Source organism: Varanus komodoensis, unplaced genomic scaffold (assembly GCF_004798865.1).
Source record: "Varanus komodoensis strain SLA01 unplaced genomic scaffold, ASM479886v1 scaffold13_1, whole genome shotgun sequence".
NCBI lineage: Eukaryota > Metazoa > Chordata > Lepidosauria > Squamata > Varanidae > Varanus > Varanus komodoensis.
In genome coordinates this window covers 3311033-3379665 of record NW_025335408.1, presented here as the reverse complement: position 1 = coordinate 3379665, position 68633 = coordinate 3311033, and the positions used below count along the sequence as shown (strand labels likewise).

General features: G+C 41.0%; 1 protein-coding gene and 1 non-coding gene across 2 annotated transcripts; one reads left to right on the top strand and one right to left on the bottom strand.

Moving 5' to 3' along the window:
* Positions 1–28409: 28409 nt before the first annotated feature.
* Positions 28410–48163, bottom strand: AMIGO2 (adhesion molecule with Ig like domain 2). Its single transcript, XM_044423082.1, has 2 exons — positions 48027–48163; positions 28410–30036 (listed from the first exon to the last, which is right to left on the bottom strand). The coding sequence occupies exon 2, from the start codon at positions 29964–29966 to the stop codon at positions 28410–28412; it is 1557 nt and encodes a 518-aa protein (XP_044279017.1). The 5' UTR covers positions 29967–30036; positions 48027–48163.
* On the top strand, positions 34914–34985 carry TRNAG-UCC. Its single transcript has one exon. It is a non-coding gene; the product is annotated as a tRNA-Gly (tRNA).
* Positions 48164–68633: the final 20470 nt, after the last annotated feature.

The window sequence follows — 68633 nt, the reverse complement described above, 5'->3', positions numbered from 1 at the left end:
AAAAAAAAGCTTGACTAAGACATGTACCAGTAATTTGTTCCACTGATGCATTTAGAGAGTAATTCAATTCCATAATTAATGTTTGTGGCCCAGAGAAGAATGGAACACCATGGGGAAATGTGGTTCAGCTTCTGGTTTTCTTGCACTCCGAAATAGCAATTTTCTGCTAGCATTAGAGGGCCCAGATAATGTGCATTCTTACCTTGTTCACAGATTCAGTATAATCTTAAGGAGGCATCAGTGATATATGTGTGACCTGGAGCCAAAACAGTTCTATCTATTTTCACGGCAGAAGCATCTTTACTTGCCAGTTTTCAGTAGAGTTTAACAGTGTGGGATTGGGACTCGGTTGCTACGCAACCATGGGTTACTTTGGACCAATCATGGATTCTCAGCCTCAACTGCCTCATAGGGATGTTGTGATGATATAATGGAGAAGGGGAGAGCTTTGTGTGCTGCCATTGGTTCCTTGCAAGATGAAGAAACGTGGGGCATAAGTGTAATGATCATGATCACTTCCTCCTCCCATTTCACGTTGGTCCAACTGCCAAGTCTTCTTCCATTCTTGGTCCTTTACTCCAGTAAGCCAACTACGTAGACAAGGTGTAATCACTACCAATTTCCACCAAAAATTATTCCACTTACATATTATTCAAGCAATATTCTAGTTCAAATATCCCAAATGCAGATCTAAAGAAGAGAGTCTGGAAAAACTGTGACCATTTTGTTTTCATGCAGTACATCTATGACACTCACCATAATGACACCATAAATCACCTTTAACACTGTCATGAAACTATCTAGCCATCCACAGCACAGCTAGTCTCTGCTCACATCACAGTATAGCCACATCTAAGTAGGATGTTGACACAATGATGATAACATATGCTGAGTTAATCATTATAAGTGATGGATGCAAAACTTGATGCTGAAGCAGTTGATAAGAATATACATATGCACTAGTTTTGCACTACCACTTAGACCTCTTCCTCATTGTTAAGATCTGTGACTGTGAGCAGGTACTGCAGCACAACACCTGTAGATCACAGTGCAAACAAAACAATCCTGCTGGCATGCACATCATTTACTGTAAGTTTCTTTTACTATGATTTGGCCAGTGTCTTTCATAACTGTGATGTAAATAATGTTGCCATCTCCATTTCTCTGGAAATTCATTGTATTTTCCAAGCGTTTTCTGTACCAAAACTAGAAATGAACCCTGCATGGGTGGAACCTAGCAGCATCAGCAGCTGGAGGAGATACGCAATTCAAGTTCTCCATGTTTGTTAATGTTCTTAAGCATCTGTCCAGCCCACATTATGTTCTGATACCTTAATATAGAAACACTTTCTTGTCAACTTTTGTCTACTTCTCTTTAAGTTTAATAATTTGCTGAATGTATAGTCTGTCGCATTGGACATAATTATTGTGTCCAGCACTTAAAACTGGAAGTATTAGTTCACTGGGTTTTGATAAGGTTAATCAGGGTGCCTTTTGAAATGAACATATACATAGAAAAATATATATGCCCTTGTCAAAAAGCCCAGGGTAGCCCCATTAAAAATTCCATTTTAAGTAGAAGCCAGAGTTTTGATAGCTGTCAAAATTGTGCCTCCATAGATGGGCAGTTTATATTTTCCCACTTCCCAAAGCATCTAGAATCTTGGGAAAGTAGAGAAAAGGCATAGGATACTAAGAACAACCAGGTCCAACCCACAAGCTGGAGGGTCTTACCATAAAGAGGGTAAATTATTCTTTAACTTTTTTCATGAGAAAGATCCCTCAAGTCTTTATTTCGAACAGCTCACCTTTTCATAGCTGTCAAGAGAGCCCAAAGTTATCAAGAAAGAAAAAAGAAAGTATATTCAGCCTCTCTGAGTCAATTTGCATTATTCTGGCCTGCTGCACTTTGATGGCAGTCACCTGCCAGGACATTGCCTAGCCAAGGCTCCCCCCCATTTTGACTCCTCAGCTCTGCACTTATGCAAAAAACCAACTTAAAAATACATGTCTTGTACTTAAGACAGGGACATGGGAGGTGGCATACCACTGGCAGTCCCTTCAATGTGCGCTTTGGGCACTTTTGAGGGGACATGGCCGGCTAGCATGTCAAAGATTGTGAAAAGCTATTTCTGAAGAAAAAGGGTCCAGTGGGAAAACAGAGTGGCAAGTGAAAAAGGGCTTGCAATTGCAGCAGGGAAAGGAGCCACCAAGTCCCCCAGGTTACTAGGTGGAACAGCCAACAGGGAGGAGAATGAGGCACAACCTGCAGTGTATGCTAGCATTTGTCAGGCACATCATTAGTTGTCCTTCAAATAGCCAGCCCATTGTTGGTTTGCAGGGTGGCTTGCTGTGACATGCAAACACATCCATAGCAGTGACACAAATAAATCTGAAAATAGATAGCAACAGGAAAAAAACCCCTTTCTGTAGCAAGAAAGCTCTGTGTTTTAAGGATGTTTGCAATGAAATTTGTTTACAGTCAGCTTTTACATCTACTGAGTTGCTTCCATGTCTTTCCTGAACTCTGCCCCTCCTTTTGAAAAAACAGAAAAATGAGTAGTGGCATTTTCTTGTTTTTTCTTCTGCTTATGCTACAATGGATGACAGGGAAACAAGCAGAAGTCTATCATAAAGAAAATTGTTCCTGTGCATGAAACTGATTGTGGCTCTGCGAATCTGTGTCCTGCCTGATGTCAAACCCGGGGGAGATTAAGCACATCTATGAGTTGGCAAGATTAATCTAGATGACACATTTGCCTTGCAAGAAGGAAAATTCTGTCTGCAGCAGACTGTTGTCTTTAATGAGAGGAAAAGCATGTTCGGAGGCAGAGGGGTAGTGAAGAATTGATGGTCTGGACTGAGGGTAGCATCTTTTAATGGACCTTTTAAGGAGGACAGACTGTTAAGTCCTATGTCAGTAAGGCTCTTCATATATTGCAACCTTTATGTTAAGCCCTATGGGAGCTACCCATGGTGCTGAAAATCATCTTTAAAATAGATTCACCATCATGGAGCACCATGGATAGCTCCTATACAGCTCAAAAGAAAAGCTGCAATGGATAAGGGGCCCTAGTGACATAGGAGTAACCAGCCTCCCCTTCCAAAGTAACTGTCTGTGCTTCAAACCCTATGCTTCAAATACTTATCACATAGGTCTTTATATATTTTTGCTTCCAGATTATTTTGTGTAATCTGAAAAAAGGAAGGGAAAATCTATTCTTTTGGATGTACAGGAGTGAATCCCATTTCTTTGAACTGCCATTAATCCTATCTTAATATTTGTCCAAATCTCAGCTTCTGCAAATATTTCAGAAATCTCCCAGGATATTTAAATATGCATTGTATTTATATATTATTAGCATGTAATTTATTTGCATGTCTTATCTGTGCAAAATGTCTTATCTTGCCAAGAATTTCAGGGAGAAAATCGCTCAGATTTGCCATGAGCTTGACTCTGCTATTGAATCAGATTCTACTGGGGAGACGCCATCGACGCTGTCGAGTCCACAATTAATGGATGAATTTCAGTTGATGCGGCCTGATGATGTGGACAAGGTGCTTGGACAAGTACACCCTACCACTTGCTTACTAGACCCATGCCCATCTTGGCTACTTAAGAAAGCCAAGGACGGGATTGGGACCTGCATCCTGGAGGTGGTCAATGCCTCTTTAAGAGATGGCCAGGTACCTGTCCCTTTAAAGTAGGTGGTAGTCCGGCCAGTCCTAAAGAAGGCATCCCTGGATCCAGAGGTGGCCGCCAATTATATACCAGTGGCCAACATCCCATTCCTGGGCAAGATGCTAGAGCAGGTGGTGGCGGGACAACTCCAGGCACTCTTGGATGAAACTGATTATCTGGACCCATTTCAGTCCGGCTTCAGACCCGGGTATGGCACTGAATCTGCCTTGGTCGCCCTCTATGATGACCTGTGCAGGGAGAGAGACAGGGGGAGTGTGTCCCTGTTAGTTCTCCTGGACCTCTCAGTGGCTTTCGATACCATCGACCATGGTATCCTTCTGAATAGGCTAGTGGGATTGGGAGTTGGAGGCACCACGTGGCGGTGGTTCCGCTCCTATCTCAATGGCCAATTTCAGAAGGTGGTGCTGGGCGACTATGGCTCTGCGCCATGGCAGTTATGCCATGGAGTTCTGCAGGGGTCTATTTTGTCCCCTTTGCTATTTAACACCTACATGAAACCGCTGGGAGATGTCATCAGGAGGTGTGGGCTGCGGAATCATCAGTACGCTGATGATACCCAGCTCTACCTCTCGTTTTCCACCAATCCAGGTGAGGCAGTGGCTGTGCTGAACTGGTGCCTGGCCAAGGTAATGGACTGGATGAGGGCCAAAAAACTGAAGCTCAATCCAGACAAGACGGAGGTCCTGTTGGTGGGTGGCTCGGGCCTCGGGATGGGAAACTTGGACCTTGTCCTAAATGGGGTTGCACTCCCTCTGAGGGACAGGGTTTGCAGCTTGGGAGTACTCCTCGACCCTGAGCTGTCTCTGGAAGCTCAGGTGATGGCGGTGGCAAGGAGCACCTTCCTTCAGCTTGGGCTGATACAAGCTGTATCCCTTCCTGGAGAATGACTGCCTGGAGACAGTGACACACACGCTGGTAACTTCCCGATTAGATTTCTGTAATGTGCTCTATGTGGGACTACCCTTGAAGATGGTCCGGATACTTCAATTGGTGCAAAATAGAGCTGCCAGGTTGCTGACGGGAACTGGCCGTTGTTCTCATATAACCCCAGTTCTCCGTCAGCTCCACTGGCTCCTGATTGAAGTCCAGGCCCAATTCAAGGTGTTGGTTATGACCTATAAAGCCCTAAACAGCTTGGGACCTGGATATCTAACGGAACACTTGTGCCCATATATGCCCTCCCGCCCCTTGAGATCAGCAACGGATGCCCTTCTCTGGGAACCCTCTGTGAATTATATTAGGAGGGTGAGTACCTGGAGGAGGGCTTTCTCTGCGGTGGTGCCCCATCTATGGAATGTGCTCCCCAGAGAGGTCCACCTGGCGCTGTCGTTATTTGTTTTTCAGTGCCAGGCTAAGACCTTTTTATTTAAAACGTATTTTAAGTGTTAATTTATTGAATTAATTAGGATTTTAAAATTTTTAGCTGAGAATGCACCGGGGGTTTTTAAATGTTTTTTTAATTATTATATTATTATTTTTTATGTATGTTTTTATGTATTCTTTGTGAGCCGCCCCGAGGCTTTGTTGCGATGGGGGCGGCATAGAAATGTTTTAAATAAATAAATAAAATGGTGCTTGCAAGAGTGTTAAAGCAGTAAAACAATAAAAACAACATTAAAAATAGCAAAAAGCATCAAAACATTTAACTATGCTTTAAAAGACTAAACTGAGAAGATGTATCACTCCCTTTTTAAAAACTAGTCACAGTTCTTAAGGCAACCCTGTCCATAATTCATGAGCAATTAATGTTTTCCTGGAGATCTTAATACCCAGGCAGGTTCATAGCAAGACAGGCAGTCCCTCACATACTCTGGTCCTAAGCTGTTTAGGGCTTTAACGCTTAAGACTGACATTGAATTGAACCCAGAAAGCAACTGGCAACCAGTGCAGGCCTTTCGGGGCAAATGTAATATGGTGCCAATACTACCCACTGTTTAGCAGCTTAGCTGCAGCAATTTGCACCATTTGAACATTGTTATGGATACTGTTACCAAGCCAGACTTACCCTGGAAAGGCTGCAGCTTGGTGCACCAAGTGTAGATGTGCACATGGACTGCTTGTCACTGCCACCACCTGCAGAACTGAGAGAGCATCGGACCACGAAGCACTCCTAAGCCATGGACCTGATCCGTCAGGGCAGTTGCAACCTCCTCAGGAAGACATTGAATCCTGGTCCCCAAAGCAGGCTTTCTACTGACCATCAGTATCTTGTTTTGGATTTAGCTTATTGTCCAACATCCAGCCATGATCAAAGCCACAGAATGTGCAAGGGTTTCATCTGTGTTCTTGGAGCTTGGTAGCAAAGAGCAATAAATCTGGGTCATCAGCATATTGATGGCACACTACTCCAAGATTCCAAATAATCTCCCTTAGGATATCATCTGAAGCAAATATGTACATATTTGGAAGACAAGAAACACCTTGTGAGGCATCAGAGGCCAAAGGTTATAGGATCAAACACTGATACCCCAGAACAATCTCCTAGACATGGCTCAGTAGAAAGAACCAGAACCATTGCACCCCCCAAAGTCTACCTAAGCAGTCCAGAATGATACCATAGTTGATAGTATCAAAATCTAGCAAGAGTCCAGGTGATTTAACTGAGTTGTACTCCCTTCCGCTTCTTTCCAGAAGTCATTCATCAAGGTGAGACAACAGATTCAGTTCCAGTTACGTATCCTGGCCAAAAATGGATGCAGATGGCTAACTTAATTCAGATGTATCCAAAGCATCCAGATGTATATCCATTATCACACAATTAAAAACAAACAAACAAACCTCAAACTAAAACCTTGAGGAACACAATTATCTCAGCCTAATTGCTCAACACAAATAGGGAAATAACTTCAGTTAACATTCTATTCAATGCATTTCAATCAGGATACAATTTATTGTCCCCAGCTTTTGGGGCTTAGTGACTACATACATAATTTCAAGAGTAAGTTGTGGGCCTTCCTGCAAAATGGCTGCTATTTGCAGGCTTGCATTTTCCCAGAATTGTTGCTGTAGTGGAATATATTCAGTCACTGCATACTAGAAGGCAAATTGCTGAGAATAAAAGAAATCTAATTAATTTGACTAAGTCCTTAATTGCAAGGCCAAGGTGGAACCTGAACTATAAAATAAAAAACTGCTCCTTTGATCCCAAATGAAAATGGTGCTGGAGGTTTGTAGCATCCCAGTCAAAATTACTCAATGAATTAATTAAAAATCTTAATAAAATGAAAAACAGGAGGGGTAGGGAGCTAGTGGACACCAAGAGTTTGTTCTGTGGGCACACTGGAGCCCATGGGTACCACACTGGAAATCCTAGAGACAGAAAAACTGAACACTTCCATGTCTGGGCTGTGCTCCTTCTATTTCTTATTAGTCACTGTTTTATATCCTGAGGTATTATAGTGTATCCCTTGCTGAGTTAGATGCACTCGTGATACTGCTTTTCCCCCAGTATATTTCCCAATGTATACTCACATTATCTGCCAGGAAGCAAATTGCTTCCCTTGTATACTGAAACTTAATGATCCAATTTAAATGAAATACCACAATGCATACACTCAGATACCACAGTTCTGAGTTTCTGTAAAACAAATGAGATTTCGAAAACAAGCTCAGATTCCGGCCACATGTCCATTAAAGTGTGTGGATTGGAAGCAAAATACTACTTAGGTATCTTTCTTTTGCCACGATCTGTACAACAACACACACAGTTGCTTACTCCTTTGTTTTTTTTTAAATCAAAGTTACATAACTATCTGTTGCATCTTTATACATGTGAAATCCATAAACACTGAAAATTATTCATTGCTGATTTCACTGTAGTACCGATTGTCAGGTGTGGAACAGGCCTCTGGAGGATTTGTTCTAATATCCTAGCTAACCTACGATGTTTCACTGACTAGAATGTGTTGTATATCAAAAGCAAAACTGGAGGCCAAGTTTGCAGATATGGCTGCTGGTATCCACTTTCAAGTAGGGAAGTGAAAGTCTGCCCAAGATTTAATTAGCCCTTTAGCTGCAATGCATTTTGAATGAGGATAGCTTCCTAATGTCTCAGACAGGCCAAACAGTAAAGGAACACGTGGGCAACTGCTGGCACATGTTCCCACAGGTCGGGTTGTGATGATGGCTATTAGCATAGATGGTTTATAGAAAAGATGAATGGGGAAAAAAGGTTTGTCAATCGGTGTCAGCTAGGAATAGATCTTCTTTCATTTTTAGAAGCAGTAGACATATGGTGGGAATTAATAAAGAAAGGTCATCTCGGTGTTTTGTTGATTGGAACGGTTTCAGAGTTGTCTGCTTAGACTAGTGTTGGAGATAAATTGCTGGATGCACCAATATAAGGTGCCAACGACAGAGCCAGCCTCTTGAGGAAGAAGAATGAGGTGACTGCTCTAGGTGGCAAGTCTTTGGGACATCAGTATTCTTATTATTCTTATTATTATTATTAAAACATTTCTATGCCGCCCCTTGCAGTTTCTCAGTTGCAATCTTTCTTTTTTATGATTCCAATATCTTTGCCGAAGTTTGCAGAGTTGTAGCATCTCTACAGAATATGCCTATTAGCTGCATCAGCCTAAAATTAGAACATGTAATTGCTAACAGCTTAATTCTTTAGGGACTCACATAGTTTTACTATCTTTCATCCCAAAGCTGGGAGTAGCATCACAACCTGAAAATGCTTTTGTCTTTGTTACTCAGCGTGGAGTCCTTTCTATATGCTTTTGTGACAGAAGCATCTTATGTGCTTATGCACATAAACCCATGCCCACTGTACATGCACAATCATAGAAGAAAACATTTTCTGTCTCATCCACATGAATATGGAATGTGAAATTAATTTGACAGATACTGGTATTTAACTTTTTTGCAGGGGTGGGGTAATGAGCATGGTTTTAATTATTTCTTTTACAGATGTATGCCACATTGCATATTCTGTAACTCTGAATAATTGCATATTTCAGATTTGAATATGCAGGAACTGGAGGTGGACAAGCAGGTGGATGAGTTGTAGAATATACAAGGCACTTCCATTAGAGGAGGTCTTTTTCATACTCTGCTCTGAAATAGGCAGGACCAGGATTAATTTAGAAAGCATAAGTTCAGACTTAATTGGAATGGAATAATTAATCCAACTGAGACACTTTAGTTATGAATCTAATAAGAGTCTGTCAGCTCACATTAATTTTCATGCAAGTCCTAGCTAAACTTGAGATTCATATGCAAAACTCAGCATACAGATGGGCACAATAGTTTTGTAATTTCCATTAGGGAATAAACAAATTAACTGCTCCCATGTATAGCTTTACTTCTGCAACAAACTGATAAAATTATTTCCCCTACAACTTTCTTGGATGTAAGATATGGTGGGATGGAATGAATGGAATAAAAGCTGCATTAATGAAACATAAGATACAGGTAACTACATTTAATTACATTTGTAATTAAATTACATTTGTAATTACATTTGTTGTAAGCCGCCCCGAGGCTTTGGCAAATGGGGCGGCATAAAAATGTTTTAATAAATAAATAAATAATTGGATAAATGCAACATTTGCAATCCATAAGGGAAGTTTAAATCCCATGCATTTTGTAAGTAGACTTATGTTAGATTTTATTGTAAGAAAGATATAGCACACAAAAGTATGCAACAGTGCAATGACACTTACTGAAACCTTAACAGGAAAACCTTAAAGGCATTCAAGGTCAATGAGAAATCTTATTTTATTTATAACTAGCAAGTGGACCTGGCTTTACAAAAGTATTCACCCTGTCTTGGTTGGGGTTGCACTCACCCTGTGGGACAGGGTATGCTTGACTCTGAGTACTCCTTGACTCTGGTGTACCCCTGTTATTCCAGGTGGCATCTGTGGCAAGGACTGCTTTCCTTCAGCTGAGGCTGGTCTATCAGCTGTGTCCTTACCTGGGCAGACAAGCCATAGCAGCAGTAGCTCATGCACTCATAACCTCCCACTTGGACTATTGTAATGCACTCTATTTGGGGCTGCCCTCAAAGATGATCCAAAATTACAATTGGTTCAGAATATCGCTTCCAGACTGTTGACAGGGACCGGTGGATGATGACACATCCTACTGGTCCTATATATCTTACACTGGCTACCAATTGAAGTACAAGTCCGATTTAAGGTATGAACAACAATATAAAACACTCTAAATGATTTAGGACCTGGTTATCTAAGGGAATGTTTCCTTCCAGATGAGCCTCCTTGAACCCTAAGATCATCTGTGGAGGTCCTCCTACAAGATCCCTCCTTGAGCGAGGTAAGAAAGATAGTTCTGAGGAGAAGGGCATTGTCTGCAATAGCTCTCCAATAATGGAATTTGGTCCCCAAGGAGATGCACATGGCTCCAACACTTTATTTGTTCTGGCAGCAGGCCAAACCCTTTCTATTCTCCCAGTTTTTTAATCAATAAAGTATTTTAATTAGTTGCAGCAAGTATGGGCACTAAGGAGTTTTTAACTATTTTATGACTGTAATAAGGTTTTAATGTGCATTGATATTTTTATATTTTATGTAAACCATCTTGAGATTTTATAATAATCAGATGGTATATAAGAAATTTAAAATAAGTAAGTAAAAAAAATATGTTGGGAAAGCCTTCAGTTTGACAGTGCCATTGTGCTCCTCTACAGCATGAGGGACCTGCCCACTCTTACTTGCCCACTTAGCAAGCTGACTTCTAGGTTCACCTAGATTGCTACAGAGTTTCAAATAGAATCAGCTCTACCTGAACAATCTGCGGATTGAATTTGGAACCCTCTGTATGGAGTTATAATCCTTCCACAAAGCTCCTTGTAAAACTCTGACATTTCCCACTTTTAACCTAGTTTTATAATTGGATGCTGTGATCAAAACCCCTTACCCTTTAATGCCGCCTGTGTTCCTTCTCCATTAAAACTTTTTGGAGGTAGTTTTGAAAAATTAAAATAGCTCATCAGAAGACAGGTATAATCAAGGACTTAGATGGTACTCTGCAGTTTTTCCTTCCATGCCTGTATCTCCTTCTGGGCCTTGGATCTTTGAATGTCCCAATGTATTCCTTCTCTTCGGTAGTAAGTAATGGACATTTGAGATGATATGTCTTAAGAATTTGCTGTCAGCTGCCTGGGAAAACACTTCATGGTTCACTATTTTGGAAGGGAGTATCTGTGATGGATATCTAGATATGCCTGCTGGCTGCTTGCCACATAATTAAGCTAATCATTTGATCTTGAAGGAATATAAGCCTTATCAAGGCAGATGAACTATGAACCACACTGAACACTGAGGGGAAATGAAAGACTGAGAGGAACAAACATTTTCAGATTTGGCCCTCTAAAGGCACAGGAAGCCTGTACTCTGTATTATATGCATTCACCCTGAACATATCAAAAACTAGAAGGAGCAATGTGGTAACATTGGTGGGACTTGTGTTTGTATAAATGTTTCCTCATCGTGTATGTAAGGACAGATAGGGCTGACCATGACCCCACAGATTCTGGCTGGCTGCTTTTTCCCTCAACTAATCTTCCCTCAACTAATCAGTCTGTTATGATATTGCAGACATATTGTTTGCAAGTTCAAAACATACATGGATTTGAATGAAGATAGATATAGCAACTTGCTGAACTATTTTCCAAATAAGAGCTTTTCTTGCTTCAAGCTAGGGATTCCGTCCAAGAAAAAAGAGCTCGTCCAACCCTACCCTACGTATTTGCTTTTGCTACTATGTCTATTTATTTAATGTTGGTATTTAGTTTCTCAGAGCAGCTTGAAATGGGAAGGTTTGCCAAGTTGGTTCAAATATGAGCATTGAGCAGAAAATGGATAGATGGGAAAAAATGAAGCCCCCTTCAGCCTGGCTTATTCCTCCTTTTGATTGTAGCCCAGAAACTCTGCTCCTTCTGATTTGCAAAGGCAAGATAATTGTTTTGTTCACTCAAAGGTGCTTTCCTAGTGACTTGACCATAACTTTAAACATACACTAGAGTGAGATCATGTCCTTTAAGCAAAGTAGAAAACCCCTTACTGTATATGAAATTATGTTTATTTCCCAAGCTAGACCTTTTAAAATTGATCTGCAACACAGATAATCTTAATGACATTTGCTTGATATATCTCATTGGGTAGATTTCCCATGCTATAAAAAACCCCATGGGCGTGGAGTATGATTGGCCTGAGTGGTTTATGTTCTTGATTGGATAAACCTTCATGGTTGGGATACTAATCTACCTGTCATTCAAGGTCACACATGAAGCAAAGTCTAGCAGAGATGCCATTTTGTTTTGTTTTTTTATTTTCCAAGGATTATGTGAGCATGATGAAATTTGCCTGCTGAGCCAGATTTCTTTGAACTTGAGCTAAACAAAACCTCATGAAGTTTCTTTGCCTTGTTCCATGATGCTTGGTTTCCTGTTTTTCATGGGTTACAGTTTCATCCCTTTCTTTTGCCAAAGAGCTTAGAGTACCATTTCGAGTGCCAACAATCCCCGGGGGTATGTTAAATTGAAAGATGTTGACTTGTCCAAGCCTTTTTGGGCTTCACAATGGGCCAGATTTTGGCATGTGGCAAGGTTTCAGTCATTCAGTAAACCATGTGTCTCCTTTGGGATTCAGCAATATGCAGCTTTTCTAAGCTAAAAGATCAGAAGGCAGCAGAGTAGAATGGACGGTATTGCAAGGAACAAGCAAACATGCAAGAACCATAGAGTTCTGCTTCATGCACTTCCACTGGGATGTCTGATGCCTGTGCTGGTACCCCACAGAAATGTAAATGTGAAAGTGGTGGAAGCCCAAAGTGTTTTGGGTGCTGCTGGCAAAATCTCAAGTCATTGTTAGTAGACATCTATGGCTGAAATCCATAAACCAGAGTAGTGTGAAAGAAGCTAGCTTTGCTTTACTAAAACCAAGGCTGAATCCTTAGTAATGTCCGAATTCTTCTCAGCCGGATTCAAAAGGGGTTCAGGTTACACCATTTAGAGTGTAGGATTTTCTTTCTGTCTAAACACGTGTAGGATCACACTCTTAATTTGCTAAGCATTTGATTACTTCATATGACTGGGAAAATATAACCCATATCTTTAGGAAATAAAATCCTCACCAGCTGGTTACTCTGCTAGAATAAGTGCTTGATTCCGATTGGGCTGGAGGTGCTCAGCTCCCTCTTCCACATCACCCCACCATTTTTCATTATACACAACAATCCAAATCTTGAGATGCAAGATATGTTCTAAATATGGTGGTTTAATTTCATGTTGTGTTTAATGGGACAGTGAAACACTGTTGCAGGGTGATTTTTATTTTAATGTATGAGAAAAATTGGATGCCTTTAGGGATATTTAGGGAGCTTATAACAATGCGTGCATAATGTGGTGGAAAGCGTAGCTTCTGAGAAGATGATGTGTGTGACTTACACTTTTCTCACATAAGAAGATTTAAACCTCCAACAAAAAGCCCAACAGATTATGGCATAAGGCAAATACGATATGAATGGCCAAAATTCACTGCAGGAGAAGTACAGTGAGGGAATACATGTTTTAAAAGAAGTGCTACATTATTTACATATAGGAAAAGGATATTTATATCTGTATTTTACAAGGATCTTTTATCAGAGACATGTGAAAATGCTCCGGTTTGCCTTTGCTGATTCTAGAATAAGGACAAGTAGTGTGAGTATTAGTCTGAATTTAAAACCACTGGAAGGATGGAACTGGGATGAATAAGTGCATACTTGAGACCTAGAGCAGCTGTCCCTAATCTGGTGCCCTGCAGCTATGATAGACTACCACACTCATCATCCACAGGCAGAGGACAACATATCTAAAGCATACCAGGATGGGAAAGACTGATACAGAAGTAGCACTAAAGGAACAAGGACAAATATCTCTCCAAGACTGTTTGCCTTCACACCCATCTTCTCATTGCTTGAGACACTTGAAGGAAATACACTTTTCACATACAAATGATCGCCAAATCTTTCCCTGAAACTTCAGTTCACAGTTCTGAGCATGCTCATCCCAACAAGCATGACTTCCATCCATGTGAAAGAAAACACATTTAGGAATGTTACTGTGAAATACCCCAGAGGGGTAGCCTGGTTAGTTTCTTACAGGAAAAAACAACAGGGCAGCTCGTGGCACCTTAAAAACTAAACATTTATTCTGGCATAACCTTTCACGGACATTGTCCGCTCATGAGATGCATGAAGTGTTAACTTCAAGTTGGCAGAAGGCTGGGACTTATGAAAGATGTTGTCAGTGGAAAAAACCATGCCAACAATGAGGATTGACTTAGGCGTCATTGCAACGGTGACCCCATTAACATGTGGGGCACAGAAGGACTTTGAATAGACTTTACTGCTTATGTGCTCCCTCAGTATACTCTGGTGCATCTGCTGTCAGTATCTATTTAATTATTCCTTTTTTCCTTCCTGCCAGTATGTTGGCTTGTACTCTAAGATTAGAGAGAAATGTTATCCTGGGTATCTTACGGTCAGCAAATCTGTTGGACTGATCTGCATGATGACAATTAAGCAGCACGGACCAAGCTTCCTTTCCTGCTACTAGTAAACAATCTCTTTATTCCTGGGGGACTCAGCTGGCCCTGCCAGCATTATTTGCACAGGAAATCTTTTCCATTTTTTCTACCAAGTGAAAGCAAAGGCATCATTAAGGCTTAGCACACATTCTCGGAGATGTAAGCTCCTTCATGGGAAAGACACAAGCAGATTTGTTGCTGTTCATTTTTTCCGCCTTTCGAATTGTACTGTAGGTGCATGTCAGCACCATCCTGCTGGTCAGGTAGAGCCAGAAAAATTCTGCCTTCAAAGTCACTTTTGCAGAATAAATTGGGGATGGCTGTGTGTATGCCATAGCTGTGGACCTCACTAAGTTTGCAAAGGCAAGCAGCACACAGAGCAGTGCTTCTCCTCCAGCTGATAACATTCAGGAAAAGTAGCATGGCAGAGCATCCGGTCTGAGGGAATATAACAGAACTGCTATTTGACAACTGAACCCAGCTGAGCCATGGACATCCTCCCGTTCTGACTGATGTGTGTGCCAGATCTTCCACAGGCGGAAATGTTGCTAACTCAGTGCCCAAACAGAAGTCAATTACTTTCTATTCATGTCTAGCAGTGATGAATCCCCATTCATTTTTTCTTTAGAATAGGTGCAGGGCCCCAATCCAGATTGAGACCTAATGTGAAGGCAGGGGAAGGAATATGTTTAAGTCTGAACAGGCCTCTGTGACTACTCAAGAGTAAAGATGAGAACAAGATATAGGAGATTCAATGCCTTTTTGGCCCAAAGAGAAATGAAAAGTCCCACATGTCGAAGAACGGCTTCCCTGTAGCCATTCTCCAACATATGATCATATGATTTTTACTTGCACTCCTTTTAATGTAAACCTCCTTTTAATGTAAACCAGTCGTATACAAATAGCTTACTTGTACACGACTGGTATACAAATAAGCTATGTACTTTATATGTGCTATGTACTTTAAAGTACTATGTACTTTATATGTGCAATGCACATGACTGAAGTTGGTTATCCTACCACGGTGTGCAGCTCTTGCTTAGTGGACCGGGGATCTCATGAAGTTTGGTAAGTTATTAGAAAGAGTAGCAGGGAGAAGTGACATGCAAAGAGAAGTGACAGAATCTGAGCAGTGTCCAGTTTTCTTGAACTTTGATAGAATTTTTTCTTTTCATCTACAGGAGGTTGGGCTATAGGACCTCAAGGACTCCTCTAGTTCTGCAGTTATACAAGGAACCCATTAATAGCACCCTCTGAAACATTGCACTGCCATACGTACCAGCTGCATCAGGTGAAAAGGAACCAAAGCAGGAAGATGGTTGATGCACCCAAAGACAACTAGAAGTCTGGGCTGATTTTGTGGCTGCGAGTTCTATAATGTAGGACTGGGTAGAATGCTGTAAACTAGTGAAGAGCAAAACCTGGTGGCCTTCTGGCACATTCCAACTCTACTCTTCTATAATTCTATGCCTCTCTGTAGACTATATTCCAAAATGGTGATAAAATGAATGTAGCCTGAATGAGTACCTGAAGGCGTTTATATTTTATATTATATCTTTATAGCTTTGCCCTGTCTGAGCACACATGTCCGTTCCAGCAAATTTTATTCAGCAGAAATTTAAAACAATAGGTATAAAATCTGGTATTCTTGAGGATTTGGACTTCTCTGTTTCTTTCCCCATCATCTGCTTCTTGTAATACTGAATCAGAGGAAGAGCTCTGGAGCACTTTGTTGCACAATCCTTCGCAAAGTTTTGATGATTTCTAAAAAAATGGATTCTTCATTTCACCTTGCTCCCTGGAGTTTGGATGTTTTACACATGGACCAGAGTAGCTATCTTTTTTTCCCCAATCAACTTATATTACGTACCTATGAAATGCATTTGAAATCAAAACTCGATCAGGAATATACTTTATTTTTTCTGGATTCAAAAGGGGAGAGAAAGCAATATGTTCAGAATACAGGCCTGCCTAAGGTGAAGCCCAATATTTTTGCTATTTTTGTGAATAATTTGAAATAGCTCATACTAGAAGGTCTCCCTGGAATTATAATTAAGAGGGTGAACATCGAAAGAGAGGAGAAAGAGGCAGGGAACAAGAGGGAAACACAGAGCATGAAAGACATTTCTGAATAAACATTTTCCAATAATATTAAGTTTGTTACTAAACAGAGTTTTTATTTTGACCAGGAGAAAACAATTTAACACAGCAGGAAAAAAAGAAAATTCTGTAATAAGTAAAACTGCTTGCTAATTAAGTCAGCCTATCATTGTAGAATGCGTGGATGATGGCTAGAGTTTGCTGTACTGCTTATACTGTATTTTAAATCATAACTGTGCAAGAAACACTATAACACCACTGTTCCTCTATGCCTGAAAATACACAGAACACACGTGTGTGTATTACTCACAGCTAAACCAAATATCCTTTCCTTTGTAAGGAGAAAAGAAAGAAAATATTTTATTACAGATAATAGGCGTGATGTTGTCAGGGCAATTCTAAGTCTCATTGATTTCAGTGAACAGGGTAAACATATGCTCAGGGCAGAAGTTTTTCTTTTAAAATAAAATCTGATAAAAGTTATAGATATGAAAGGGCAGCACAATGGCCATTTCAAAACCTTTGTTCAAATGTCCATGTTCTATTCATACCCTACTTTTTCCCCCGCAAGGCAGGCAACACACATAATACTCTCATCTTCACAACGACTCTGTGAGTCAGTTGAGAGTCAGTGAGTTGCTCATTGCACATTGAGCTAAGAAGGGACTAGAACCTGGATCTCCCAGGACCCAGTCCAACACTCTCACCACTAGGCAACAGTGGTTCTCAAATGTGTATTGTTAAAGACCTCCCCCTGCCCAGGGCACTAACATACATTACTAGTACACTTTGCTGCCAAGTGCAGTTTTCTTTAGAGGAGAGACAGCTGGAATATCAAATAATATGCTTATGGATAGCACCTTATACAGTGTAATTACTTTCTGAGTGCCCCGTAGTCTGTGTGGAATTTAGGATGCACCTTGGGAGAGGTGCCACTACTACTTCTGGATCTCTCAGCAGCTTTTGATAGCATTGACCATGGTGTCCTCCTGGACTACCTTCATGAGCTATGAGTTGGAGGCACCATTTCACTGGTTTGGTTCACACTTGTGAAATCAGTACTTGAGAATACCATCACATGTTGGTCCTTTGTCTCCATAGCAGCTGAACTGTGGGGTGCCAAAGGATGCCGTTTTATCCTCAGTGTTATTTAATGTATGTATTACATAGTCATTAGGGAGCAGCCATCAGGAGATCTGGTGGAAAGTGTTCCCAGTATGCTGATTACGCATAGCTCCATTTCTCTGTAAGATCTGGATGGGGAGATGCTAGGCATGTTCTCAACTAGAGCAAGGATGCAGCCATGGCTTGGATGAGAGCTAATATACTGAAACTGAAACCTGATGAGACAAAAGCACTATTGGATGGCAGTTCCCAAGTCCAAGAACTGGTCTTTTTGACTGTTCTCAGTGGGTTTCACTGCCTCTGAAGGAGCAGGTACATAGTTGGGGGATGCTCCTGGATACATTTTTGTCCCTGGAAGCCCAGGGGACCCAGAGTGCCAACTCCAGCTGTTTCTGGATAGGGAATATCTAGCCACGGGAATCCATGCCCTGGTAGCTGCACAATTAGCCTCTCTGCAGGTCTCTTCATGGGCCATATTCAGATACAGCAGTCACTACAGAGTGCAGCACTCGGAAACCCAGTTATGCTAATATAAGACCTGTGCTAAAGGAACTGCACCAGCTGCCTATTAGCTACTGAGCCATGCTCAAGGTTATGATATTGTCATACAAAGCCCTTGACAACTCAGGATTGGGATATGTAGGAGACCACCTTCCCTTATATATCCCCAACCAACTGTTAAGATACTTGGGGGCAGCCTTGCTGGTAATTCCCAAATTACCAGATTGCCGCTGTGAAAAATCTTGATATTGGAAGCCAAAATTCTCTCATGCAGTTCAGGAAGCAGAAAACATGTCATTTTTAAGTGCCTTTTGAAAGCACACCTGTTCATCCAGGCTTGCCTTGGCTTGCAATTAAATTAACCATGCAATTCCACTGTACTTCTTCAAATTGTTATTAAAATTGTATTTCAGATGTGATTTTAATATGTATGTGGAAACTGCTTAAGGGTTTTTAAAAACCCTGAACAGCACAGGAAAGGTACTGAACAGCACAGGAAAGGTACAAGTGCATAAATGAATGTCACAGAAGATTTCATGTATAGTTAGTTAGAAACAAGTGGGTCTGCCCTGTTATGTGGTTCAGCAACTTGATGTCCCTGCCCCGTTACCCCTTCTTCCCTTTCTCCTTCCTCTGGCTTTCCAGTGCACTACCTTTCTTGTGACTGTGCCCACTGTGCATGCTTAATCCTTACTGGGACCCTGCAAACCTTGGAGTTCCCCAAAGCCTTCCTCTTGTGCATGGGGTGATGCCGTTTGGAGGAATAAGGATCCACAATCAGAGAATGAATTCAGAATACGCATACAGGAGACCTTTGAAGCAAGGGATTACAATGTAATATTCAGACTACAGCTGCAAAGGGTTTCAGAGATACTAACATACCTAAAAAGCAGCATTTTCTTTGAATACCTTTGTTAATATCAGATTGTTCATTTCCCACACCCACATTTTCATTTGTTTTATAATTTCATTTATTAAAACAAAGCACTTGTCAACTCAGTCTTGATTATTAGTGTTAGTCCCCCCAAAATGACTGAATGTTTAGAGTAAGTTAGGGCTGTTGTGGGAGAGCTGAGTTTTTTAACAGATTCTAATGGGCAGCCACACTAAGCTATACGAGGGAAGTGCTACAGGGGAAGCATATAGTCATCTTTTCCTTCCATGTATTTCCTTGGTTTAAATCTCCAAGAATGAAGAATGATGTGGCCTAAGGATAAGCTTCCATGCAACACTTTAAGGTATACATACAAAGGACTAATTGCAGGGAATTGATGATTGCCAGGCAACTGTGGAATTTATCATCTCTACATCTCTACATAGAAAGCTAGATATTGATAGTGACAGCCATAGTGATAAAGAAAGAGATATTTCTGCTTGCACTTTCAGTATATAAAATTTTCAAATATAAAAGAGCACTGGAAAACACAGCTGCTGCCATCCACTCCAGCAGTAGGCTATTTCCCAAAGCCATTGCTGTGGACAGAGCTCATCTCTGCATGCTTTGCTTTGCATGTGGTGGACTCTCCTCAATGAAATGCATGAAAACGCCTCTGCTTGCAAAAGACTTGTGTGGCTGCCTGAATGCTCTTGGACTTAAGCAGGCCCTAAGCCATGAAGCTGCAGCTCCTTGGATGAAGGTAGCCAGGGAAAGCCCCCTCTTTATCTAGCAAATAGCAAAAGAAATCAGATTGTTTAAAAAAGAAAAGAAATCCCAGTGATCTAGAAAGAACATTTATTTTGGGATTCCCCATTTTCAGAAGTACAGTACAGCAATTCACCCCATGATTGTTCATGAATGCTCTGTACTTTTGATCCTTCGTTATGGAAATTGCCTCATTTCTTTCACTGCTCATACTCAGCCAAGGCATCTAAAATCTGGATGTGATTGCACTCAGAGGTTAGCTTGAGCATGGTGACATAAAGTAATGAAAAGATGTTTTCTTTACCACTATTAGTGGAGAACTATGAGAACCATGCCACAGACCCAAAGTATTTATTGGAACAGGAAAAGGAACTATTTTCTGAGCTTTAAAAGATTGCTGGGTAACTTACTGTTCTCCTGCAGAACGAAAACACACCTTTCTTCGAAATGCAAAGAAAGGACTTTGTTCATTGGGTAGGGATGGCAAAGCAAGTCCATCCTTCCCCCTGCAAAAGGCCAGAAAATCTAATAATCTGCCCACTGCAATTCAGTCTACATAACCCAGACTAACCACAATGGGTAATTGACATTGGATAAACTCTTTGCTAACCTCTTACATGGAAGAAAAATCCCAATGTGCTCATTTGACAGGTGAGGTCAATTTTTATTTACTTTTTCCCAGCAAAAGGTCTTGACATCATTTGATTTAATGGGGAAATATTTATTTCCAATCAATTCAAATTATAAAAAGGAATAGGAAGTTTATATAGAAAGTGAGAATGCATGTCATACAAAGTGAGAATATAAACATTAGAATATAAACACTAGAAACTGCCAAGACAATAGTAACACATTTACCAATTCTGCATGTTGCTGTTTCAGAGAGAGAGAGAGAGAGAGAGAGAGAGAGAGAGAGAGAGAGAGAGAGCGAGCGAGCAGCTGAAAGTTATGTATAGGAAATACATTGAAACATAACTTTTCATTCATCTGAGTGTAATTTCACTAATAATGTCATACTTCTGCACAAAATTATTTCAGTATTTTGGATGCAGGCCTTCATTTGAGCTAAAAATTACTGAGGATTAATTCCAGAAGCTGTTTTCAAGGACATGGACATATGTCATTATCAACAAAAAGGGCCTTATGATTAACTTCAAGGTACATTTCCATACCTATATAATAAACAGGGCCAGTCCTTGCTTGTCTATGATCTGAGAAAGGGTTTCAAGTTCAGACTTTGTGGGGGGTTTTTTAGATAATTCAGCACTTTTAATTTAAAGACTGCCCACATAATATTTGTGCCCTCTGTCAAGGAATTAAACTTGCTCTTCATATTGTTGAGCATATCCAGCAATGTGTTCTTGCTTTCCTTTTGTTGTGCACAATGCACACATTTCTTTTTGCACTTCTAGTATTGAAAAACTGTCCTCCAAAGATATCTGGAATAATCCAGCTCCTTCCTAATATATAAGCATTTTTGTATGCATGTAGGCATTTTTTGTGCCACTGTCACCAACATATAATGAATGGAAGGAGTTTCTGTCACCAAAGAAGAAATGTAGAGTCATCAAGCGTAGAAATGTAGAGTGACCAAGTTATCTTTAGGGAAGGCTTAGGGAAGGCTTTAGGGTAGTCATCCCTTAACTGGTGCTCTACAGATGTTTTGGACACCCACCTTCCTAACCATTGGCCATGTGGGAGAAGGTGCTTTAAGGTTTTCGGGCAAGGAACTCTAATGATTTTTGGCCAGTCTAAACAATCCAGTAGGACACCTACCACTAATGAAATGGCAGGTGCCACCGTGAAATTCTGTGGGGCTTTTTTCCATTGTTCATCTTCGACCCTAGCCCTGACATGTAATAGCATCACCACAAGCTCCCATTTGTTCACAGCTTCAGAAAGATTATACTGGTCTTTTGAATCAGTACGCAGCATCTGCATTCTTTGATGACTATAACAACAAAACTTTGAAATGCATACCCTCCTTTTTTTTACAGTCATCGGATGAAGATTCTATGGAGACATCTGACCATTTGATATGGTAAATAGATGCTTCAGATCCATAACGAAAATGCATAGAACCAATTACAAGTAAAGCCCTGATCTATTGAAAAGGAACCCGTGTGATCACCATTCACAACCCAGATGATGGATTTGTTTTTGTTTTTTTTTTAAAGAATGGAATTTAAAAAACTGTAAACCAAGCTGATTTGAAGGCACATTTCAGAGATGTATCAGCAGCAATGCCTAAAACACCTCTGGTAGCTTGATGCTGCTCTCTAATCATCATGGGAGTTATATCAGGATCCCATCTGCAGCACTTATTTGTGAGCTTGGGTTTACAGTACATTGGCAGAGACAGATGAAATGACCTTAGTCACTTGAATGGACACTGGACTGACATGCACTTTGGGTGTATCCTATGTGTACTTCAACTATTATCTTCAGGGCCACAGAATATGGTGATCAAGCACAAGTTGCACAACCACTTGCTAAGAAGGAGTGTGCGATCTCTTGCAGCCAAAAGGCTGAATTTCAGAGAAGCTCTGTAGGGCTGTACTCAAGAGGTGCATGAAACCAAAGGCAGGGAGGGGGATACAAAGACTAGCAAGTTTTTACTTAAAGCTTTGATTGTCAGTAACTAAGCCTTAGGAGAGGCATTTCATTCTTTTCAGATTGGAAAATGCACAAAAGCTGGAAAAGCAACAAAGCATCAGTGGTTGGGGCAAGGGAGAAGACTTGGAAAAGGGACATGGCCTTCCTGCGAAAATCAGAGAGCTGGACGTGGCTCTTGAGGTTCTGCACAACTGCTCTAAAAGGTCCATTTTGCAAATTTATGTTAGGAATATGGATTCCACTGCAGCTTTAAAATCTATAGTTAAAATAATATGTGTACTGAATATTTACAGCTATTATTGTTGTTGTTATTTAAGCTAACATGGGCTATTTACAAGTATACGGTGAAATAGGGGCTTCTACTTGTATTGCACCTACACAATCTAATGGGCAAGTTCTTGCTAGCAACTCAATGACTGCATTCACACAACACAAGCAGTCTTGCATGATTGCCATGGTTCTTGTTACTTTTGCCATGACTTACCTGACAAACAAGTGGTTTCTTCTTTATCATGGTTTCCAGATTTCCCACTTAGTCTTTCCACATTTATCCCATTAGCCACTGTGCCTGAAATTCAATCCCAAGGTGCATCAGTTCCTGCCTATATTGCCGGCCTCTTCTTCAGGCTGGATGGCTGAAGCTGCTCCTGCAGTTGCCAGTCTTTCCAGAGAATTCTGTGGTAGTTGCATACCAGAACTGTGGAAACCCTGATCCTGGATTCAGACAACATGACAAGCCATAATAGGAAATAGAAACCACAGAACAAATGGTGCTTTCTAAGGACCAAACCTACCATGGCGCAGTGAGTGGGTCAGGCACTCACTCTTTGCTGATTTTCAGGGGCATACATCACTGGATTCTGGAGAAGAGAAGGAGGTGATTTGGGGAGTGGGACAGAATCAATGGGGACAGAAACCTTTGAAGCTCCAACAAACTTCCTGCAGTTTCCCAAAGCAACTGTGAGAGCAGGCCTGTTTTGGAGGAAATGGGAGGGGTTTCAGAAGAGGGGAGAGAGCACGTGCCCAGCCATGTCCTTGATCCTGTGAGGAGGTGCCAGGAGGGATGAGCTATCCAGGGAGAGGGTTTGTATGGACCTCACCAGTGGGAGCCATCTGAGGCAGGAGCAGCAGTACAAAAGTGGGGGAACTGGGGAGAAGTCTCTATTGTGGGTTCATCTTAGTTGACATAAGCAGAGGCTGATCTTTTCGCCTTAATAGAAGGCTATTACATTGTCTTCTTAGTGGTGAAACATCAATAAAGGTCTGCATTGTCTTGTACTTTGTGAGCAAAGAGGACAAGGTCTGGCTTATGACACATGGTGAAATATGAGAACTGGGTTCAGATGGGTTCTGTGGTAACCATGGTTATGCTATTCAAGTGACAGTTCATCTTTTGCATATATGATGACCAGAACCATAGCCCTATAAATCAGAAATTAAATAGATTGTTTAATGTATTTATGGCACGGGGTTCCTTTTGAGATCCATTTCTACTTGTGATTCTTCATACAGTTTGGGTTTTGGGATAAACACTTTATTTTTAAAATACCACAATACCACCTCCTGCCGTAGTTGTTGGGCAGGATTTTAAAACATAATCTCATCCTGCACAAATCGTGCTGAAGTGAAGGGGAATCCTAAGGGGGTTTGCTGAGTGCATTGCGTCCAACTCTGTGAACGGATGGCTTTTCTCTCTAAAAGAATCCATGCTAATCAGGCAGAGGCCAAATGGTTAGAATTCCAATACTGTCATTACCATCAGTTTTCCATGCTTTGTCACGAAATGTTCCTTCTTTACAATAACTCATTTCCTCCTTGTACCGTCTAATATGTACATGCACAGATGGTTCACTGTAGTAAATCTGGCATATCTTTTTATCCTTCTCTTTAATAAAAAATAAACAAACACAAACCTCCTTAAGCAACATTTCTTAAATGCCCAGGGTCATGCTTTGCTGAAGTTAAGCAGCTTCTTCTTAAGTAGCATTGTAGCCTGAACAGTTTCTTTGATGTCTCAAGTCAAAAACAAAATCCTTCTTTTTAAAACACCCTGCAGTTATATTTAAAATATTGGTATATTGTCCTTGATTGGAACTGGTTGCAGGGTGGTTTCTGGAACTGAACTATCAAAAACCATTAAACCTCATGTCAGAACAGACAAACCAGCAGGATGAAACAGGAACTGTCGAGCTTTTAAAATGCCTAATATTTAAAGGACTGGGAAAATAGAAAGGGAGAGCATTCCAAAGAGATGGTGTCACACCCAGAAAAGCCCTCTTTCTAGTGGTCACTTTGAACAAGGAAAGAACCGGGAGAAAGAACTGCTGATCTGATTGTGCAGACTGAATGCTATGGATATTCCTCTAGCCTACTGTTACAGAAAAAAAGCAACAGTGTGACCAACTGAATAATTAAAATATATTATGTTGCTTCCTCTTCCTAAGCAGTACCCTGTAGCAAAATGAAAGTTAGAGGCATTCAAAATTACATTATAGTATTATAGGGATAATGAAACAGCCACTCAGTTCCACATGTAGGGCAGTGTCCCACACTGCCCATGCGCTTATAGTGACTCACCACTGGGACAAGAGGCTAACACTTTCTCATTCAACCCTGGAAATGAGCCAAGTTGCTTATTTCTGGAACCGGACATGTCAGTGAAATTCCCTTCTATGAGCATTGTTGACCTGTTTGAGTCAGGAAAGGAGCATTTGGGGGTTTTTTTCTGATTGCTTTAGGAAGTACTGGCTCCCTTTGCACCAGCGGTGGGTCCCACTGGTTCATAACCAGTATTGGATATTGCCCTTAAAATGAACAACAAATTGGTCTTGCATTATTTTTTTTTTTGATCAGGTCAAAGGTATATGCTTATACCAGCTTTGTCTCAAAGAATTTATGATTTCAGTGTATTTAATGTGCAAGAGTTACATTGAAAGTAATAGACATATACTGCCCTGTTCCTCATAACCAGAGTCTCTGAGTGTGCAGAACAATGGGTGTAGCTTGGCTGTTGTATGTTGTCCTCGCTTTTCCTGTCCTTAGCAAATGGGCAATTGAGTTCCGATAAGGTTGAACACCAGTTTCCACAGAAAGAAGGCCTTTAGCCCTGGTCATTAGTTGCTCAGACGGTCAGCGCTGGCTTCATGGTTCCCCATCAGACACCTGGACTTTGCTCCATTCTTGACCACACTGCTTAGTATGAACATGGATGGAAACCTGCATATAGAATCAGGGAACATGATTTAAATGTGCCCCTGCACTTGTGCTGATGGAGCACTAGTACATATGCCAACACTTGTGCGCAATGTAACACACTGCACTTGCCAGGGGCGATAGGAAAAACCATTTTGGCCACCAAATTCTGGCAGCGGCATTAGTTACAGAAGCCAGCCAAAGCTGGCAGGACAGTTGATCCCATGGTGTTGGGAGAAAAGGGCTGGCCAACTAGAGGGATGGCATACAGAAAAGAGGCTTGCTCACTTCGAAAGGGGCCCTTCCAGAGAGAGGTGGTCCAAGGGTACTCAAAAGGAGTCTCTCAGAAGTTGTTAGACTTAAATTAACAAACTGCTCTGTGCATTCTCAGAGAGTTATTCTTTGGTGATTATGCTGACTGGATATGCTTTGGTGAATAAAAAGCGTTTGCAAAGGAACAGTATGTCGGCTTGAATGTAGGAGCAGGGAGCAACCTAGCTCTCAAGACCTACTGCCTTTGCTTCTTTTATTATGTTATTAGTGATGGACTTTATTGTGTTATTATCCTGCATTTACAATTGGCATGGGAAAGCAAGATGGACACGTGGTGCTGAAACTTGACTACTTCATCTTTGGCCTTGATGGAATCTGGCTTCAGCTTTGGCTATAATGTACAACTCCATTTCAGTCTCCCTGGACAAGACAAGTAAGATTCACTGATAATGAGAACAGAGACAATACACAAGGGCTTAATTATGAAGGGCCCGTTTGGCTTCTTTCAGTCTCCATATAATCTATTAAGCAGTCACAAAATCAGAGGACGGCAGTGAGCCAAAAGGTTATTTCAAGGTACTTTATTTATTCAAGAATTATATGATTGTCACATGGAATGTCGAGGAACAGAGATGCTTAGAAATCTAGGGCTTTACTAGGAGCTGTAAGTGGCCCTATTGCACTTGCCGTTCTTACCCTCTTTCACCACTGTAAGAGCTCTGTGAGGTAAACCACTCTCATTTGCAGGAGAGGAAGAACTGAAACTAAGAAATGGAGACTCATTTAAGTACTTGACCTCAGGGAAATGGCATTGTAAACATAATGGTCCTCTAGACTTTGTGTGTAGCTTGGATCTTAGGAACAGCTACATAAAAGCGTTGCACGGCTCAAACCGAAGAACGGTTGCTCTCAATGAAGTATGGTACCAGGACCAGATCTGTTCCGATGGCCAAGTCCATGCATCAGTTGAAGGGTTGCAAAAATGCATCAGCCACAACCATTATGCTAGGCAACACACCTGGAGAACCACAACTCATATCACTCCTCCCTTGCCAGCATAGATACCGGTGAGAAGGTTTGGGAGCTGTAGGCTAGAGCTTCTTGACGGATGCAAGATGCCCATCCCTATTTAAAGGGTTGAATAGCATTTTTTCCTTTTTTTGTAACAGCCACCTGCAACCTATACATTTCTGGAAATGCAGTTCACTACAAAAGCCTAATCCTACAAAGTTTAAGCATTTTTATAGGAACTGAGCATTTTTGGAAGTGATCACACTTGGAACTGGAAATGCATACTTCTTATATCAAATGACAAAACATGTTTCATTAAAACACCATCTTTTTAAAGCATTAAACAATGTAGGGAAAACAGCTGCATTACTCCAAATCTTCTAAATAAGGCTACGGTTCAGCAAACTGCATGCCATCTCACCCAGCAAAACCCAAACACACAAGCTGTTTCATTGCTGGTAATGAGAAAGTCTGGCTACACAGACAATATTCATTTTGGACCGACTGTTTCCACCATGTCTTTCATTAGGTCAGAAAAAAGTGTTCAAAGTGCAGTAGCAATTATACAAAACATCCAATTTCACATACGCTGGCTGACTTACAAAACTAAATTCTGCATTCTTCTTATTTTCCACTCAAGCCATACATTTAAATTTATGCAAGTATAAATTAGTAGGCTAAAGTGACCACATTCCATAAGCGCAACATGGCTTTTGACCTTTTAAGAGCTGAGAAGACAAACATTCAATGATGCAGCATCTCTCATTGCTCTGCACTAGCAGGTAAAACCATACCAGTTGAACATTGTTCTGCTTCAGATGTCTTAATAGGATGAAAGTGCTGTTGCTTCTGGAACACAGCCTTCGAGGCCTAAATTCTCTATAGAATATAAATTTGGGCAGAGTGTTTTCTGCCACAGTTTTCATTTAATAAAAAAATGTATGTTTATACCAAAGAATTATACATTCTGTTTCTGGCTATTATAACTTCAGTATACAAAAGGAAAACAATAAACTCTGCTTCATAATTTATGTAAAAACTCATTCTGTAATATTTTGTAGAACTTCATCTGTTTCTTTATGCACTCAGCACCTCAAGCCAGAACCCAGGTGCTGAAGAAATGGCTCTTTCTTTCTCTCTAATCTCTGGGAGGCATACTGATTAAGTTTCTAGCCCCTGATATTATAAGCATATGGGTTGTATATAGCTAAGCAGGTAAGGACCTAATCCAGAGGTGGGCAACTTGTAGCACTCCAGGTGCTTTGTTTAACAAGTTCCATTTGCCCAAGCCAGCATGACCAGTGGTAAGAGCTGGCTGGAGCTGGAAGGCCACAAGTTGCCTATCCCTAGCTTAATGTGATGGGAATTTATTCTGTCCACAACCCACTGCAGGGAATTGCAGCATCAGACAAATGTTAGCCGTCGGACCACACCCAAACCCTTTTAAGCACAAAGATGAGCATGAAAGCAGCATATACCACAATGGGACCTCTCTGCAACAGAATGTTACAAAGGTTATGTAGCAAAGTGCATCTCCACAGCATTCACTGCACTAATAACATGTTCCACCCACTTTAAGAGATCGTGTGTGAACATCATTGCATTCAATTCTGACACCAAGTTTTCCCTTTTCCCTCCCACTCTTTTTGGCTAAAGGCAGGACAGCTGCTAAGAAAGTGAACTATACAACAAGAAGCCAAGAAGAAAACTAAGACAATGGCATGAACGGTGTATCTGAGAACACAGAATTCATGGAATCTGAATCTGATTTTGTTCGAGGAGTTTTTAAGATGCCTTCAGCAATGACATTCTCACTGGGAAACATCCTTACTTTCCCATTCTGTCCTGGCTTCGGCTCCTTCACAGGTTCAAGGAACACAACCCTTTTGCCACTGCTGGATTTCTTCTCATCAGCTGGATGTTCAAGGGGTGAACTGGAGGTTAATATGGATGGATGAGGAGTGTTATTTTGGCTCAGCTGCCTTTTCCTTCCCTTCGACTTACACCGGCAAGGGCACGGTGTCAGGTAGAGGTAAAGAAGTACCAAAATAATACTGGCTACACAAGCTGCAAGGGTAGTGAAAGCAGTGTTGAATGTTTCATGTGAGTGAGACTTGTCCACAGTGAAATTGCTCACGTTGATCCTCACCTCGATTGTTTCGTTCAATAGTCTTTTTGTGTTTATTGCAATGCAGGAATAGAGTCCAGCATCCTCATACTGGGCCTCGTCTATTTCCAGACTCCCATTGGGAAATACTCTGAAGTGTTCAGTTACCTTGTCAGGCTCTAGATGTTGATCGTCCGGGCTGATCCAAATGAACTGGGTACCTGCATCACTTATTTTAGTGTCACAGGGCACAATCAGCCTCTCGCCGATTTGGGCTTCATGAATAAACCCAAATGCATGGAAAGAGCCATTAATGGTGCGTTCTGAGCAATTCAAATAGTTGTCATGCAGTAAAGGCAGTTTATTGGAGCCTTTCGGGTCCGACTGCAAAACGCACGTATACTCAGTCTTGAAATCGTCGACTGAACTGAAATGCCTCAGGTACCAGAAACTTAGCATGGAGTAAAGAGTACAGTCACAATAAAACGGATTCCCATGAAGATAAATTCCACTCAGATGTCTGGCTGGCACTAAGCTCATGTATTTAATGGGTATTGACTTGATTCGATTGTAAGAAATGTCCAAAAGCACAAGTTCTGAGAGTTTATGTTTCCCAATGTACAATTCTATTGGGAAGTGTGTGAGAGAATTGTAACTCAAATACAGCTTCTGCAATTTATGGATCCCTCCAAAGGCAGCAGAATCAATCTGTGCAATGTGATTGTTATAAAGCAGAAGAGCCTCTAGCACTTTCAGTTCCTGGAAGACAGGACTGCCCAGTGACCTTAAGTTGTTGGAGGACAAGTCTAGGTACTTCACATTTGGAGTCAGAGAAAAGCTCCCTGTAGAAATACTAGAGATGCTGTTATGACTGACAATGAGGGTGTTGAGCTTGTCAAGTAGAACGGGCATCCAGTCATGGTCCAAAATCCCAATTTGGTTGTGACTGAGATCCAGCCTTCTTATGTGCTTGAAGAGTGTGGATGGCACCCGTGAAAGGTTCTTGCTGGTGCAGCTCACGATGTCGCTTGCACAGATGCAAGCTGTAGGACACATCCCAGAGGCACTGCAACATACACTTACAGCGATGACCAAGAGGTATACAAGTTTCTTGTTGTTCACATCAAGAGCTGAAATTGTATGCCAAACTGGAGACATGACTGTGTTCTAGCCGTCTTCCAGTGCTCCCTGCCACACTTTATACATGTAGTTAGCTTTCTGCCAATCACTGTTAAAAGAAAGATAAAGTAAGAACATTAACCATCAAGAATCATCCAGCATCATACAATGGCATGACTGTATCTGGAAGCACTTCTCTGTATTTGGTGGGGAGGGGAGAGAATGTCTATGTAGTTTCAAAAGTTTTGAATTGTTTTCTTATATGGTCTGGCTAATGTACAGTGTTCCTCAGCTCAAGGTATGAACCCAGTGTTTACTAACTTTAAAAAATTCAAACTGAATTTCCATCCATCCCCAGTTTTGCATTTCTCCTTTAAACCCCCATCTCAGTTGTGGAGCCAGTTCACCATGCCTGGGGTTGCATGACATATTAACCCATATGAAATTACTCCAAGAAGTCATGGCCTGTTCCAGGATTTAGTAAACCCACTGTGGAATACCATGTTGTCTGAACCTAGATGATACTGTCTATTGGAGCGAGAGACAAGTCCCAGATCAATTCAGCCTCTTGGCAAGATCAGCAAAAAAGTGCTCTGATGACAGTTGACCAAGTCACACTAGGCATGGCTGTCACTGGCCTTTTCCCATGGTTCTACCAATCAAAGCTTCAGGAAGCTTGGCTCTTTGGCTGGATCACCCCAGGAAGAGGCTCAGGTGAATGTTCCCCCTGCCCCAACCCCCGGCTTCCCACCTTGCACTTCTTTTGATGCTAGAAGTGCAGGATTGCTCCTGAGCCCTCTCCCTGTCCTGGCATTGGCAGTAGCAACCGGATGGCAGCTACCAAAAATGCAGACCCGTCCTTTTCTGCAGCAGTCATCCTTGCTCCCATCCCTGCTGGGATACCCCTTGCTGTGCCTGATTGTCTGTTGAGCACAGGAAATTTTTAGCCACAGCATATGGCTAATATTTCTAAGGTACCACTATGTCTTGTGTAGCTGCCCAGTGTCTTGTACCTAAAAACCTGATACCAGGCATCTGGCTAGGGTAATAAGCTGCTGTTCCACTGGAAATCTGCTGGTGCCTGGATAGCTCAACTGACATCTCCAAAAAAGTAAAAAGAAAATAAAAAGTAAAACAGTTTACTGGAAGCTTAAACATAGAAAAATAATAGCATATACTTGCAAATTATTTTTTTTACAGAAAGCATTACTTTTGTGAGCTTTGCAAATACTCTGGTCTGATAGAAGACAAACCAGTGGGTCCTAGATCAAATCAAGCCAGATCTTGCTCTGGAAGCAAAAATGATGAAACTAAAGCCGTTGTATTTCAGGCATATCATGAGAAGGCAAAACCCAATGAAGAAGACAATAATGCTAGGAAAAGTTGAAGGCAGAAGAAGAGGAAGATTAAATATGACATTGATCAGTTGCTCATAAAGGCCCATAAAGGCATAAAGTCATCGATCAGTTGCCCATATGGCATAAAGGATCCCACAGCCCTGAGTATACAATTGTTGAGCAGGGCTGTCAAGGGCAGGACATGTGAAGGGCTTTCATTCATAGTGTTGCCAGAAGTTAGAGATGACTTGATGGCAACAACAATAAATTGCTCTTGTATGGGTTTCATGTATAAAAACTCATTTCATAGGATACTAAACCTTCAGATATTATGATAGAAGATGACCAAACCTGGACATAGATGTGCCTTCTATCACAGAGGAAGTGTCTGAAGGCCAGTTCATAGGCTCCTGCAAAGAATATCATTGTGGACTTTTAAAAATGTTCTTCCATAAAGGTCAGTTGGATCAGACGCTAATACCATGCTGGCAATGTCATTTGCTTGAGAAGATGCAGTCTGAAAACTTGCCAGTACTCACCCCATTCAAGCCATATATCTGATAAAGAAAGTGTGTTCAAAAAGTCCTGACCCTGTATAATCCATTGCATGTGGCAATAGCATCTGTAACACATGACACTGTATCAGGGACACCTGAACTAGTCCTATTTGCAAAAGCTAACAGGTCCCTCTCCATCTTTATATTATGTACAGCTACAACTTACTCTCTGCCGCCATTTTCTCAGTACTTCATTTTATTTTATTTTTACCAGCACATAAAGCAGTTCTTTGAGTTGATATAGAAAGATTATCAGGGATGTGTGTGGGTGGGGCAGGGGGAGAATAAGAATTTAAAATTACTTTGACAAGACTGTTTTGTATCCCTTCAGAAAGTGTATACATGAAAGTGAATGGTAAATCCACAGAATCAGAATAAATATTGATGCATTGTTTGCTTAGGAGTCTTTGGGTCAGTTCCCTATTAGATACACCACTTTAAGTGGAACATAATAAACATAGAACTAACTGGTTCAGTTTTTCCATTGCCTAGCAACTTGTGCAGTTATTCACTGTTAACAGAAGATACCTCTTGGTTACATAACATTCTTCACCTCCTGGAAACAGTTAAATGTGAAACCTTTTATATTTTGCACATAGTGTGATTTTATTACAATAAATGTTCATTGAAACTCAAGGTTTCACAAATACATTTGCACTGTCTCTCCATGGGATTCCAATTATCTAAAATGGTCCAGGTATCTGTTAAAGCAGGCTTTAAATTGATATTGAAGTGCTATAATCTGGCATGTTTAATCTACAGCCTGATTTATAAATCACATTGGGTTTACCCTTGAAATTAACCTGTGATCTGGCGCTCGTCTATTTTTCACAGTAACCATAAAGAAAAGAGCTCCTGTTTATACAGTACTGTTTGGTTGTCCTCACTTGTTAAAAGGAAAAAGAAAACATTCTTTCTCCAACATGTACTAAAAAAAAATCACCATGATCTCCATACAGGGTCCAGCCATGTAGTGGTATGTGCTCATACACAATTTCACATCTGAGCATCAGAAAAGAAACTTGGATAATTCATTCTCTGGAAGAGAAAGGTAAAAGGGATAGGTATTGTTCAAACATTATCAGCAGCCCCCTGCAGCTGGTAATGTATGATTCCTGACAGCAAATGACAGTGTATCTGATGGGAGACTTGCATCTGAGTTTCCTGTATACAAATCCAAGCTCTCTAAGCCATCGACTAATAATGCATGTTAATTCCTCCCACTCCTTGCACACCTCATTCTGAGCCTCCTTGAAAGATCTTAGCTGTTATTTATGTAATGAAAAAAGGGTACATTAATGCATTCACATCTAAGCCAGTTTGGCTCTAAGCCTCTGGCTGGCCCCTACCTCGGGCTGGCAGCAGATGCTGCAGATGAAGTTGCATGGTGTTGGAAAATGGGGCCATGTGTTCTTGTTTGCTATTCTAGCTTGATTTGCTCAAGGCCCATGGAAGACACAGTCCTATGCCACCATATCAATAAGATTTAGTTGCCAGTCCGCTTAGTTTCTATGCCTGGAATGGAATGAAAGGTGTCATCTTACTTGCCTCAGGGAGCAAAATATCTTGGGATTGGTGATAAAAGTAGTGTAGGTTTTGGCTCTCTCTGCTCATCTTTTGCTGAGCTTCCTTAAATAATATGTTAAAATGCAAATGTAACATCCCCCTTTCATTGTGACTTTTGTTTGTTAAAAAGAGAAACTACTGATTTTAAAATGTCCAAAGCATTGAATCTGGAAGCTGGAAAAATGTTGAAGTGTTCTTATAAACTGCCATTACAGATATAAAATAATGACTTTGTGATGAAACATTTCTAGTATGAATTTAGTTGTACTAGAAATGATCAAATCCAAGAGAAGTGGAAATATTTTTCAAAAAGGATCAATATTCTAATCTTGCATGCTTTTGACATTTTCTGTAACAAAATGCAAATGCATTCATTAGTTTTCTGTTTCTTTTCTTTTTTCTTTTTCTATTTTCATTGTATTTTACCTGGATATTTTAAAGAAACTAACTGAGCTGAGCATAAGTTTTCTCTATTTAAACCTTTACAGATAATTTAATATAGGCTTTTCTTGCCAATATTTAATTATTCTACTGTGAAGAAAATAAAGACAAAACTGCTGGTAGGAATTTTTTCCTCTCTCTATATCAAACAGTATTTTCTAGGTTGTGTTGTACAAGAATCAGGAATATTATGACTTGTGTTCTCTGTTTTATTGGGGAACTATATGAGTCACATGCATGCTAGGAGCTTTTCCAGCTCTTTAATAAAGTAGAGGATGCTAAGTCTTCAACATGCAGTTGTTTTATGACCAGACTTTTGAGGAAAATATTGTAGGTGTTACAACCAAACAAAAATGTGAAGAAATATTCACTTCTGCATTACCACAGTGCCACAGAATATTAGTTAAAGACACCAGAGAGGGAGAGAGGGAGGGAGGAGCTTAATACAACAGAGCATGCTTTATTTTTACGGTTTACGGTTTACATGTATACGGTTTATTTTTACGGTTTACATGTATACATATCAGGTCTGCATACATATAAGTTATTCCAACCCTAATAATTTGTGCGGCTCATTAGTTCATCCAGGGCGACTATGATCACCTTATATGTTATTTATATGGACTGATGGCACATTTTTGGCACCACTTTGTCCTGGGTAAGTTCTACTGACTCTTACCTTCCTACACCCACACAGGATTCAACAATAAGCAGCCTATAGGCCACACTAGACACTCCACTTGACCTGCTGATCCTCTGCATTTCCGTTTCCCTCCCCCTGCATTGCTCCTCCATTTTTCTGTCTTTGGCACAAAGAAGGTAGACACAACCCAATACCAGCTGTCCTGGCTGGAGCATTCTGGGACTTGTAGGCCTTTTGTTCTATATACATCCACATAGGTTTGTGCCTTAAATTGCCTAATAATACTGTATTTATGTACAAAATAATGATATGTCAAAAAACCCACCATGGTAGAATATTATGGAGTGTGGGGGGGCAGGTCATCATCCAAGACAAGGTAAACAAGAAGAGATGACTACAAATGGAGCTATGAACTGTATTAGACTTGCAGTGCAATCATATAGCGTTGGTGGTATAGTGCTGAGCATAGCTGCTTTCCAAGCAGTTGACCCGGGTTCGATTCCTGGCCAACGCAAGAAACTTTTTGACATGCACGTGGCAGGCATGTCATGAACACAGCCAGCTGAAGCCAGGGATCAGCCTAGATGGCCCAGTAGACCCTTTCTGACTCGGTCTGTTTCTATGTTTCCATATGTCTGCTCAGAAATAAGCCTCTCTTAGGTTTCTTTCCAGTTAGATGTGTGTTACACATGGCAGACATTTCAGAGGGTCGGGGCTGCACTGAGCTGCCCAGAAACATCTGGGGACTGCAGCTCTGCTCTCCCACAGCCACAGCGACGAGAAGTGTCCCTGCAGCATAACTGTGCTCAATCCAGGCCACTACGCAGCTGTTAGGTGGGCTGAGGAGTGTGATTCGACAAAGAAATAAGGCAGGTGATGCAAGACCAATGGGAACAATATGTGTTTGTGGCCTTTCTGTGTTTGCTGCTTCTTGCGCTTAGCGATAATTTTCTTTCTGCCTCTAATGATTAAACCAAGTAGCAAATACTTTCCACTTTTGAAAAGAGCAGACCTAGACTGTAATCAGATTACAGCATGCTTCTGATTACTTATTCAGAAATTACTTTAATATCCCAACCTATTGCTTCGGGGTAGCAATATATCCTAATCTCATTTTATTGTCACGTTAACACTGTTCAGCAGAGAAGCAACGATTAAGCACAATAGCACCAAGTTAGATTTGCAACAAAGAGCTTTTTCACATATGTTACAGCACCTTCAAAACAACACCAAATCACTGCTGAATGTTGTTATGCTGTTAAGACAAAACAGGAAGTGTGTGGGACAGATTTTAAAATGAAATATAGATACGTACACACACACAAATTAAATACAGAAATCTAAGTGGCACTCATGAAAAAACCCTGAGAGATTCTAAGCTGGGCCTTTAAAAGCAACACATCTGCAAAAGCTTTCAAAATACATCCAGAAAAAGTAGTCTTGCTGAGAAAACATGTGCAAACACACACGAATGCAAACCTTCTCCAGCAAACACAAACCATCTGCAGCACACATAGAACACTTGTGCCCAGACGTTCAGGCATCTTAAAGGGGTCTCATCTCTATGTGCTAAGAGAGCAAGCACAGATATGAATGCTAGCTCTGTTCCCTCCTCTCCCCATTTTTTCCATCACTTTCCATGTTCAGAGAGTGCGTGTCTATAGTGGAGAACCTCTCCTAATTCTGCCAGGAAGTAGAGCCAGTAGGTCAGCCCTGCCACCTGCTTTCTGACTTGTGGAGGCAACACACATATTAAACACATACATTAGGGGCACCTTTGAGACCTGGACATGAGGAGAGCCTTCTGAGAGCACACATGGCTAGCATCACCCCTAGACAGCATGCATGGGCTAGTCCTGGCCTTGGCAGACACACATTTATTACTGCTCGAAACAGGCTTCCTTAACAGAGGTTTACATGAGCAGGGCTCCTTCTATGGGACCACAAACCCTGATGGACCAAGAGAAGGGATGGCAGAATCCCCCTTCATAGTGAAGCCAAGGACAAGTCAGCCAGAAGCATGAGTGTGTTGGTTTCGAAGGGCCAGCGTTACCTTGGGGTCTTCATCTAGATGGTTGTTTCCACATTTGGTACTCGCAGGTGCCAAATGCCTGAATAGAGCTGAACTGGCACAAAACGTGATTCTACTCTCGTATTCTACCTGACCCGTTCTTTTTTTACATGTGGGATTTTCTTTTTCTCATGGATGGACATTCAACTGTGTGCACATCCCCACCTTGAATCTGAAATGACAGAGATGCATTTTAAGACCAAACGCAAATATTGATCACTATGACTAAAAATGGGTCATTCCGACTGAATGTGAAATTCTGAAAAGTGAATAAAGTAGGCTTCTGATCTTTAGAACACATTAATCACTGTCAGAAAATTCAGCATGGGATTTCTCGATGGCTGCATTAGCAAAGGACTGCATCCTGGAAGAAGGCTTTGCAGGGAGAGTATTAAGGGAACTATTATGAATGAAAGAGCAGATAAAGGAGTGGATTTGAGTCTGCTCAACTAAAATGTCATGAAAGGCAAGGCAGACCTCCTTCACAAATTCCTTGTTTGAAATATTTTCTTCCACAAAGATCTTCAGATACTAGTAAGCACAATGTTAAGATTTAGATGCAGAGGCTATTCTTAGTGATTATATGAAAGAATGCAAAAGCTCAACAACCAGCTATTCAGTCATCCCTCACAATCATGTGGGTTTTAGCAAACTAAGAAACATTTTTAGATCTCAGATTAGGAGAGGTATGAAGTGTTATGATAAAACACTATCCTAAATCACTAGCCTCCAAGTAAGCTGTACTTAAAGAAATGTGAATGGTTAGATGTATACCAAGTCTATAAAGTGGATGGTGCTTCTTTTAAATGTCTGTTCCTGTCCCAGAGTTCAAAATTTCCCAGATGACTGCTCAATTATCATTGTACAGACATTTTGTCTCTAGGAACCTGGAAATCATTCCTTCTCTAGTTCTGCCCCATGCTGTTCTTTTATATCATAGTACACTTAACAATATTTGGAAGGTCTGAGGGCAATTTTGGGCTTTGCTTTGGGCAGGCAGATTCCTTTTCTCTCCTTCTTCTGGCTCCACTATCTACAGACATACAGTACAGATCTTGCACTGTATACTATTATTTTTATTTATTGTCACTGTTGGTTGCCTTTCTAGCTGCCCTGCAATATATTGTGATATATTATGACATTTTGTGATGCATTGTATATTTTTAGATTGTTTAATTTGTGCACTGTTATGAGAGCTGTTACTAATAGAATGGTTTGTAAAAGCCATAAATAAACAAATAAATGTTGCTGATGTTACTGGCAATTTGGTCACTGTTTCCACTGACTATTACTAAAACCCAAATTCAAATATTATTTGAGACTGGAGGAAGAAGGGAGAAAACATGTGAAATATACACTAACACTGGGAAATTATCATGCCTGGCTGACATATCAACTGTGATTGACCTTCAACACATCAAACTTCCATGTTTGTTTGGGTCAAGTGAAGTACACAGCTTTCTTTGTTTAAATAATGCCGCTATCCTGAAAGCTAGCAAGTTAAATATCTTGAGACACTGGAAAGGAAAAAGGCATTTCAGAGGATGATGATGAAGAAATAAAGAAAGGAAGAAAAGCTTATTGAATCATCATGTGCCAAGCCGAAACTACTGCTACAATCCCTGCAGTTTTTCTTTTGTTTTACTGTTGGGCAAATGAGGTCCAACTAAATGTCCTGTCTAGTGCACATATGCAGCAATGACCCCCAGAGCATCTCCTGCTTTAAAAGACCCTCTGGGGGAGGTGGGGGAAAACAATCTCCCCCATCCCTGCTGTATCGTACTCTCTGAAACTGGTCTGTATGTTCTTATGCAGAAGTAAAGAAAATTAGCTCATATACTTCCACCCTGTGCAATAGACAGAATGTTTTGTTTGCCTTTCAAGCTGTGAAATTGAGCTAATTTACAGGTGGAGAACAAGGACCAGTTGCAATATTCAAGTGTCTGCTATAAGATTTTCCATTACAGTAATGGTCTTCCAAGATCCTACTTCTGGAGTTTTGTTCTGTCTATTAAATAATCCATGCAAAGAAAAGCTGCACAGAATTTAGGATACACACCTAGGGCATGCTGAAAGACATCCTTCTTTTGGGAGCCCTACTTCGTGTTGCTTGCTCAAGTTGACAGTGTTTTTCACAGTTCCTTCTTGTGAACTGGGGAAGTCTGGCATTAGCATACAAGCAACCCTTCTGAAGCAAGGCAATGCTGCCCTTACTGGTCTTCTCTTTGCAGGATTCTGTTAAGAATCCAGCAGCTCCCTGGAAGCTTAGGAAAGAATGCAAGTCACTGATCTAGAGCAGGAGCTACACCGATAGAGGGTATGATTTTCATATAGCTCCTATGCTGCATTGTCCACTGTGTTATTAACAGGAAATCACAACCATCACTGCTAATGACTGCTGAGAAGAGAATCTCTGGAGAACATTCCCTGCATGTTTTATCTAGACACAGAGACTGTAAATTGCATATTTTGTCTTTGAAAACACGAAGGACTGAATGCTGCAGCTCTGTATAAGATGGAAATGTTTGGCTTTCTGTGGACACACAGAAAAAGTGGAGATTAGTCTCAATTCAGTCTTTTTAAATGTTGGGGGGTGGCTGTTCTAACACTCTTTGCATAGGCATTCACAGCCAATGAGTGGCCCTCTGAACACTGGTCTCCTTTCAGGCTTTCCAATAAATATGCAGAAGATGGCTCCGAAGTGAGAAAGTGCAATTCCCCTCTCATGCATTTACTCTGCATATAAAGCACATGGTGTAAAAGAGGCTCTATTCAGGCGGCAACATCTTTACAACACAGCAAAACAGAAGGGCAGCAGCTTGTACAACGTGTGACTCACTAAGAATCCAAACTTCATTTCTGCAACTGCAAGTCTGTAAGGACAAAGGACTCCAGTCCTCACATGGGCAGAGAAAGAAGAGGGTTGCATTAAAGAAGGGCAGAGCATGTTTGATGGTAACAGGTATCACTAGATCTGTCCTGGGTTCACATTCTAACCTCTACACCACATGGGCATGAATGGCATCTCCTCCAGCCTTTGCTACATAAGCAAAGAGATTACTATGAAGCACACTGAAATACTGATGGCCACTGTATATTTTCTTGCCCCTCTTTAAATTAGCAGACTTGTGTACTGCTTAAACATCCGTCTCTTACTCTAAAATTAGTTACAGTATTCCCCAAACAGGCAGTGAGTAAGCAAGCCATGTGTTCCTCTTAGCTACAAATCCCTGAACCAGGCACTCATGTCAAGCCTGAAGGCCAAATTTGGGTTTCCTGAGGGCTCAAGTCTGGACCCCTAAGGCTTTCCAGAGCATGCGTCCAACTCCTAACCTGGCCAGCCTAGTCAGAAGGATCCCATGAACAATGGTATTGAAAGACATGCATGAACCACAGTCAGAACAGGCTGCAACTCCTAACAGATGGATGAAAAGTGTTCTGATAACAACACCCTCTATCTCCACACTCAACAGCTGCCAATCACCAGGTCACTGAGCTGTTGGACCAGTTTGCACAGTAGGTTGTGCTGCATGCAGCTGGCCATGTATATTCAACCCTGGAAGCTGGGAAGCTGGGTTCCATGGGTCGCTGTGCTATCAAAACCCAGGCAGCATGGCTAATTGGAGTGAGAAGTAACTCCTAATAACCCTACAACAGCTCATGTTGGTTTTGGAAAATTGTGTAACTCTCAAGCAATCCCTGCTGCATGGCATGAACATTACAACAACCTGTGCCCAAGGCCTGAATAGGCCATCTGGTGCCTACAGGTGCTGTAAATTTTCGTGGGTTAAATAAATTATGGTGGACTGCAAAATTCATGTGAGGCTGTTAATGAACAGGTTGGACACCTGGTCATAACAATGAGTGGTTACTGTTGGTGTCCATTACTTATCATCATCCCCATATTTTATCTATAAGAAACAAGGAGCCCGTTTAAAATGTAGTGAAGATACAGGCATTGCTTTCCCACTTCTATCCATACCTTGATCTTCTGTGCCATGCAGACTACTTGTGATTTGACTAGCAGTAGAGCCGAAAAGGAAATTCAATGATCCTATTTTTAGATCTAGCTGAGCTCTGAGGTCTCTAAAGACTGCTAAACTAGAATATATGACATCTGCAACTCTAACCAGAATGGAGAAGCAATGCTGGAAAGCACTCTGTCTGTTCTGCAGCTTCAAAGGCAGAGGAGTCCTAGGAAGAACTAAAAAAGGCTGGCTGCTCAGTCTTCTTTGAATTGCTCTCAACACTCACTCCACCACTGAAGCTGTTCAACCACATGTTTTGCCAGTTTCCACTGGTTTTCTGTTCTAATGAGTTGGTGGACATGGATAAAAGCTCCATGTACAGTTCATGTAATCTACTGCCATAACAGATGGTGATGACTATCAGTTGGGATGGCTGTGAAATACCAAGAGATTTTCAGCGAATGGACAGTATGGCAATGTTAGAATAACATAAAGAACAGGGGTGAGACTGAACCATAGCAAAGGATGAAGTTGTCTCTGGCTATGGGCCCTGATGGCTATATGGTATTTCTAGTATTGGAGACAGGATGCCTTTCAATATCAGTTGCTGGGAAACATGAACAGGATGGTGCTATTGCCCTCATGGTCTATTGTGGGGCTTCCTACAGGCACTTATTGGCCACTGTCTTAACAGAATGCTGGACTTGCTAGACTTTTTTTTGATCCATCACAGCTTTTTCCAGTGTCCTTCTGTTCTCCAGGGATTTCTCTCCACTCACAGCTCTATAGGACAGAATGAGCCCAGAGGAAGCCGCAGAGATTATCTTTATGATTTCTTCTTGGCTTTGCAATCCTCTTAAAAGCTGCTGAGGAGGATCAGGGAATCCTCCAAAGCAGCATGAGAGATGATGTAGGGGCATATCAATGATGCCATTCCTCCAGTAGGGAGTATCTGCTGGATCTCAGTGCATTCTAAAAGGGACCAGGTTTGTACAATCGTGGATAGGGAATAAATCACAGTAGCTTATTTCCTCCACCATGTGTGGTGGGCAAGTGCTAGAGGTGTTTGCATTTTGCCTCCATGATCATGCCAATGAGCCCAGGAGCTCAACCTTGCACTAGAGCAACCTTCCTTAACTGCTGCCTTCCAGATGCGTTGAGTTTCAGTTCTCATCAGACTCAACCAGCCCATTCAATGGTCAGAGCTGTAGTTCAAAGCATGTGAATGGAACTAAATTAGGGAAATCTGGCCCAGACTGTGGGAACTGCCAGTCCTGATCCACTGAACCCACTGTCTGCATATCCATCCAATCTAGCCACTGGATTGTCATGATTTGCAATTATTTTTTGAGCTACCCAAGTATTCCAAGATCTGACCCAAATCTAAAAGCACCTTCTAAATATGTTGATGCACTCATTGAAAATACAGGTTCAAAGCACACCTCACATTACTGGTACAAAAGACTTCATGAATAGGAATACTTTACAAGAATGTAGGAGCAGAATGATGGAACTTATACTGGGTTTGGCAGCTCTGTATCCTAATATACCATATGATGAGATGAGATTAGTTTTACAATGGACAGTGGAACAATACAAAGAGCCACATCCACCCACACACATTTTTAAAAATTAGATTTAGGAGATATTTTGCTTAGGGAAAAACTTTTTTCAGGATCAACTTTGTTTTTATATAAAATAGATCATTACGAATAGGTAATTTGCAATGTGATAAATTTATGTCTTAGGTAGTAGAGAAAGACGAGCTATTTAAAAGCAGAAAATAATCTATGTTGACACAATCGTATTTATGCTACAGAGATCTTCCCTTGGTAGCTCTCTCACCTCAATTAGATGCTTTTCATTTCGCCATGCCTGCTCATACCATCTTCTCAAATCTGCTGAAATTCCTTTGGGCAATAACCAGAAGCTACTGGCAATATTCCAAATAGACCTTGTTATTCATTTCCTTCCTTCCCTTAATGAAATACAGCTACGCTTTTCTCTCTTTTCAGGAATGCTGGATGGAAAACCAAGAAGGTAATTGCTCCATGACACTTAGTTCTTGTCCATGATGTTCAGATGCCTAGACTGAGAAGGGTAACCAGAATTTAAATCAGGAGTGGGGAGTGTGTACCTGTCCAGGTGTTGCTCGACCACACCTCCCATCAGTACTGGCCATCACAGCTGATAGGGAGCAATGCAGTCCAACAACAAGTGCAGTCTGGAGGGACACACCTGCCCCATTCCTGCTCTGAACACAGATGGGAGTCTGGGGCTCACCAATTATGCATCCCATCCTGAAGACATCGGAAGAGAATAAGTGGCATGAGCAAGTGGCAAGCCCTAATTAGAAAGACCCAGCTGATAGATGCAGTGATTGTATTGACCCTCAAGTGTTGCTGTGATTTCAGAGCAACAGAGGACTGGCCAGTCAATCTCGTTGTTCCTGTGTGCCTGAGAAGCTGTAAGGCAGACAGATGGAGCAGTGCACTTGTTGATCTTCCTCGGTCACTGCCTCTCCATGCAGTCCCACTGCACCAGTTACGTTGCTTTCTGTCATGTACTGTGAAGACTAACAGGATCAGCTAGGACAGTCTCACGCAGCCTGGTGCACTTCAGATGTTTTAGATTTCAATTCCCCCCAGCCCTTTGTTTATTTCTAATGTTGCAAAAAAGGGGAAATGCTACTTGAGATTACACTAACAGAAGAATCATTATCTATTTTATAAAACTCTTCTTCCTGTTTGGGTTATCTTCCAAAATGAATGTAAACATATAGAGATGATTCAAATGTTATGAACAATGATTAAAACAGATTTTGAAACACATTCCCAGGTTTAAGCATGACCCAGCCAAAGTTAAACAATGCTAAGTTCCACTGAACGCATCAAAGGCAGGTTCAAATCTCTCATGGAATTTACAACATTTCCTTGTACATGTTTACTCAGAAGTAAACACTGAATTCATTGAGCCTTTCTTCCAAACAGTAAGTATAGATTGTGGCCTTAAAGCGATTAACAGTAGTAGAAATAGTAGTAAGTAGAAGATTGCAACCTTTTCTTATTTAGGAAAAAACATCAGAAATCCTGTGCCTACAAAATCTCCCATTCTATACTCAGAATAAATGATTTTTAATCTCACACACAACCATAGCATTGATTCAGCATGAACACCTTCCATTTTGTGTCTGTTTCTCAACTTACTTTGCTTGACTTGAAGTATTTTTCACTGGACTGGTTGCTATAGAGCAGCTTTCCTCAAGTTGGTATTGTCCAAATGTTTGCATGATAACTCACAGAATTATCAGCCAACACGGTCAACATATCTGAACCAGGTTGGAAAATGATGCTATAGAGCAAATTGGAAAAGGGAATTTGGAGAGCATGAATAGAAACCCTGCAGATGGACATGATGTCTAGCAGAGCAGAATGCTTTGTCCCTTGGGCATGGAAACCTGTTTCCAGATTTTCACGGCCTGGACTTTTTTGAATGAACTTGAAAATGTTCCTCCTTTTAAAGGAAAGTCACACATTTTACTATTCTGCTGCAGCTTGGAATCACTGACCAGGGAAGATCCTTGCAATTCTACAATCGTAACCCATTTTCTCCTGTTCTGTGAGCACAATGCACAGAAACAAAACTTTTAGAAGAGTTTTAGATACATTCATGGAAAACAGAGACTTGTTATGATGTTACACATTATATCCAACTTCAAATGCAGCGTGTCTCTCAAAAGTAGTTGCTGGGAAACTTAAGCAGGACCTTACCATGTGCACATAACTTGCTGTGGGCTGTTTGGCTACTGTGTCAACAGAACACTAAACTTTGGTCTGACCCAGCATGGCTATTCTTATGTTCACACAAACAATCAGACCCCTGTGCGGTGGCTCTTTACATCCAACATTTGGCTCTGTATCTGCAGTTGCAGACATTACATGGGGAATTCTCCATGTAGCATCCAAATGTGTCTTTGGTGGAAGTAGATGGGAGAGCAAATTGCATCTCTCTACGTCCTACATTAAGGTCAAAAGAGAAAAATCACCTGCTGATTTGTGTTCTCAAGGCTGACAGAGCAGATGACTACTTCAACAGGAAGGCAGTTTTCAATATGCTTCTGCATCATGAATGCAGGTATACCAAATGAATCTCAATCACTAACAGTGGAGTGATGGATGGGGAATCTCTGTAGCTAGAAAACCAGCCTCTTTTCAGAAGTTAATCCTTTTGGTTTCATACACTCGGGTCTCTATGCTGCTCTTGCCAAAACTTATGATTAATGGATATCATGATTAATGATTAATGATTATCTGAACAGTAAAGCCAACTCAAGCTTATGGGTTACACTAAACCAAAACATTCCACACAGCAACATTTTGTCATGATGCCTCACTTTTATATGATAACACAGTATAAATGTTTTTATGTGTTGAAAGATAAAAGTAATGTTCAAATTGTCAAAATCCACTCTGCATCCACTTCACTTGATGTAGAGATGGAATTTTGATGTGATCATCCAAAAGGGGAAAATCCCAGGTGTCTGGTTGCCCAATCACATAGAAAATTGATGCTGAGGCATGAGAATCTGAAATACTCTTTTCCTCCCTGCCCAGGAATCTTAATACCTATTTCATGTAGAGTTAGTCAACCATCTACAAGTTTGTCCTATGTTTTTTGATTAATTGATGAATTACATTTAAATAGAGCTCCAGAGCTTTTGGAGGAAAAAAAAAAACTTTTTGAGAAAAAGTCTTCATGGGCTTGAGATAACTTACAATTTAATAAACTACAACTGAATACATAAAACACCAGAAATTGTTATTTAGATTATTCTGGCTTCAGGATATAAAATATTCCCATATCATAGTACTTTGAAAGATCCTGATATATCCACTGTATTGACATTGATTTCTACTTAGCATTGCACTTATTGTTGCTAGAAAAAAAGCCACAGGGTATCATCTCCAGATTAAATATATCCACTAGTTTTGTGCAAAAACTAGAGTAACACTACAGTGATTCTCTTTTTCACTGACTTTGGCAGAAGGAGGTTTTGGGTGAATCTGTGCAGCTCACCTAGCACTGAGCTCTTCATTCTTCTCCAATTAATCAAGGATACATTCTTAATCAGTGACTAAAACTTAAGGCTGCAACCTGCCTGAATATTATCACTTGAAAGGAGGATTTGCTGAAATCTATGGCATTTATTTCCAAGAAAGGAAAGGCTGAATTGCAACTGTGATACTCATTGATTAATCTCCCATCACCCTAAAAAATCAGCCCCAATTTACTAGAACAATTATATCAACATTTTAATTTTATTCAGATACCTGTTTAATAAATGCAGGAGACTTAGAGAGTTGCATTATGGGATCTTCCCTTAGCTTTACTCTTGATCATGTGTGCATTTCCTCATTTTATTTATACTGATATCAATCCTGTTTTTTTCTGATTACAATGCATGCCTGTCTATATAAACAAACAAGAATTCCCTAAACAATTCTAATGTTTGACCTCATTTGCATTCCTTCTGTTTTACCAACAGTAGAATTTTTTTACAACATTTGTGTAAACTGTTGTTAACCAAACGTAAATCAATGGTTTCCGATTAGTGTTCTTCTATGTTTGTCTTATGGAGACCTACTGTGATCATCACCATCTTCATCATTATTAAGCACCAGAATGGTGTTTGGCCTGTTGGACTGAAGAACTGTGAGATCTGGGCTCTAGTCCTCACTCAACCATGAAGCTTACTGAGTGAATCTGGGCCAGTCACACACTCTCAGCCTAACCTACCTTACAAGGTTGTTGTGAGGATAACATGGAACTGTGTAAGGAAATATAAATGCAATGTAACAATAATATTTAACTCATCCATGTAATCTTGACATTCCATCTTTTCCCAGGACTATGCTACCAGCAATGCACTACTTCAGATTAACTGGCTTCCTGCCTGCTTCAGATAATTTCAAACTGAGATATACTTTCATCAAGGATTTATTTCCATTTTTTCTTTCATAGCATGAATGCATCTTACCAGTGCAATCCTATATAAGTCTACTGAAAAGTAAACTCCACGGTGCTAAATGGACTTACTGAGTGGGACTGTGTGCAGGATTGCACCAGAAATCTAGCTTTAAAGCCAACTGAAATCAGTGCCTTTGCTCTCCATCTTTCTCATTGGAATGCATTCTAATTTCTGCTTATTGCTTTACAATTATCAAGTTTTTGGCACTTTTTGGCTCCCTTTCTTCATTACTTTGCCCTTTCAGTTTTAGACTTCCAGTCTCACTGTACTCACCTCCCATTGATTCCTTAGAAATCTGGTGCCAGAGGCTACACTAGAGAATGGAAATGCAGCACCTCCCCCCGCAAAAAAAAAAAAAAAAAAAAAAAAATGGGGAGGAATTTGCAAACAATGTACATTTATTGTATAGGCTGATACAAATTTAGCAGTAATTAGTGCAATTTAGACTGATGTATGATTATTTTTGTATTTTTGTATTTAATGGTAATTTATTATGTGCTATTGTATTTCAATGTATTTTATTGTGTTGTAAGCCGCCCCGAGGCTTCGGCAAGGGGCGGCATAGAAATGTTATAATAATAATAATAATAATAATAATAATAATTTCTCATCATTGTGGGGAAAGCCATGATCAGTCAACCTGTCAGTTGGCTTAATCCACTTTGCACTTGATCACTTTATGATAGGCAACTTCAAGGCCCCTCTGCTCTCCATTTTTATGGTTCTTCATGTAAATCAGGAAAGCCCAGGAAAACCCTTCAAATAGAGGAAGCCTTCAGAGGATGTCCATGGAGAGCCTTTTGAATGATAGGACAGAAGGTCATCCTAGTTGCCAGGGATGGCAACCCTCTACACCAAAGTTTTTTTTAAAGCACACTATGGAACTGTGGCAAGTCTATATTTTAAGAATATCCATTACATTCCAGATGACTGGGGAAGCCCAAAACATCTTTCTTAAAACAGTGGCCACCCCCAACCTTTCCTGAAGCCTCTAAAGCATCCTTCCCCAACCTGGTGCCCTAGTGGACTACACTTCTTAGAAAGCCCCAGATAATGGTCAGACTGGCTGGAGATGATGGGAGTTGAAGTCCAGGCACATCTGGAGGAAAGCTGTTCTGTTTGATAAACGACGGTTCTCTGCTGGTGCCCGATCAACTCCTCTAACTCTCCTTGCAATGTTTCTCATAATTGTAAGATTCTCCAGCTTAGAATGTAGCTTTTTCCAGCTAAAGAACGGGGGGAAAAGAGTATTTTCGGCCGTTCACGTCTACGTGAATGTCTCTGAAATCATGCTGCCCTATGATCACTGCAAGGATCGCGGGCGCTCCACAGCTTTCCCCCCGCTTTTTCTTTCTTTCTTTCTTTCAAGGGGCAAATGAAATGGTGAAATCTCCACTGCCTCCAATAATGTGGCAGCTGGGAAGAAAAAGCAGAGCGCGCGAACGACCATCGGGTCCTCCGAGCCTCCGCTCCTTCTGGAAAGCTTACCTCGGCTGCCGAAGGTGCAAGAGCCAGTGATTCATGGCAGAGAGCAGACAAACTCTGCGGGCTGAGCGCGGGGCCGGAGTTTCTCCCTCCGCCACCGCTGTCGCCGTGCATCGCCCTCGCCCCGGCTCCGCTCGAAGTTTGAGATCGGCGGCAGGCGCACTGGCGGCGGCAGCGCCAAACGAGCCCTCTGAGCGCGCACTCGGCTCCGGCGGGGCAGCGACTTCGCAGCCTCCGCCCACCTCCTGAAGGCGGATTGGCTCGCGGCGGCCGGGCGGGGGTCAGGCGCCTCCCGATTGGAAGAGCCAGCCGGGCTCCAGCCGGTTCTGGCTGTCCTGGCTGCGACGGAGCGCGGGGAGCGGATTCGGAGCTAGAGTCACGACGGCGGCGCTTCTCTTGCGCTCTCTTTGCCTCCCTTCCTCACCCGGGGCCCAAAGCTGTGCAATGGCGACACGGTGCTAGGAGCAAGTCCCGCAGCAGCAGACTCGCACCTTGGCTTCCTAGTGCCGGCGCCGGCGCTGCTGCACCGGAGTCCACCGCGGAGGGGAGTGGGAGGGAACCGATCCGGCGGAGGCAGGTCCCGCCGGGAGGGACTTCAGTCAGACGGGAGAAAAGCGGGTTAGCCCGCATCGAGGTGCAGGATTTGGGTCTCTTCCACCTAGTCAGAAACCCTCACAGGGGTATTGGCGAATGGTTGGCTCCTGGTCGCCAGATCTAGATTTCGAGAACGCACCGGATTCACACTTGCGCAACTCGACTAGCAGAACCCCTCTTCGCTGTTCCCTGCTCCAGCAGAAAATGTTGGACGGAAGTTTGTAGTGTGTAAGGGGAGATCCCTGAAAATTGGGCAGAGTCCCCATGGAGGCCAACCCCCGTATCCGATCCTATCTCCAGTCCAGTAATAAGTCTCATTGAATATAGTGCTGCGTACGTACGAATAAACGTGTACAGGACCATACTGTGTAGGGCTGTAATCCAAACACCGATAGAACTGGAGGGCAGAACATCCAGAGGAGAAAAGGGGTGGCTTCCGAGGGAAAATGAAGACCCTGTACCTTTATTTCAAAGAAGACAGTCACCCTCACTTACTGGAAATGGAAACAACGAGGCCACTTTTTGTTTTGTTTTGGAAGCAGAAGAACAGAAAGGACTCAAAATGCATAGGATGGACTCTCCAGTAATACTGATCAGGTGCCTCAGTTGGAGCTCTGGTGTCGACAGATACCCAGGGCAACTAAGACATCGGATTAGGCTGCTGTTCACCCATGAACCTGTGCATGCCACAGCAAATGTGCCAACTGATTTTTTGGGATTGTTCTGTTACCCCAGATTATCACCTCTTGTGGAAACCAGGTGTCTTTTCTAGAAATGTGCCAGGGTGCATCCAGACAGATGGTGCCAACTCCTACCAGTCAAAAGATGTTGTGCAGCTATTTCCTTCAAAAGAGAAGAAAAATGCTAGGGAATGGTTACCAATGGAACACAATAATATCTGGGCATTTCTGCAGATTGCATAAATGAGCAATGTGACCACATGACAAAAACTTCATTTGGGAGCCCCTACCTTCCAAAAGACCTTAGAGAGAGGACATGCTGTTTATTAGGCATCACAAGACAACCTGTGTGTGTGTGTCTTATAACTCTCTTGTGGATGGAAAGTGTTATGGAAATTATTACTGATAATACCAGTAATAAGCTTAATAAATCTAATAAAGACATTATACTGTGAGAGCCTTGTATGTTCTGGAATATGAAGCACCCTAACCCTCAATGTGTAAGTTCTAGCTGTGGAAACAAAATCAGTAATGAAGCCTTCTGTATCGGCACAGAGGTGGTGGTGGTTATGATTTTTATTTATTTATTTATTTATTAAAACATTTCTATGCCACCCCTTGCCGAGGCCTCGGGGCAGCTTACAACATCAAATAAAATACAAAATACATTAAAACAATAACAATTAAAATATATACAGTAAAATAAAATAAGCCGCCCTGGCCGAATAAAATTCAATAATATTAACATTTAAAATGCTGCTTAAATAAAAAGGTCTTCGCCTGGCGCCGAAAAACAAATAACGACGGCGCCAGGCAGACCTCTCTGGGGAGCGCATTCCATAACTTAGGCGCCACCGCTGAGAAAGCCCTCCTCCGAGTAGCCACCCTCCTAATTTCCTTCACTGAGGGCTCCTGGAGGAGGGCCTCTCCCACTGATCTCAAGGGGCGGCTGGGCATATATGGACGTAAGCGCTCCTTCAGGTAACCAGGACCCAAGCCGTTTAGGGCTTTATAGGTCATCACCAACACCTTGAATTGGGCCCGGACTTCAATGGGAAGCCAATGAAGCTGCCGGAGAACTGGAGTCATGTGAGCATAACGTCCAGTTCCCATCAGCAGCCTGGCAGCTCTATTTTGAACCAATTGAAGTATCCAGACCGTCTTCAAGGGTAGCCCCACGTAGAGCGCGTTACAGAAGTCAAGACGGGAAGTCACCAGTGCATGAGTCACTGTTGCGAGGCTGTCGTACTCCAGATAGGGGCGCAGCTGATGAATCAGCCGAAGCTGGAGGAAAGCGCTCCTCGCCGCTGCTGTTACCTGAGCTTCGAGTGAAAGCTCCGGGTCGAGGAGCACTCCCAAGCTGTGGACCTTATCCCTAGGAGGGAGTGCAACCCCGTTCAGGACAAGGTTCAATTCACCTTCTCCGAAGCCGGAACTGCCTACCAACAGGACCTCCATCTTGTCTGGATTGAATTTTGTGTTTGAGGCTGAGTTCTGGCTTAAATAAGTCACTCATATGTAGCCTGATCTTGTGCATGTTTATTCAGAATTAAGCCCGATAGAACTTACTTCTATGCAAGAAAGAATATAGAAGATGGCAGCCTTAGTACAGTTTTGAAAAGGATATTACAAAGTTGTCCTGACTTTGTGATGGGCTTTTGTGACAGAAACAATTGGTGACTCCAAAAATGGAGTGGACATTATGCTTCTGAAGGCTGTGATTGTTCTGGATGAAGATACAAACCGTTATGAGACATGTAACCCTCTGACTCTGTTCTGATTTTGTCCTCAAGAATCTTTCTAGAGGACGGAAGCAAAGCAGGGGAGGATTTCCTTCCCAGCTAAGCAGGGAACATTGGTACTGTCAATGCTTTTTACTTACCATCTGTCTTGTGGGCTGTTTTTCTTCCAGATTGATTTTTATTGTTTTGTTTTTGCTATTTCTATCCCTCTTCTGCTCAGCTGTGCCTCCCACACTGATAGGGGCTTCCCCATGTTACTGGGGATTAATTGAAGTGGTGATACCTCTTCATTTTCCAAGCAGCTTCCCTAGGGAGTCCATCAGAAACAGAAATACAGACACTTCCTGCTGAGAGTGAAGCATGTCGGCTTCACACTTCAGAAAACTTGCCATCATTATGGGAAATCTTGCTAAGCTTATTTTTAATCTATATTATTTCATTCATTCACTCCATCACCAATCACCCTTTGCTGTTTGGAGCTGAGGTCTTCAACAACGTATCCATGGCTATCAGGCTCTGTGGGATAATGGCTTGCTACAAAGTGAGGGGCTGTGCTCCAGCACCATCTTCTTGGCTTCAAGAACAGTTTTGTGTTTCTGAGCTCATTCCTGCACCTCTGCCTTGTACTTTACGTCTTGGATGAATTACTTTTCTTTTAGCCTTACCACTTTATCTCCTGGGAAATGAGAGTTTGGTGTCTGGCTATGCCCTCAATACCAACATTTTATGGATGGGCAAATTGTCTCCATGGCAGCCATTTTATGAGAACCTGCATAGCTCCTGATGACTTGAGCAAGTGACCCCCATCTACAGGTGACCAGAGTTCTTAAGTGTATCCGATGGAAAAAGCAGCAGGTTCCTGCACTTCATCAGAGTCCCTTGCTGATGGTGGCATTAAACAAGGCCATGTATATTCTGCAATTCGGAGAAAGCTTAGCATTTGAAATGAACTTTTGTCTTCTTTCATTGGAGGAAGAGTCTAGCGTTTGAGTATGAAAGTATCTTAATGCCCAACACTCAGAGAAGTTTCATAACCTTTACTTGTATGTATGTGTTCATACATGCACGCTGGAATCCCAATGATGGAGGAGGAGAAAGGGAGCTTCATTACTTCGCATAGTGCCTTGTTTCTGTGTGTGAAGGCGTGCTATTAGCATAATTTAGGCGGGTTGTGGAATTCAGCTTTTCTGGAGACAAGGGGAAGAGGCTGAGATTTTTGATGGGAAATGGCACAGAATTTGGGCAAGTTGGGAATAGATCTCATGGAAATGGTTGTATTTTATAGTTTGATTGCAAATTGTCATAAGCACACACTGAGCAAATCAAACATCTTTTAAAGAAAACAAAGTAAACAGTGTTAGAGGAACTACAACCCAGTCTGCCATCTTGCCCAAATGCAGTGGCAGTGGCAACAGTGTAATTTTACCAGTGAAAGGGGAGAATAACAGATGGACACGGTGCATACTGCTAGACCAAAGGTAGGCAACTCTGGGCATTCTAAGGTCCATTTTCCTCCTCCCCATGCACCAAAATCTATGGGGCCACACACATTCCACAGCATGTCAGAAGGGGAAAACAAGGTAGCTGGAATTCAGTGGACAAACTTCTATAGAATGCTGAAAGCATGAAATTTAGCTTGTTTGCAGGATACATCTGATACTTTCAGTTCTAAATCTCTCTCCCTGCACTGCCAAATTCAGCAAGATGGGGAAGGGTGTTACATATGGCCTGCATCTTGCCCACCCCGGTGTTAGAGCAGTGAATTAAGATAGTTCAGAGATCATCACTGCTGCAGCTAGTAAATCTTACAGTGGCCAAGGACAGTGGGTGGCAAGAACCTGGCATATTCTTTTATTTATAGTTCCTTCTAAGGTGGTGCAAATGCATAGCTTTACTGGTTGACTAGCCCATGTTCATACCCTTTTTGCTGGTGGGAATATTTATCTCTGAGTGATTTTTATTTCCCCAGCAACGGGAACCAAAGAACTGTGGTTAGGCAGAAAGATTATCACCTTTTTGGATAGGCTTGCAGAATAGAAAGCCCCTAGAAAGTCCACATTATAGATTTTTATCAGTTTTATCTTTATCAGTTAATTGGAACTACTCTGCCATGGACAGCAGCTCATTATTTCTAGCAATTAGTAGCAAAACCTGGTGAAAACCATCCTATCTCTGAGGACAAAAATGTTTTTATCTCTTTTTTTCTTCATGAAATGGCTTTGTTTAATTGCTGCCTTTGAAAATGGCTGTTCAGCCCTCTGGAATTGAACGGATTACAGTGGATAACAGCAATTTGTCTCCCATTTCAGCTAACAAAATATTTGTTGGTGGATGGGGAAAGGGGCCGAACTGCTACAATCTGACCAACACACAAGTTGTTGAGGTGAGAGATAGTGGGAACATTTGTTGTTTTGGTCTTCTCTAGGGGGCTCCTATTTTATGTTTTTAATTGATGGGAGGGATAATATAGATGCCAGCCTGATGTAGATATTGGGGACAATCCTGGTACTTTATGTGGGAATGGAGGAGCTTTGCATCAGCAGATCCCAAGTTATCCTTGCATCTCCTCTGGAACTCCCCATTTTGGGGACTACATACCACTGGTGGCCGCTTTATGCTTTCAGAGGCATCACTAGGATCTCTGGGGTAAAAGCCACCCTTTTTTTCCTCTGGAGCAGGACCTCATCTTAAGTCCTTCTAACCAGAGAATCAGGGACTTGGCTTGTGCTTGAATATACTTAGTATAATACTCAAGGTGAATCTGGCATCTCCTGAACCCTGTGACAATGTATCCCTGGCTATGCGGTCTGGCTCATGCTGGGAGTTGTATATTGGCCTAGCTTTCTCCTTCAATCTCTCCATAGTGAAAAAAGAAAGGATGGAGTTCTGTGAAACCAGGAATAGTTTTTCATGTAAAAAGTTTGAGAAAGCTAATTCTTGAGCTGGAAATGTTTTCAGAAATGCTTTTTACCCTACAAAATAAAAATAAAAAATCTGCATGCTTGTCTGCCCTACCAAGGGGCTGTGTAAATATTTGCCTAAAGTAGGTTGATGCCAGCAATCTAGGGAAAAGATGGCGTCCCCCATCTTTCCCTCTCCAGCAGATTCAGCTGCGACTTTAGAAGCACAGTCCTGTCATTGAAACTTAGCACATTGCAGAACAGTATAAATAAAAGTTGCACCTCCTTGAGAAGTGGGAGAGGCATGAATCCAAATTGAAACATCCCTTCCTTCTTTTCAGAAAAGATTCTGACTTCACCTTGCTGCTTGAGAGCTAGACAGCAGAAATGCAGGACACATTGTAACTGGTCTGTTCCTGTTGCTTGTCTTCTCTTGATTGGGTCAAGGAACTCCCCCTGCATCAGTTTCCCCTCTAGATCTGAGATGTCTCTCTCCTTTTCCAGGGTGAGTTGGTTCTCAGGCTCTGCCTGAGAATCTTGATCAGGTAACTTTGAAACGGCCAAGTCATCTGCCCACCTTTGTCCTTCTCCCGCCTCCTCAGAATCAGACCAAACTCTCTGATGTTTATGCAGTGTGTGAGAGCTGGGCCCCCTCGCAACACATAAGAATGAACTCTAATGCATTGGGGAAGTGCCAGTTCTCAAAGGATTGCTTAAAAGAGGAGAGAAGGCTCTTGGTTTTCATGAGCTATGTTGACAAAGCTGTAATTCAACTGTTGTGGGTAGCCTGAGACATAAGAACATGTTGAAAAATAAACAATTTGAGGCAAGACTATTCCTATGGTAACCCCATTGAAAGAATCAGAATTATCACAAGGATAAATTTGCTTCAGTCTGTGGAAGTAATCCTCCATTCAGAGTAAGCTTTTCAGCTTTCTAAATCCCTGGCACTGATATGGAACCAGAACCATAGTTATATAAATGGGGGAAACGTTCTAATCCTGGAAATACCACTGGAATTGATAGCACAATGTCACAACACAGAGTTCATCCTCCACCCCCCCTCCAGAAAGCTTTGCTTTGGTAAAGACAAAGCTGCATGAAAAAACTCTAATAGATAAAAAGAGGGTTTTGCCTTAATTTACTAAAGAGTTCTCTTCAGTTAATTAAGGGATGATCAGCAACCCACTCCATACACATAGCTTTTAGTGCAACAAAAGAAAGCCATCAAATGATACAAATATATATTCAATAATCATCATTATGAATCCTGGTGGCCTTTCAGATATTTCCCATTATCCCATGGGAAATTGCTTGAAGCCTTGAGGTGAAGAATAGGTTTCTGTCTTCTCCTCCTAAGTCACAGTAATATTCATCATAAATATTTTCATTGTTCATTTTACTGGTACAATCAGTCTGATTCTATCACATTTTGTGGAAAGGAATAGGGCAGTTCTAAGTATATATCTGTTGCACATCAAGCTGCAGACTAGTGTGGGCTTGGACATGAAACAGGAGGATTAACTTCATCTAGTTGATCAGCCACACTGTTTATGGAATATCGCCTAGTTAGCATTATTTATATGATCAAGATTGTAGACCAAGCTTTCCTTCAGAAGAAAGTTACATAATTCTCAATGCAGCTTTCTCCCTGATTAGTGTGACTGGAACTGCAGCCTCATTAAGCTAGTCTTTCACATCACCTTTGGCTGCTCTTCATAATGTTTCCAGGGATATTGCCATTCAAAAATGGCTATGTTGCCCTCAGGGTGGTTTTCATTGAGGAAAATCTTTTGGCTGAAACCTCAGTTGGCTGAGACAATATTTTATAAAAAGGCCTTTCTCTGGTTACCTTTGCTCCCAGTTCAGTTTTGATATTTAAAACAAAAATGCAGGCACTTGCAAATCCATATGTCTTAAATGTGAACAGTTTCAGTTTCATATATAAATTGTTTATCTGAGGCATTGGTTAGTTCTTTTCTCAAACCAATTAATGGCGTGTATAATTTCTTCCTTCCTTCTTAGCATAAAGACAAACAATACAGGACAGGCAGAACTCAGAGCAAATTCTTCACTTAGGGTGAAAGCACAGATTTGCAATTTAAATGGCAGAAAGTATTCACCTCCACCTCACTGACTCATCACTCCATGGCATTGTGCTCTGGTGAGATTGATTTGATATCTGAGGATTTTGCATCCTTAGGTTGCCTCTCATTTTTTTTCCTAGTTGAAAACGCTGCGGTGATAAGGTTTTGGCTACATTAACATGAGCATGGAAGAGTTGAATTGCTAGTAGAAGCACAATTGCTTATGTGTTTCTCCATGAGCATTCTTAAAAAGCTTTTCTGTTTTCCCAGTTTTTCTCAGCTCACACACTGATGGTACTGCATACAGTGACATTATTACAATGTGTTCTGGGAACTGTAGTTTGGTTACATTAAAGTTCAAGAGAAATCAGTGATACCTTCTAATCACTGGAAAGTAGGGATGTATGGATTTTCTTAAATCCATTCCATTGGCGTTTCACAGATTTTTTGGCACCTTCTATTCTGTTCATTGACAAAATCAGTGTTCTTTTAGGGATGTGTGAGAATGTTGTCCAATTGGGCTAATGTACCAATGCACATTAGAGCTAATTAATTAATGCACATTAGAGCTAATTCCCACTTGCACAAGTGTAAATTATTGCGGAGTAAAGTGAGGTTTAGTCTGCTGAAAGTAACCATGCAGGCACAGAGTCATGCAACATTCTGGTCCACAAAAGAAATGGTGCTTTATTCACAATACCTCCAGACATAGTGAGCTGGACAAATTCATATAGTGATCCAGTTTTTTTTTATGAGTGTTACTATCAACACTAGCCCTGTGTATGCTTTATTTATTTTGAAAGAACCAATTGGGATGTAGACCTCTGCTTCCGCAGCCCTGCTTTAGCTGCATCTCTGGTGTTGAACTGGCCTTGACAAACTTCATTTTGTCAGAAGAATAAATAATCATGCTTCATCTGAATCTGTTCTCAACTTCTATACATGGAGGCTTCTCCAGGTCCTGGGACCATGATTATGCATGTTTCTAGGATTCAGGAAAGCTTATTTCTCTATCTGAAGGCATCTCATCTCAGACATCCATGTGAACACATGGCTGGTGGAAATGGGAGGAGCTGTGCAGCATTAGGAAAGTGGCTAAAGGAACAACCCTGTTCGAAACATAGTTTTCTCCTTTACATGAAGAATGTAGATATGTGGCTATTAAATAGCAGACAATGACTCACTGGAAGGTTATCCCAAGACATTCATTCTTCTTGAAGATGTTGTTACTCAGGTTGGAGCCTGCTTTTCCCCAGAATTCATTCAAGATAAGGAGATAGCAATTTCAAGGTGGTGATCCATCACTTTTGCTGATCACTTGCATGAAACATATAGGAATTCATGGCATAAATACAGATACTGCAGCTTTGGACTTGGGTGTGTGCAGGACAGGAGAATCTGACCAATACAGATGCTGGAGTGGGGCAAGTGCATCCTCGTGTGTTCTGAATTTATGCACCTCTAGAGATTCCTGATATTTCTGCTGTGGAAATATCAATATTGTATTATTTTCCTTCTAATTGCACATTGACCTGGAAATACATAGGCAAATATATATAGATTCTCTCTCTCTCTCTCTCCCACACACCTCTAAAGGAATATCACCTTTCCAAAAACTTATAGGACTAGAAAACCAAATCAATGGACTGCAATCTGCAAAAACAGCTTATGCCATAATAAATACACTCACCCTTAAAGTGCCATAAAACTCTGCTGTTTTGGCTGTATCAGGCTAACATATCCACCTCTCTCTGGCATAAAATAAAGGCTTCAAAGAAGTGCACAGCTACTTCAATGTACGCAATAAAGGAGAGCTCTGTTAGGTCAGATGGAGCATGCCCCCCTCCCTCCAGTCTAACATAGAATAGGTAATCTGATGCGCACGTGGGACTTGAGCTCACTAACACAGCTTGTGTTTCCTGGCTGGCACAGGGAGTGTCTTGAGACTGGAGATTCGAGCAGTTATTGAATCTGAAGTCCATGAATTTGACTAATCTCTTAAAGCTATCAAGGTTGGCGGCCATCAGAATATTTTGTGGCTCTGAATTTTGCATATCGCACTGAGCTCAGCATATGATCCATAAGCCCCCCCGAGGTTTCGACGAATGGGGCGGCATAAAAATGTTTTAATAAATAAATAAATAAAAATAAATAAGCAGCGCACACACACCATGCTACACAGTAGACTGGGGAGCGATCAGAGATGTATGAATCGGTATGTGTGTGTGTTTTAAATATATATTACTGTATTTTCCAGCAAATTTGTACTTTCAGTTGACAAATGTCATGTGAAATTGGCTTCTGAAATTGAAAAATTCACTTCCGCCAGTTCACAGAATCCACAAGTCTCAGAAGATGTCAGTCTGCTGCAGAATTCACTAGTTGAATTCATGGAAGTCCAAAGTCATTTGAATCCATTTCAGATTTTTCTGACATCCCTCATTCAAAACTGTAAAAGTCAAAATAACTATTTGGATCTTTCCTTAGCATCCTATCTTGCCAATGATAATACTGGAAAACCATTCACACTCTGATGGGTTCTTGCAACTTTAGTCAGCTTGTGGCTGACAGCTTCTCAATCTTATTTCACTTTGTACAGTGTGGGAAGCTTCAAATGAAGGTGAACATTGTCAGCTTTCTTTACAACAGCATGTTCTGTTTTTTAGCAGCCTAACATTACAGTGTGTCAACATTATTAAGCACATGCTATTAAACAAAAGCAATGCATAGTCTCTGTCTTACCTAATTGACACTCTGTGAAAGTACTAATTTGCCTTGATGGAAAGAATCAGTAATGCTTTTTTATTACAATACCGTGTAGCAAGCAGGACAAACTCATGCTGTCTGTTCTCACTTAGGAGGAGGCAGGTACTGAAGGAAATGTTGGCAAGCTTTTCCAAGAGGTATAAAGATGTGATATTATGCACTAGTCTTCTTTCAAGCTGTTAGTTAAAATGATAAGTCCTGCATAGGATAATTGGGCTTTCTTTTTTGCATTCTTTGTAGTATTAACTACTTTGTCAGTGCTAAGTAAATTGGCTGTAACGATTTCACTTTGTAATCCAGATCAAAGCCTCTAGGCTGTTTTAAGATCTTTGAAAGTTTAATAGCTTTTTCTGTCTAATAAAACTTTTATTATTATGAGCCTATTCCACCATGCCAGCACTTTGTGGGAGGACTTTGGTCACTCAAACAAAGCAGAGCCAGCAAAAATTAATCCCTGCTAGGAACAGTCCTCTCCTCTTCATAAGCATGTATACTTGAATGAAAGGGAAGTAAAAGGACTTCAGTCCTGCTCAGCAATGAGACTAGTTCTGGGAGATCTGGGATCAAATCCCTACTTGTCTTGCTCCCTTGTGAGGAAGGGCAGTATACAAACTGATGATGATAATAATCACCTACCACCTGGGAGCTGATTTGAGATAAAAGGAGGAGCAGAAAGAGCCTTATATACCACCATGATGCTTTTGAAGAAAAGTGGGCTATAAATGTAATAGATTGGGGATGGGGGCTTCCTTAGGCAATGAGAGTCTGACTAAAACAATAAGCAGATGAAGATTTTTTATGTTCATTATTATCTGTGCCTTGCAGCATTCCAGAAAACATGCCAGCATCCTCAGTTTTACTTTGTATGCAGCTTCCCCACACAACAAGCCCAAAGTAGGTCAAGCACAACAGCAGCAATACAAAACAATACATAGATTTATCAAGTATAGTAAGAACCCAACTTTAACAGCCGTACCATTCATTTCACTAAGACAACATTACTGTAGTTCACTTCTACAGTAAAAGAGCTTCTTGCAGATAATTTGGGAAACTTGCTCCTGGTATTTGTCAAGATCTGTCTTTTCTCTGGCTTAAGCTAATTTCCTCATTCCTGACCATTACGAATGGCTGCTGTAAATGAGCATCAACAAGCCAGAACACACATATGACTGTGATTTGAAAAGGTCTGCAAATGTTATTATTTGGTCTGAAGTCTGAGTAACTGCCTCTGGAGATTAAATATAGCCCAGTTCTGCTGCCAGCAAAGTGATACTAATTAGACCAGGTCAGGCTGGCAGCCTATGGAGTAATGATGTGGAGATCTGGGCAACTTTTGCAGGTGTGTTCCCTTACAATCATTCTCCAGTTGCTTCAGCCATGAACGTTCATCCCATGAATGTCCTTGCAATTCTTTAACTGAGAGCACAGTCAGAAAGAATGTGCATTTATATAACCTTGAAAATCATTGTGAGTCATACAACTTTTCTCCCTCTTTGCATATGCTTGCTCAATTTGAATGCTTTATTTTTAGCTTGATATCTGTGGGCTCCTTGAAGATAAATTGTAGATAACCGTATCCTCTTTAATCATTCTGCCGTGGAAAGGACAGTGATTGTACTGTGCCACGGATGGCTTAGAAGATGCATCTGCTAGGCCTAGGCAAGAACTTCATTATCTTCCCAAAAGAACAACAGCAACAGGAAGCTCCTGACTCCAAACACAACTAAGTCCACCAAGTGACTAAAACAGTATAATGCCATGATCCATCAAGGTGGCAGTATGTTTTTGTGGATCATAAGTTACCAAGTGAGTCTAACTGCTCACCATCTCTCCTTCTATATATTTTATAAAAGTACAAGGGAGCTGATTTGAGATAAAAGGGATAAGAAAGAGCCGTATATGACAGCTTGAGATTCTTGAAGAAAAAAAGTGGGCTATAGAAGCAGAAAGCAGACTTAAGAATAACTTTGTTTTGAAAATAATCCTGTAGTTGCCCAATAGAGCTGGGTCTGTGATCTGTGCTGTCAGAGTAGTGTGTGCCTTAATTCAATGTTTTAATATTAGCTTTTGATGTATCAAATGCTTCATTATATTAAGACCACTGAATCGGCACCAACTCTTTTCCACATCAGGACGTTGTTTTTTATTCTCAAAAAGAGTTAAGATCTTTTGTATGACTGACATTTTAGCCAAAACACAGGGAGTACCTTCACCAAGTAGGTTTTATTTGTGGCTTTCATTACATTTCATTCATTTATTATTGCCCCTTTCATGAGGCTTGCAAGGAAAACTAGTAGCATCTGATGGATTCAGATCAAGACAGGTCAAGCCTGTGCAAAGTAGGTAAAGTCACAGTAGGCAAAGTCAAATCAAATAGAGAAGGTGTATTCAGTGTAGGAAATGCAAGACACAAGCAGGCCAGTCATCTTATGTGGAAAGTAGAGAAGAATGCGACCTTGGATCGCTCCAAGTGAGACCCACTGGCAGAAGCTCTTTCCTGCTAGTAGTTGGATCCTGTGTTAGCCTTGTGGGTACAGCTCAGTGTGTTCCACTTTTACTTTTGTGTGGACTTTTATGGATTTCAACAGAGGGGTGAAGTTTCCCTCCTGTCTCTCATCTGGTATGTGACACAGCATCCCAGGCACCTGCTGCCTCTTCCCAATTCCTCCATCACCAGTTTTTTCCTCTGACTTCTCTCTCTTCCTGTGGGCAAGCACACAGGTGAGTCATTCACATTTGCCCACATTTTTTTTCTTTGTAAATGAAACATTATGGTGGAAGGTTGCATGTGCGCATATTTGAAAGAAAGTGTCACTAGAAGTGCACAACTGCTGTGCCGCCAGAATAAAAACAGCCATGTTTCTACTATGCCATCCTCAGTTGAAGTGAGATAAAGGCAGTTAAACTGTGCAACAGGGAAATGCCCATTCAGAAACATCACAATAAAGATCACAACCATGGCTTCACAGAAATGCCACAATCCTGCAAATAGAGATTGTACTAGTGGTATCACAGCAAGCCAGAGAACTTAAAGGAACTTTGCTGTTCTGAAACAACATGGGCAAAACAGGATATAAAGGAAAATGTAGCCCATATCAGTGGACTTTAAAGTAAACCAACACAAATATACACACTCCCAGGACTGTAAGCGTCTACACCAAGGGTAGGTAGATCCAAGCTTGTAGATCTATTTTTGTTCTTACAAAAAACCTATAATCTTCCAACCAGAGCCTGGTGCAACTCTTATCCCCCTAGAATTAAAGAATTTTGAGCCTGCACCTTGTTCTGAGTACCTGAATTCAACAGGGCTCCACACAAAGGTAAACTTTGGACCACCCTAAGATTTATTCATTTCAGCAATATAATTCAGAAGGGGGTAGAGTTATATTGTTGCTGCTGTTAAACAAATGGGAGTCAGAAATCCTTGGTGATCTACTGATAATCATTATACTAGTAGATCTGAATCTATATTCTGTTCATCCCTGCTGTAAGTCCACCTAATCTCATTGCAGTCAATGGAAGTTGTAGTGTAGCTATATAGATGATTGTAGTCAAATTATACTCTCAGAGTAGTACTATTCTTTGTTTTCTGAAGGATAATGAAAAATGGACTTTTTTAAAAGGACCATCAGACAGCACAATTTCAGATGGATATTTGTAAGCATAAAAGTGAAAATAAGCTACACAGGCAAATTTGTGCAGCGCATGACAAATCAGATTGTCTAGGAAACCCACAGAACAGATGGTATGGGATGCATTCATAGCAGAGTTTAAACATAAATACACCATAAGTTCTGCAAATATATAACAACAGCAGCCACATTTTAAGGAAGGATGCATTCCTTTTCTGCAGTAGCATGTGGGCTTTATGAGAGTATCCTATAGCCTGGCCCAGAGCCATGCCATCTTTCCAGAGTGACCAGGAGGATCTTCCGGCTTTGAGAGGTAACATAAATCCCTTTAGATGCAAAAATTGCCTTATCTTCATTTTTCATGGGCAAAACATCTGCAGCCAACGGGCTCACTGATTTTTCTCCACCTGGTTGCAGCAGAGGGAGAGAGATGAGTCAGCTGGGCCCAGTGCATCCATTCAGCTGAGAAATTGGCTAGCCTTTGCTCCTTTTTCTTCCCAAATTATTTCTACTGAAGCTGGCATTATAAAACCAACCATGTAACCTTTCCTTTCCTTTCCTTTCCTTTCCTTTCCTTTCCTTTCCTTTCCTTTCCTTTCCATTCCATAGTTGTCCTTTGGATTGGAAATTTTTAGGAAAGAAATGTCATGCTTTAATTAGAAATGATAAATAACAACATTAACAGTGCAATCCTATGCATATCTAATCTGAAGAAAATTCAGTGGGAAACATCCCCTGGCTATACTTTAAAAAAAAAAACACTTGCCCTAAGAGGATCCTTGCCCTGTTTTGAAGCTGCAGGATGATTCCTGAAGACACACCATTGACTGCAGTCACACAAAATTCAGATGTGGAAATGGGTCTTCCAGGGAACTCGCTCAGAGAACATCTCAGGATTAGCTTCTGGAGATTGCTGAGTCTTTCAGTGATCACCTTGTGCTTGTGCTGGCATTATGAGTGAGTGTCATAGTTTCCGCTGTCCTAAGAATCACGTGGCTGTGAAGTGGTATTCAAAACTGCTTTTGTTATGACTCCATTAGTGTCTTCTTACAGTCTGTTCTCTGGCATTACACAGCCCCCTTTTAACTGTCTCTCTCACATGCTGCCAAAATCCCTTTTTAAACTTTTTATTTAATGTTTGAACAAAAAGCAGATCACTTCTTATAATACTGGAAGGTTCTACTATCTATCTATCTATCTATCTATCTATCTATCTATCTATCGCTTTTATATCCTGCCCTTCACAATGTCTCATACAATAAAATAAATGAATACGATACAGCATCCAGATAATAGTAGATAATATCCAACCTTAAAAACACCACTGACATCCAAAATACTGGAAAAATAAAAAGGTTTTGGCCTGGTGCCAAAAAGAATAAAGTGTCAGTGCCAGGCACACCTCTCTGGAGAGCCCATTCCAAACCCGGGGTGCCACCACAGAGAAGGCTTTTGTCTGGGTAGCCACTCTTCTGATCCTCAAAGTGGGCTTCCAAAAGACCTCTGCTCCAGATCTTAGGGGTTGGGCAGGTATATATGGAAGGAGGCGTTCCTTCAAAAATCCAGGTCCTAAGCCATTTAGAGCTTTATAAGTCATCACTGGCAGCTTAAATTGGGCCCAGACTTCAACTGGAAGCCAGTACTGGCATCATGTGTGTATATCTATGAAATTATGTATTTCACTATTTGCTTTACAAACACAATTAATATTAAAATGTAGTTATCCTTCCCCTGAAGAATGATCAAGTCCCTAACCTACACCCAGTAATAGCAGGTAGTTCATTGTAAACCTCTTGTAAAATACCAGGGCATCTCAGTGAATGGTGGGAATGGCTAGCTTTTGTTCTCTGTGTTCGGGCATTGGATTTAGAGCAGAGAATGTGGGTTTCACCTACTGCATTTTACCTTCTTCATCTCTTGTTTTTGCGATCAGGACCAGACCAGGCCCATAGCCAGCCTAAAAAGTTTTGATGAGCTGCCAAAAAGTAGAGGCTTTTCACCTGCTTTGCAGGCCTGTTAAAGATAAAAATGTATTTTTAACTATCTAAATATTAGAAAGGGAATTGAGAAGAATGAGAGGAACAGCTCATTTACCCTTTCCCCAGGGTACAGACCTAGACCAGACCCACCTCACATAGCCTTTTCCTTGTGCAATACATCTACTTCTCCAAGGGTATGATATGATCCTAGGAATGAGAGATTCTTGTGTTACCTACTGTTTGGATTTTGTGGATTGACAGGGATGTCCTGGGAGCTTTTGAAGTTCTTCATGCAGAGTTCTTAGCCATGATGTCCAGTTGAAGGGGCCAGGCTGTGGTTTCTCCCTGCATGTTTGGCTGGGTTTCAGGGGGTATATGTATCTGTTCTGGTAGTGATATAAAGATAAATTGTGAAGTACAGTGCCTATCACAACAGGGTCCATAGCCATGCTTCCAGGACAGCCCAAAAACTCAGTGAACCTTCTGGATCAACATCAGCCAGCTAGTTCTAGCTGTTTTCATTTCCACCAGGAAAAAAATATTTTAAAATACAAATAGGTTTTAATTATGCAGTCAAGACCAAGTCACTTCAAAATCATTTGCACTGCAACAGGGAACAGTCTACTGTTGCAGCAAACATTCATTACTCACCAGCTACCATGAGAACTGCTATTAAGCTAAGACGAAACCGGAAGTCAGAGTGAAGGTTGCAACTGAAGTCAACTGCTAATAAATAACTTACCATGTGAGGCCTGGCTTCATTACAGCAGAGCACTTTGGTAATCTAATGGGATTGTTTGGCTGAAGCTGCATGTTGATTCATCTGACTTCTTTAAATGTTGTTATTAGTATATTACATTTCTATACCACCCCAAGCCCAACCCTGCCTAGCTTCCAAGATTAGGCAGGATCAGGCTATATGGAAGCTATCAGGGATCAGACGGGATGGTGACTTTGCCCTGCTGCTGGACACTTATTACAAGGGCTTCTTCCAAAAAAATTACTGATGGAATGCACCACAGGCTAATCTTTATATGAATACTCAAGATAGTCCAGATACTTGGGAAGATTCTAATTCCCATTGCCCTGGATTCTTTCCTTCGACCTACCTCTAGGAAGAAGTAAAAAAAGGCACTTTGGATTGGGTTTCCAAGCCAAGAAGACACAGCACCTTAACACAACCTAAGAACATGAGGGGTAGTTTAGTAGCTGTAGTTTATGCTGCTAAACCAGCCAGCAGAGAAAGGTTTCACTGAGATGTGTTGGAACTCCTTGCATGCTCTATCAGATGGAGGAAGTCTGTTCTATAGCAATTTTTCAGAACTATTTCCAGTAGACAACTCAGATTCTGCTTAATGGATAATGAATGCAAAGGATAGAATTGATGGGTGCCTTTTAACTATATGGGATTACTTGTAAAAATAATAATACTGGATTAACAGATGGTTCTGTGATAGACAAAATAAAATATGGAGAAAAACTGCAAACTGAAATAAGAATTCCCCTTTCCTAACTGTTGTACACATAATTTGATTCAGATTTAGTGGAGAGCATTAAATTATCACACCAGATTGCTTTCTTTCAGAAAGAAGTGTAATCCAGGGATTTTCTACTTACATTATTTGTGCAATTAGAAAAAGCCTGCAGTTGATGTCAAAGTATTAAATTCCAGCAAATTGCAGCAGTTGGTTACCTACTGACACTAAACCCCAGAAGATTCAGTGACATATTTAAACTAATCCATGATTAAAAGAGTGATTAATTTGCTGTGATATGAAGCAGCCACAATGGAGTAGGAACACCGCAGTTTCCCAACACTTTGTTTCACTCTATTACTTTAAAAATCAGCGTTCCCAATATTGTCACAGGCAAATGTTTCACTTAATCTAAAAGTCTAAGTCTGATTCATTCTAAACTCATGTCATAGCTGAACAACCAGATTCAGAATGCTTTTGAATAGATTGAGCTCAGCTCAGGATGAGTAAATCTGCCAATTGCAGTTTCCCTTTTATTTCTCACCTTTACAATTTTAAGTTTAGTCCACATCAAACTTAGAACAATTTAAAAAAGAAAATATAATAAAGTTGAGCAGTGATCATGTTGGACGGGACTTAGTTGCATCATCTGTATCTGACGGGTTATCTGTCAGCAAACTCTCTTCTGGGATGTGTGAGGAATTTGATACAATAGTCAAAACCTGATAGATTTTCATGAATTTCCCTCTTCAAAAAAAGTTTGGGTTCCTATTCATCATAGCTGTGCTGACACTAATTTGCCATGGAGTGGGTTGAGCCAGTTGATATACTTCTGCCTCTAAGCTAGGCTACAACTGGTTTACTAAAACTTACACTAAGGAATTTGTGCAAATCATTTGATTTATACAAAAATTAGAAACCAACACTATTTTCCTCAATATTTTCCTTGTAGTCCATTTTAGTGCAATTTGGGCAAAGCAGAAAATTGCATCAGTTGCAAGTCAAGAAATTACATAGTTCTAACACATTTGCTGCAAAGAGATATAAGTCAGCAAAATCTGTTCTGACTGTTCTGACAATGGAATGAGTGAAAAAATGGTTCTAGTTTGGGTTTTAATATGGCCTTATGAAACAAAGCGAACTTACAAAAATTCATGGTTCTGAAAGCTAAACAGAGCTAGGATGCAATCATCCGCTGAATTTCATACATGGCCAAACTTTCAGTTTGCAAACCTAATTATCCATTTCAAATGTTGGCCATAAAAATGTGTATGTTTTTCCCCCCAAACATGCGGGGGAAATGCATGGAGATTTTTTCTTTACAAAAAGTATGCATATTTTTGTGTAGATAAAAAATTGATATCTGATATAGAGCAGAACCATTGGGAAATTCTGAATTAAATAGAACATGACAGTGCCATCATCCTTAGGTTAAACATCCCTAGTTTTTTAATTTTTTTTTCCAGAAACATTAATGCATTTATTCTATGATTTTTTTTCCTGATCCTGTCCAATTCATGCTTGGACCACAGGTTCAAGCCACACCTTATGAGCAAGGCCCGCTCACATACACATGAGAGGATATAAAGAGATTTATTCCAAAGCTCCAGTATATGCACATCTTTTATACAGAGGATGTGAACTGGCCTTAATTCCATGTAATTCAGATTAATATTGTATGAGACATGCAGATGGTTGGCAGGAATATCTTGAAAGGTAGCATAACAAGCAAATAAAATCTCTTTGATTTATATTGTTTCTAATTTTCAGCCAGTGCTCAATTATCTCATAGCCTTCTTGGGTTCAATGAAAGTCCCTGGAAAATCTTAGCATTCTGACACCTCTTTTACTAAACAAACTTCTAAAAAAATAATATTCCACCTCAGAAAATGACATTAACTGTAGCAAAGGACACAGCTTAAAACACATTTTAGAATGGAAATGTAAACTTTGCTCATCTTTCCCCTATGAATGCCAATATTTAAACCATTTACAGTGTTTATTCATAATATCTTTTATGAGAGACTTTTAATTAGAAATAAGCTTTCTTCCTTTTTTTGTTTTTTGAGCCCTGAAGCTTCATTAGACTTGTTTGAATTCTGTGGGTAGTGTAATTTCAAATTTAATAACAGACTATGTCAAGAACAATAATGATATGGTTATAGGAAAAAATTATAGTGTGCTCTCAAGTAGGCAAGCTGAATATAATGTTGGGAAAGTATTATATGGTTGGGCAGGATTTCAAATGATGTTTTGATCCCAAACTTTTCAACTTTCAAGTTAGAGCCTATTATTGTACTTACAATGATACTCTGAAAGATAGGAGGTGAATTCCTCCTAGGTTCTTTCTATATGTGGTATAACTTCTACCATCAAGATTACAGAACATTGCAATTCAGTGGCTTTATCTCTCTCAGTTACACAACTGACAGATGCTAATAGTATCACCATACCAAGAGATAGCATGCCTATCTCTCAAAAAAAGTTATCACAACATAGGTACTATTATGGCTTACCGTGCTCTGGACATGCAGTGTTCTTCACAGCACTATTTGTTGGGGAACATAGAAACAGAGTGGGTCAGAAGGGGCTCCTGAGCCATCTTGTCTGACCCCGGCTCCAGCCAACTCCATTGTAGAAACATAGAAACAGAGCAATAAAGGGGACACCCGGATTTGAGCCAGGGACCTCTTGATCTGTAGTCAAATGCTCTATCGCTGAGCTATACCCCAGCTTGCTATTGCACTCATGTTCT

What these genes read in the sequence shown, in the direction of transcription:
- AMIGO2 (XM_044423082.1), bottom strand. Translation starts at nt 29,966, where the DNA reads ATGTCTCCAGTTTGGCATACAATTTCAGCTCTTGATGTGAACAACAAG.